Here is a 72,089-nt window from a genome sequence, read left to right on the forward strand (position 1 = left end):
CTCAGGTTCCACCGCTGCCACAACACCACCGTCTCGACCATCCTCCTGCAGGAAAGGCACCTGGCGGCGCAAAGCCAGGTTGTGAAGCATGCAGCAGGCCACGATGATGTGACACACCTTCTTAGGTGAGTACATTAGGGATCCACCGGTCATATGCAGGCAGCGAAACCTGGCCTTTAGGAGGCCAAAGGTGCGTTCGATCACCCTCCTAGTACGCCCATGGGCCTCATTGTACCGTTCCTCTGCCCTGGTCCGGGGATTCCTTACTGGGGTCAGTAGCCACGACAGGTTGGGGTACCCAGAGTCCCCCACTAGCCATACACGGTGTCTCTGTAGCTGTTCCATCACGTAAGGGATGCTGCTATTCCTGAGGATGTAGGCGTCATGCACTGACCCTGGGAATTTGGCATTTACATGCGAGATGTACTGGTCAGCCAAACACACCACCTGGATGTTCATTGAATGGTAACTTTTTCTGTTCCTGTACACCTGCTCCCTGTCTCTTGGGGGAACCAAAGCCACATGGGTCCCATCAATGGCACCAATTACGTTGGGAATATGTCCAAGGGCGTAGAAATCACCCTTCACTGTAGCCAATTCACCCACCTCAGGGAAAATGATGTAGCTCCTCACGGATTTCATCAGGGCAGACAACACTCTGGATAACACCTTCGAAAACATGGGCTGAGACATCCCAGAAGCAATTCCCACGGTTGTCTGAAATGACCCACTTGCCAAGAAATGGAGTACTGACATGACCTGCACCAGAGGGGGAATCCCTGTGGGTTGGCGGATGGGGGACATCAGGTCGGGCTCCAGCTGGGCACACAGTTCATGGATAGTGGCACGGTTAAGACGGTAGGTCAGGATAATGTGGCGTTCTTCCATTGTCGACAGGTCCACCAGCGGTCGGTACACGGGAGGATTCATCCGTCTCCTCGCCCAACCCAGCGGACGGTGCCTAGGAAGGACAACATGGAGCACACAGTCAGGCAACCCACAGGTACGTACTCACAGCTAGCACAGTATACGATTCTCTATGCAGTGAATGGCGTGTCTGAGTGGCTATGCAAGGCCTAGGCCTGTGTGACGCAGTTGAAATTGAGCCATGTGGGCCCTGGAAATGGCGGCTGCCTGACCTGTGAAGTGTGACAATGGGATGTGAGGTCAATGCGCTGGCGTGGCACACCGCGGCGGGCGGCGGGCGAAGACCGCGGCGCGAAGCCGCATTGGTTAACATTGAAGCCTATGGGTTTCAGGAGCCAATGGCGAAGGGCGCCGGCGGTGGCGGGACGCACCGCCGCGGTACGCACCGCCGCGGACGTGACCGCCATTTTCTATCTACTTATCCACTTGCGACTTGAACTTTCACAGGAGAGGACCTATACTGCAAGTGTTGCTGTGACCTCGGTCTGGAAGGGACAATGGCTGCTGCGACTGGGGAAAGGGCCCCTGCCTTCACTGGAGAGGAGTTGGAGAAACTTGTGGATGGGGTCCTCCCCCAGTATGCGCTACTCTACGGTCCTCCAGACCAACAAGTGAGTTTAATTCAATCTGGATTTGGGGCCACTGGCTGGCTTGGGGGCCTGGCGGGGATGGGGGGCATGTTGGGGCTGGCGGGGGGCCTGGCGGGGGGCCTGGCGGGGATGGGGGGCATGTTGGGCCTGGCGGGGGGCCTGGCGGGGATGGGGGGCATGTTGGGCATGGCGGGGGGCCTGGCGGGGGGCCTGGCGGGGATGGGGGGCATGTTGGGCCTGGCGGGGGGCCTGGCGGGGATGGGGGGCATGTTGGGCATGGCGGGGGGCCTGGCGGGGGGCCTGGCGGGGATGGGGGGCATGTTGGGCATGGCGGGGGGCCTGGCGGGGGGCCTGGCGGGGATGGGGGGCATGTTGGGCCTGGCGGGGGGCCTGGAGGGGATGGGGGGCATGTTGGGCATGGCGGGGGGCCTGGCGGGGGGCCTGGCGGGGATGGGGGGCATGTTGGGCCTGGCGGGGGGCCTGGCGGGGATGGGGGGCATGTTGGGCATGGCGGGGGGCCTGGCGGGGGGCCTGGCGGGGATGGGGGGCATGTTGGGCATGGCGGGGGGCCTGGCGGGGATGGGGGGCATGTTGGGCCTGGCGGGGGGCCTGGCGGGGATGGGGGGCATGTTGGGCATGGCGGGGGGCCTGGCGGGGGGCCTGGCGGGGATGGGGGGCGTTGGGCCACTGGAAAGGAAAATGCTGAGTAGCTTGAACGTGGTATTTCTCCCTCCCTGTACGTGTCACATAGGTCCGCGCCCATGAGAAGATCGGGATTTGGCGTGCCATCGCCAAGGAAGTCCGGGCCCTGGGGGTCCACCATCGACGGGGCACCCACTGCCGCAAGAGGTGGGAGGACATCCGCCGCGGGACCAAGAAGACCGCCGAGTCTCTGCTGGGGATGGCCTCCCAACGTAGGCGGGGTGCCTGCCGTCAACTGAGCCCCCTGATGTTCCGGATCCTGGCGGTGGCCTACCCTGAATTGGATGGGCGCGTGAGGGCAGCACAGCAGACACAAGGGGGTGAGTACAAGCATTATCTACTCTGTTGTCGCGCAGTGGAGGTGTCTGGGTGGGGGAGGAGGGCTGGGGGTCCCCCTAGGCCAGGGCGATATCTGTAGGCTGGGCACCCCCGTAAGCCCCTGTGTCCCCAGCCACCACCCTCAGTAGTTTGTCAGTACAGCCATCCCTGGGCCGTGTCATCCATGGGTGCAGTTGTCAACTCTAGGCGTGTAGGGCATGTTCCACGGAATGCGTAGCGGACCCCAAGTGCGCAACTTAGTGCAGGGGGCATCTGTGTCTGTCATGTCCGCTAACTGTACCGGAGATCCATGTAATCAATATCCCTTTATTTCTCTCTCCCCCCCCCTTTTTGTTTGTCTTTCTGTGCTTGTGTGCATCAGCATCATCAGGCGGAGGAGAAGTGGCATCGGGGCAGGAGGGAGCTGCATCTCACATGGCCCAGGAGGGCCATGCCACAGAGTCAGACTGGACCAGTGAGACGGAGGGCGAGGGGAGCTCCACGACGGGGACGACTGGACCCTGCAGCGACACGGACACGTCCTCGGAAGGGGGCTCCCTTGCGGGGGTGGCACCATCCGTGCCCCCCGCCATTACAGGTACAGCCGCCACCCAGCGCACCATCTCCGCCCTCCCAGCAGCCCCTCAGCGTTCGCCCCGTGCCCGCTCTGCCAGGAAGCCGGGCATCTCCTTCGCCCCAGGCACCTCAGGCCCTGCCCCTGTTACCCCCGCTGCCCTCAGTGAGGAGGTCATTGACCTCCTCCGAACGCTCATTGTTGGGCAGACTACCCTTTTGAATGCCATCCAGGGGGTGGAGAGGGAGGTTCATCGCAGCAATGCGTACCTGGAGGGCATTCATTCGGGTCAGGCTGCCCATCAGCGATCGTTCCAGGCTCTGGCCTCAGCACTGACGGCAGCCATTGTCCCTGTCTCCTGCCTGCCTCTACTAACTCCCTCCTCCCAATCTCCTGTTCCTCTGTCTGTCCCACCCACACCATCAGACCAGCCTGCACACACCTCAACACCCAAGAGAAGCTCATCCAAACATAAGCACCACAGATCACGCAGACATTCACACACGCAACATTCCGATGCAGACATGCCAACAGTCACTACCACCTCTGTGACCCCCACCTCCTCGTCTCCCTCCTCCCTCCCTGTGACGTCTACACTCACACCTCCATTCACCTCATCATCAGCCAGTGTTTCCATCACCAGCACACCCTCCACTCCAGTCCGCACACGTGCAGTCACCACCCCCACTGCCATTTACACGTCCCCTGTGTCCTCTCCCACTGTGTCTGTCACCCCCTCTTCCACACCACACAAACGCAGCCACCCACCCACCCAACAGCCATCCACCTCACGACAGCCTATCCCTCCTGCACCTGCACCCAAAGACAGCAAACGTGACTCACCTACAACCACATCCTCTCCCTCCACTCCCATTCCCACTGTACCTACCACTCTCCATTGTCCCAAGAAGCTCTTCCTCGCCACTACTAACTTCTTTCCTGACCCTGAGCCCCCCCCTCCTTCTCGTCGGGGTAAGAAGAGCACCTCAGCCACCACCAGCCCTGCAGCCCCCTTGACAAGGGTGCAGGGGTATTGGAGCCCGCCAGCCCGCATGTCTGGATCTTCGCCCAGCAGCAAGGGGACAGCCAGCCCACCCCCTGGGAAGAGGAGCAGAAGGCGGAAGGGGCGCCGCAGGAGCCCGCCTTCTACATCCCCCCCGGACACCACCCAGAGACAGTCACCAGCCACAGCTCCAAAGGGAGGAAAGGGCCACAGGCCGACGACTAAGGAGGGCAAGGGCAGCAAACCGCTGAACTGGGCCCTTCAAGGCAAGAACCGCTGAACTGGGCCCCGCCGTCTCAAGAACCGCTGAACTGGGCCCCGCCGTCTCAAGAACCGCTGAACTGGGCCCCGCCGTCTCAAGAACCGCTGAACTGGGCCCTTCAAGGCAAGAACCGCTGAACTGGGCCCTTCAAGGCAAGAACCGCTGAACTGGGCCCCGCCGTCTCAAGAACCGCTGAACTGGGCCCCGCCGTCTCAAGAACCGCTGAACTGGGCCCCGCCGTCTCAAGAACCGCTGAACTGGGCCCTTCAAGGCAAGAACCGCTGAACTGGGCCCTTCAAGGCAAGAACCGCTGAACTGGGACCCGCTGTCTCAAGAACCGCTGAACTGGGCCCCGCCGTCTCAAGAACCGCTGAACTGGGCCCCGCCGTCTCAAGAACCGCTGAACTGGGCCCTTCAAGGCAAGAACCGCTGAACTGGGCCCTTCAAGGCAAGAACCGCTGAACTGGGCCCCGCCGTCTCAAGAACCGCTGAACTGGGCCCCGCCGTCTCAAGAACCGCTGAACTGGGCCCTTCAGGGCAAGAACCGCTGGCCCTTTGGCAGACGTGGCAGGGCAGGATCTATCTCGGGCAGGGCTGCAGGATGTCCTCTGGCCAACTTGCCTCCTCCAGTGGCAGTGGGGTCTGTTATGGACTGTATGGACTGTGGCTTTGCTCTCCCCAGGATGGCCCAGTGGGCAGGCCACCCACTGTATGGACTGTATAGACTGTGGCTTTGCTCTCCCCAGGATGGCCCAGTGGGCAGGCCACCCACTGTATGGACTGTTTGGACTGTGGCTTTGCTCTCCCCAGGATGGCCCAGTGGGCAGGCCACCCACTGTATGGACTGTATGGACTGTGGCTTTGCTCTCCCCAGGATGGCCCAGTGGGCAGGCCACCCACTGTATGGACTGTATGGACTGTGGCTTTGCTCTCCCCAGGATGGCCCAGTGGGCAGGCCACCCACTGTATGGACTGTTTGGACTGTGGCTTTGCTCTCCCCAGGATGGCCCAGTGGGCAGGCCACCCACTGTATGGACTGTATGGACTGTGGCTTTGCTCTCCCCAGGATGGCCCAGTGGGCAGGCCACCCACTGTATGGACTGTTTGGACTGTGGCTTTGCTCTCCCCAGGATGGCCCAGTGGGCAGGCCACCCACTGTATGGACTGTATGGACTGTGGCTTTGCTCTCCCCAGGATGGCCCAGTGGGCAGGCCACCCACTGTATGGACTGTTTGGACTGTGGCTTTGCTCTCCCCAGGATGGCCCAGTGGGCAGGCCACCCACTGTATGGACTGTATGGACTGTGGCTTTGCTCTCCCCAGGATGGCCCAGTGGGCAGGCCACCCACTGTATGGACTGTATGGACTGTGGCTTTGCTCTCCCCAGGATGGCCCAGTGGGCAGGCCACCCACTGTATGGACTGTATGGACTGTGGCTTTGCTCTCCCCAGGATGGCCCAGTGGGCAGGCCACCCACTGTATGGACTGTATGGACTGTGGCTTTGCTCTCCCCAGGATGGCCCAGTGGGCAGGCCACCCACTGTATGGACTGTATGGACTGTGGCTTTGCTCTCCCCAGGATGGCCCAGTGGGCAGGCCACCCACTGTATGGACTGTTTGGACTGTGGCTTTGCTCTCCCCAGGATGGCCCAGTGGTCATGGAGTCCCCTCGTGGATCTGGCGTCGTGTACTCAAGTGGCTGAGGTGCCCCCCCTTCCCTTCCCCCTGAGGTGCCTGTCCTATTTTCTTTCTGATGCCCCTGCAGTGTTCTCTCCGTGGAGTTCTTGTCGTGGGACTGGGCCTTGCCCCTTTGCACAGGACCCCTGTGATCCACGGACAGTGGTTGGACTACATTTAGTAGCTGTATATATTTTGTACATAGTTTATTTATTTTTTGGGATTAATGGCGTACATATTTAAATATATCTGCCCGTTTATGATCTCTTCTTTTGGTCTTTGCATTATTTCGGAGGGGGGTGGTTTGTGGGTTGTGACAGTGATCTGTGGGAATGCATTGATGTGTGTGTTGTAGTGGGTGTGGGTGGGTGGGTGTGTGCCGGTAATCTTTTCCCTCCCCTGTGTCGTAGGTGCAGTACTCACCGATGTCTTCCGCGCCGCCGGGCGTGCTCCTGGTATATGAGGAGGAATAGGAGTGCGGGGATGACCTGTAACTCTGGCTCCATACTGCCGGAATCTCGCGTGGAGTGCGTAGAGGTGAGCGTTTTCCCGTTCGTAGTCTGTTTCCGCCGTGTTCTTATCGGCGGTGCTCCCGCCCCGGAAAAGGTGGCAGATTGGTGGGTCGTAATAGGGTGGGCGGTACTTTGTCTGCCGCCGGGCTGTTGGCGGGAACCGCCGCGCTGTTTGTTTGTACCGCTGTGGCGGTCGGAGTGTTAAGTTGGCGGGCTGTGTTGGCGGTTTCCGCCAGGGTCAGAATTGCATATTTTAGACCGCCGGCCTGTTGGCGGCTTGGCCGCCGCTTTATCACCGACCGCCAGGGTCAGAATGAGGGCCATAGTCTCCGGGGAGAATTTGCAGGAAACTCCGGCAGAGATGCCAGGAACAAAGGAATGGCAATTCATAGATAAGAGCAAGGACACAGTGGATAGGTGAGTTCTCTAGTGGAACCAGACAATGGTAGACTGCTTTGTCCGAGATACCAAGGGGCATATTTATACTCCGTTTGCGCCGAATTAGCGTCGTTTTTTTCGACGCAAATTTGGCGCAAAACTAACGCCATATTTATACTTTGGCGTTAGACGCGTCTAGCGCCAAAGTATGGGCAAATAGCGTCATTTTTTTGCGTGAACGCCTTCCTTGCGTTAATGAGATGCAAGGAAGGCGTTCCCGTCTAAAAAAATGACGGCGATGCAAATGCGTCGTATTTATACTCCCGGGCAAAAATCACGCCCGGGAGTGGTCGGGGCAAAAAACCCCGCATTTGCGCCTCTTTTTAACGCCTGGGTCAGGGCAGGCGTTAAGGGACCTGTGGGCTCAAAATGAGCCCACAGCTGCCCTCCCATGCCCCCAGGGACCCCCCCTGCCACCCTTGCCCACCCCAGGAGGACACCCAAGGATGGAGGGACCCATCCCAGGGACATTCAGGTAAGTTCATGTAAGTATAATTTTTTTTTTTTTATATTTTTTTTTTGGCATAGGGGGGCCTGATTTGTGCCCCCCTACATGCCACAATGCCCAATGACCATGCCCAGGGGACATAGGTCCCCTGGGCATGGCCATTGGGCAAGGGGGCATGACTCCTGTCTTTACTAAGACAGGAGTCATGTAAATGGCGTCTGGGCGTCGTTTAAAATGGCGCAAATCGGGTTAAGAAGTTTTTTTTGCGTCAACCTGACTTGCGCCATTTTTAAGACGCCCTAACGCCATTTTTCCCTACGCCGGCGCTGCCTGGTGTACGTGGTTTTTTTCCACGCACACCAGGCAGCGCCGGTCTGCTTGCGCCGGCTAACGCCATTCAATAAATACGGCGCCCGCATGGTGCTTCAGAATGGCGTTAGCCGGCGCAAAATTTTTTTACGCTAAACTGCGTTAGCGCAGTTTAGCGTCAAAAAGTATAAATACGGGCCCAAATGTTTTCTGCCATAACAATCCAGCAACCTAATTTAAGAAATTGACAGGAGATTGCAGGCAAAAGGCACAGTGGGAGTGGGGAGTGTTGAATGAGCAGTGGAGTGCTGCAGAGAGGTAAATTAGAGAGGCAGTGGCTGCGCACATGGATGAAATCCTAAAAGTAATGGTGCTCAGTGATTGGGATATTATGTGCCAGGGGATTCTTGGAAAAAGGTCACCTGAGAAAGAGTCTGCTATGGAATGTTCTCATCACTAGTGACTGTGTACCTTGGACAGTGATGCTAATGGAACAAGTAATGTAAGTTTGCCAACGAGAACGTAATTTCGTCTGCTTTGTTCATACTGAGGGGCACATCTGAGGTCTTGCAGGTTTCCTTTGTGCTGTTGCTTTAGGTTTGCTCTGATGACCTGCTGCTGATGATACAAGTACATGCTAATATTGAGATGCTGCTGTCAAGCCCACCTAAAACAAAATATATCATTCCCATATATTTGTGATTGTCTCTTACTTACGCCCAGTTGAGGCAAGGAAGACTCAATACATGTAAAGTGAAAAAAATACCTTAATTATTTATTGCCTTGATGTTTGCAATTAGGCAACAGAGCCAAAGAGCCCATCCTTGGAAAATGTTTCCAGATACTGGTGTAGCAGCATTTGCGAAATCATTCTACGGCTTAGCTGTTGTTTTTGATCTAGAAAAGGGTTACCGATGGTCACTGAGCATTGGTACTCATCTCTTAATAACAATGTTGGGTCATAATTTAGTAGCATGCTATAGCCTCCAATTTTAGAATGCAGGGGTATGCTCCATCTTATTCATTAATGCAAGCATGTCAATTGCTGTTTCAGTACTCTTCTGTTTGACTCTATGGTACATTTCTTCTATATCATGGTGGTTGTAATTTAACAGAGTTTCACCTAACCGTCAACAATGTCTTCAATAGGTAACTGCAGTCACCGGTGGGAAACATTAGTTCTTAGAGTAACATTTAAAGATGCAGTGTCATGCGTGACAGAGAGTAGAGCATGTTTTGTGAATCTGGTATGTTGCAATTGTGACAAGACTCCAGAATGACACCTAAGGTAGCAGACTCAGAATCTGGAGAATATATATTGTATTGTATTGTAATAGTATTTATATAGCGCTTACTACCCCTGATGAGGCGTTGAAGCGCTTTTCGGCCAGTAGCACGCTACTCCGGAACCCAAGAGGAATTAGTGGTGGATTAGTATGGGGAAATATGAGTTCAGTTTTAGTACTTTTATGAGTTAATTTGAGCAGAGGATATTTGAGTTTATTAGTTGGATTGACTAGAGTAATGGAGGTATAGAGAAGGGAAGAATCCAGAAGTATTAATTGGGAGTTTATAGTAATAGGATGAGATTTGGGATGATTAAAGGAAAGATGAAGGAGGGAAGAGTCTGTGAAAAGGGTTAGGGAGATCATAGTAGCAGGAGGTGTTTTAGATGAGTCAACGGTGAGATAAATGAAGGAGAATTTAGTAGGGCTGTTTGGGAGGTCATGGTAGTAAAGTGAGGTTTGGGTGAGCTAGATATGGAAGAGGAGGGAAGAGCTTAGGCAGGGTTATTTTCGGAGATGAAAGTAGTAGAATGGGTTTGGGATGAGTCAGAGTGGGGATGGAGGATAGATTGATAGAGACATGTCATATGGTGATGGGTAGACAAAGTAAAGCTTACAAGAGAGTACATTTATGTTATTTGTATTTATTTATAATTTTATATATATATATATATATATATATACTTTTTTAAATCATGTTTTTTCTTTAATGTATTTATTCATTATGATTATTATTATGTTTTACTTTTATTTACTTATTTATAATTTTAATTTTATTTCTAGATTTTATTGTATTTTTTCTATGTATACACACACATAGACACACACACACACACACACATTTATTTATATATACAGGGAGTGCAGAATTATTAGGCAAGTTGTATTTTTGAGGATTAATTTTATTATTGAACAACAACCATGTTCTCAATGAACCCAAAAAACTCATTAATATCAAAGCTGAATATTTTTGGAAGTAGTTTTTAGTTTGTTTTTAGTTTTAGCTATGTTAGGGGGATATCTGTGTGTGCAGGTGACTATCACTGTGCATAATTATTAGGCAACTTAACAAAAAAAAATATATACCCATTTCAATTATTTATTATTACCAGTGAAACCAATATAACATCTCAACATTCACAAATATACATTTCTGACATTCAAAAACAAAACAAAAACAAATCAGTGACCAATATAGCCACCTTTCTTTGCAAGGACACTCAAAAGCCTGCCATCCATGGATTCTGTCAGTGTTTTGATCTGTTCACCATCAACATTGCGTGCAGCAGCAACCACAGCCTCCCAGACACTGTTCAGAGAGGTGTACTGTTTTCCCTCCTTGTAAATCTCACATTTGATGATGGACCACAGGTTCTCAATGGGGTTCAGATCAGGTGAACAAGGAGGCCATGTCATTAGATTTCCTTCTTTTATACCCTTTCTTGCCAGCCACGCTGTGGAGTACTTGGACGCGTGTGATGGAGCATTGTCCTGCATGAAAATCATGTTTTTCTTGAAGGATGCAGACTTCTTCCTGTACCACTGCTTGAAGAAGGTGTCTTCCAGGAACTGGCAGTAGGACTGGGAGTTGAGCTTGACTCCATCCTCAACCCGAAAAGGCCCCACAAGCTCATCTTTGATGATACCAGCCCAAACCAGTACTCCACCTCCACCTTGCTGGCGTCTGAGTCGGACTGGAGCTCTCTGCCCTTTACCAATCCAGCCACGGGCCCATCCATCTGGCCCATCAAGACTCACTCTCATTTCATCAGTCCATAAAACCTTAGAAAAATCAGTCTTGAGATATTTCTTGGCCCAGTCTTGACGTTTCAGCTTGTGTGTCTTGTTCAGTGGTGGTCGTCTTTCAGCCTTTCTTACCTTGGCCATGTCTCTGAGTATTGCACACCTTGTGCTTTTGGGCACTCCAGTGATGTTGCAGCTCTGAAATATGGCCAAACTGGTGGCAAGTGGCATCGTGGCAGCTGCACGCTTGACTTTTCTCAGTTCATGGGCAGTTATTTTGTGCCTTGGTTTTTCCACACGCTTCTTGCGACCCTGTTGACTATTTTGAATGAAACGCTTGATTGTTCGATGATCACGCTTCAGAAGCTTTGCAATTTTAAGAGTGCTGCATCCCTCTGCAAGATATCTCACTATTTTTTACTTTTCTGAGCCTGTCAAGTCCTTCTTTTGACCCATTTTGCCAAAGGAAAGGAAGTTGCCTAATAATTATGCACACCTGATATAGGGTGTTGATGTCATTAGACAACACCCCTTCTCATTACAGAGATGCACATCACCTAATATGCTTAATTGGTAGTAGGCTTTCGAGCCTATACAGCTTGGAGTAAGACAACATGCATAAAGAGGATGATGTGGTCAAAATACTCATTTGCCTAATAATTCTGCACTCCCTGTATATATGCACACATATATATATATATATATAGATAGATATAGATATAGATATATTCACATATATATAGATATTTAATCGTGAGCGAATATACATTTGTTAAACAGGTTTAAACAGTATGTGTGCAATTTATTGTTAGGACATAGTAGCGAAACATATTTCCTAAATAGCTATACATATCTAGAATATGCAAATATTCAGATACATTTTTTTTATCAACACAGGCATATGCAGTCCATTGCTGTTTGAATATGGTGGTTATGAAGGAAAGAGGCAACTCTTGAGTAGTCTTCTGAAGACAAGATAGTTCTCGGTGGATCTTATATTTGGGGGTAATGAATTCCATAGTTTGGGTGCTTGAACAGAGAAGAATAGTCTTTTTCTTGGATGGTGTTGTTCTAAGGCGGGGTGCCAATCTTGAGCTGAGGTTGAATGCATTTGGTTATTTTGTTTCTGATAAAAGTGGTCCTGTTCCATGTATAGCTTTGTGGGTGATACAAAGCAGCTTGAAGGTGGATCTTCTGGCAATGAGTAACCAGTGTAGTGCTCTCAAGGCAGGGGAGATGTGGGTTTGTGGCTTTACATGTAATAGCAGTCTGGCAGTGGAGTTTTGAATACGTTGTAGTTTTTTCTTAATAGAGATGATCCATGGTAGAGGCTATTGGCATAATCAAGTTTGGATAAGACAAGCGAGGTAGTAGCCTGCACCTTGTGTAGAAATCCGAGGTTTGGGGAAGATGCGTCGCAGAGTCTTCAAGGTGATGAAGCTTGTTCATGGCAATTTGTCCACTTGGGCATTCATTGTTAACTTGGAGTCCATGGTAATTCCAAGGTTTTTTACTTCCTTGGATAATTGAGGAGGTGGTCCGAGATCGTCAGGCCAAGTGCAAAGTGGGTTATAATATTTCCAGTCACCACATATGAGTATTTCCGTTTTGGAGGCATTTACTTTGAGATGGCTCCAAGCCATCCACTGATCAACAGCTCTGAGGCAACTGAAGATTTGTGAGTTTTCAATGTGTTTGGGGCATTCCAATTTAAGTAGTATTTGTGTGTCATCTGCATAGTTGTAGCATGTGAGTTGAAAATCATTGATCAGTTCTGATAATGATATCATGTAGATGCTGAAAAGCAAAGGTGAGATGATTGATTCCTGGGGGACCTTGCTTTTGTGAGGTAGGGTTTGGACGAGAAGGGGGGAGAATATATAATATTAGTTCTGTTTTGAAGGTAGGATGTAATCCAGTTGAGAGCAGTCCCTCTCTGCCGGCTTCGTGGAGTCTTTGAATTACGGTGTCATGGTCAACAGATTCAAAGGCAGCCGAGAGGTCCAAGAGAAGTAGTGCAGCAATTCCATTGCGGTCGACTGTGTTTTTAAGATCATTCCAGATTGCTATGAGTGCCGATTCAGTGCCTCTTCCTGGGCGGAATCCAGTTTGGTAGTCTGAAATTATGGAATTGTCTTCAAAGAATTGTGATATCCAGGCGAATGCTGCTCTTTCTTTCAGTTTGCCCAAGAAAGGACCATGGGGGGATGCCTGCCTTGGAGGGATGGGGGGGAACCCCACAGAGGGAGCGCTAGCGCTCCCTCTGGGCTGTATGCCCACGACGTAATGGTTACGTCCTGGGCATAGCAGCACTGTGCCTCAGGACGTAACCATTACGTCCTGGGCACAGAAGGGGTTAATAACAGACGTATGTATGCCTTTCTCAGGTCTTCAGGAAAAGTTCCTGTGGTTAAAGAGCTGTTGATGATTCTTCTTACAGGTGTGGCAGCAGAAGTAGATAAAAGAATGTCCTTGAAGATGTGTGGTATACAAGGGTCAGAAGGGCAAGCGAAAGGCCTGCTTGCTTTGACCAAATCCATAAATTTACCTTGTGATATTTGTTTGAAGGACTAAAGAGGCTGGGATGGTTTATTCTTAGAGGGGAAAAGGTTGGTGCTGATGGTTTTCTTCTGTTTTAAATAGGAGTCCAATGTGTCTGCCTTGGTTGTGTAATGAGTTTCCAGTTTGTTTTGTGAAATTTGGATGTGGGATAGTGGGATGACATCCTTCCATGCATTTAGGTTTTCAAAAGTCATTGAGACTTTTATAAAATAGTGTGGTTGCAGATTTAGCATTTTGTATTCTATCTGAGTAGTATCTTTTTTTAGCTCTTTGATTGATGATTTTTATATTCTGTTAAGTTTGTGTAGCTGCAGTTTGTCTTGAATGTTGTTGGTTTTGAGCCAAGTCCGCTGCAACCTTCTGATTTGTTGCTTTATCTTTTTAAGTTCTGTGTTTCTCCAAGGTGTTGGTTTGTTTTCTTTTATCCTGTTTAGTTTTTCTGAGTGGTATTAGGATATCAAAAGCTTCCTGTAGCCACTCATAAAGTTTTGAAACAGAATAAATGTTATCTAGATCTTTGATCGCTGTTAATTGTGTTTCTAACCCATCAAAATAGAGTTTGCCCCATGGTCGATAGGTGCATGTATGTAAGTAGTTGTGGGGTGTGTTGATTTGTGGTGTTTTATGTTGGAAAGTTATCAAATGGTGGCTTGACCATGTGATTAGTGTGATGCTATGAACGGTAACTAGTTTAGGATTAGCAAAAATGACATCTAGGATGTGTCCAGCGATGCGTGTGGGACTGTGTACAATCTGATGTAGGTTCCATGCGACTAGGCCAGTGGTGATAGCTTTTGGATGGGGCATAATGGGTTTGTCAAACCAAATATTTAGGTCCCCAAAAATGCATAGGTTTGAGTATTATGTAATAAGGTTTGAGACTGTATCTAGAAAAGCATCTGGGAATGTTGAGTTGTTAGTTGGAGGTCGGTAAAGGAGGAGAAAGTTGGAGTAGGGTGGCTTCTGGTGAGGAGGGCTTTACAACCTTGTATTGAAATGTTGTCTGTTTTATTGAGATTTCTTGCTTATTTGAATATTATTGCTACTCCACCTCCTCTCGTGCCTATACAGTTTTGTGTGATGGTTTGATAGCCTGGAGGAATGGCTTCATGCAACACTGGGGCCATGCCATCTCTCAACCATGATTCTGTTATGAATAGTAAGTCAGGTTGTCTGTCTGTGAGCAAGTTGTGGATGTGGTGCTTGTTTTTTTGAGAGTGATCGAGAATTTATAAGCTTGGCAGTTTAGAAAAAGTGTATTAGTGGTGGGGTTGTTTTGTTTAGGAGAAGGGTGAGCAGTATATTTTGAGCTTGTAGCACATGTGTTGTTAGTTGGGATAACTGTGTGAGGGTCCCAATAGTCCTGTTTTTCTATAAAGTGTTTCTCTTCCAGCAAGCACAGGGGGAATTTTGTTGGGTCTGTGTGTGTCAGTGGTGGACTTAGTGGCTGAGGGTGTACATTTTTTTGTAGGTTAGCCTTATTATATAATAGGCTAAGGGATGCGAAGTTGTTAAGAGTGGTATGTTGTTTATTTAGTTTGCATCTCTTTAGTGTGAAAGGAGTTTGGGTTAGGGGTGGGGGAGGAGCTTGAGGAGCATAATGTAAGGCTCTAATTTGTGCAATGGATGAAAGGCGAGTGAATGAATGTTGTTGTGTTGGGGTGCTTGTGGTAGATGTTTGTGAAGAGTGAGAATGTATGGGTAGAGATTGGTCAGGATTTGTATTCTTTGTGTAGTCATGAGGGTGCGAGTGGGTGTGACGGAAAGTATAATGAAAGTTTGTGTTATTTGGATGTGCTAATGTGTGTGGTCTGTATTGTTTTTGTGGAATAGTGAGAGGTGATATTGATGTAGTGGTTTTCTGTGACGGATTTATATGGGAGTTAGTGCTGGTGAGTGGTATTAGAGTATTACAGGGGATGTTGATGTATTTTGGAGATGAGTGGAGTGGTTTTCTGTGAAGGATTTGTATGGGAGTTAGTGCTGGTGAGTGGTATTAGAGTATTACAGGGGGTATTGATGTGTTTTGGAGATGAGTGTACGATGTGTCTAAGAGGGGATGGATGTGTGTCAGGGGAGTGTGTGTTCGTTGTGATGCCTGGAAGAGGTAATATGTGTGGTGGAGTGGAGTGTGGGGATTGTATGGTTGTGTGTAATTGGTGAAGAGAGAGGAAAGGTGTTTGTAGATGGTGTGTTGGAAGGCTGGGTTTAGGTATTGTCATGAAAAAAGGGGGTCTGAGTGGAGCAAATAGAGGATAGTGCTGTTGGTTTGTATGAACAGGGAGTGTGTACCTGGATGGCTGAAAGTAATGTATAATATGGTTTTGTGCTGTGTTGTGTGGGTGATGGCAGGTTGTGTTAGTGGGAATGGACAGAGTAGTGTTTGCTGTGAGAATGAAGTTCTTTTACTGTTGTAGTTGTGGTGGATATGTGTATAGGTGTGATGTATGTGGTTTTGTGTAGGTTGATGAGACACTGAAATCTGTATGAGGTCAGTTTGTGATGCCGGAATTGGATGTCTTTGCTGATAATGTGTTTGCATGTTGATGGATGTGTAGGGAGTAAGTTCCTCTCTGATAAATAGAAAATTGGGCAACATTTCTGGCCCTAGGCCCGACCAGTCCCGAACAGGCCCACACAGGCAACTGTCCTTGTCCTCTCCGCCCTTAGCCACGACACCCGGGCTGAGACGCCCTGAGCTCTAGGCTTAAATAACCCTACTGGCCAATAGAAACCTAGTCATATCCCTAATCCTGACAACCAATCACAGCCCCAACCCTAAAACCCCCAAACTAGTACCAATCAAAACCCTAACCCTACAAACCAGGAGCCAATGGGAATCTCGACCCTAGTAACAATCACAACCCCAACCCTAAAAACCAGGAGCCACTAGGAATCTCAACCCTAGTACCAATCACAACCCCAACCCTAAACACCAAGAGTCAATAGGAATCTCAACCCTAAAACCAATCACAACCCGAACCCTAAAAACCAAGAGCCAATAGGATTTTCAACCCTAGTACCAATCACATCCCCAACACTAAAAACCAAGAGCCAATAGGAATCTCAACCCTATTACCAATCACAACCCCAACCCCAAAAACCTGGAGCCAATAGGAATCTCAACCCTAGTATCAATCACAACCCCAATCCTAAAAACTAGGAGCCAATACGATTCTCAATCCTAGTACCAATCAAAACCCCAACCCTAATCCCTAAACCACTAGAAAGACCAACCCCAACAACCTATCACAACACCATATGCAACAACCAATAGAAACCCTCATAAGAGCCAAGTTAACTGAAGCCTCAGCCCCTGTGGGAAGGTAGGAGGCAGCTGCTGCTCTATTCAGAATATCCTTGGATTCAGACAGGCTGAATGCACACTTCCAAGCTAGCGGAGTCTACTTTCCAGGTAAGGGAGAGATTGTAAAAAAACACTGAAATACTCCTTGTCGCGCACTCAGAAATGTATCTTTTTCAAAGTAAAACAGGCGATGCAGACAGTTTCTAAATACAAGTTCAAATCACAGAAACAGATGAAGCAGTCTTCTAAACACACTTTGACTAGCCACTGAGGTGTATGTAGACTTTTTATTCAAAAAAGAAGGGGGGGATTTATGCAGTCTTTTGCCACAAACTAGGAGGCCAATTTCAAAATGTCACGCTAAAAAAAAACAGCACTTTAAAAGGCCAAGCTGCCTGAAACACAGAGAGTCTACAGTAAACAGGCACAGGTAGCAGTAGAAAACACTTTAAACAAATAAGATTTCCCAGAAGAGTCTGGGGCTCCTTACTTAGGTCTCCTAGGTATCCTTGATCACGAGGCTTTATTAGGGTGCAGGGAAAAAGCTGGGCTCACAAAATTGAGGTGGCTGTCTTGGGGTTCCCTCCACAAACTTAAGGGACCAGGACAGGTGTGGGAGGAGGGTTCAGGTTGCCTGAGACTCAGAGAGCCAATCAGCAAGGCCCAGCCCCTGTGGGAAGGGAGGAGGCAGCGGCTGCTCTATTCAGAATCTCTTGGATACAGACAGGCTGAATCCACACTTCCAAGCTAGCACAGTCTACTTTCCAGGTAAGGGAGAGATTGTAAAAAACACTGAAATACTGCCTGGCGCGCACTCAGAAATTTGGCTTTTTCAAGGCAAAACAGGTGATGCAGGCAGTTTCTAAATACAAGTTTAAATCACAGAAACAGATTAAGCAGTCTCCTAAACGCGCTCTGGTTAGCCACTAAGGTGGGTATGTAGCCTTTTTACTTAAAAAGAGAGGGGGGCTTTATGCAGTCTTTTGCCACAAACTATGAGGGAAATTTTAAAAAGTCACAGCTAAAAAACAGCACTTTAAAAGGCCAAGCTGCCTGAAACACAGAGAGTGTGCAGTAAACAGGCACGGGTAGCAGTAGAAAACACTTTTAACAAATAAAAGTAAGTCACAGAAAAGTCTAGGGCTCCTTACCTAGGTCTCCTATGAATCCTGATCATTGGGCTGTATTAGTGCACAGGGAAAAAGCTGCGCTCACAAAATCGAGGTCATTTATAGTAAGGAGTACATCATAAATTTGTGTCAACAACCGACTGTATGTTGAGGCTGAAGTTGAGGCTCATATGAATATGTTGATGGTAAGTTAAGTAAAAATGATTACCCCTTTTGTGAGGATTAATCCACAGATATCCTATGTTATAAAATCCCTGTTTTTGTGAGGTCACCCTTTTTTTTTTGCTTTTTTGTATACTGGCTTTTGAATTCTGTACACTGGGATACTATCCAAGTGTATGTGTTCTGACTCATGAAATATGGTACAATTGACTAACCCCCAATTGGTCCCTGCAGCTGCATATTTAACTTTCCAGTAAGGTCATAGTATATGGTGCAGGAAATACCCCAATGGCATGGAACATTAAGGGGCATATTTAAACTTTTTGGTGCAAAACCCAAAAGTTTACTGTAGGCTTGCTCAATTCCTGAGAGCCAGCCGGGCACCATATTGATAGAATGGCGCAAGCCAGCGCTAAGCTTGGGCTAGCGTAAAAAAATGACAATAGCTGGGTAGTGGTGGCAGTATGGGAAGAGGAGGTTGTGCGTCAAAAAATGACGTTAGGCTGGTTAGCATTAAAAAAAATCCCACTAACCAGCCATGCGTCCTTTCCAGGTGCATAACCATCTTAAAACATGACTCCTGTCTTAGAAAAGACAGGAGGTATGCCCACCACGCAAATGGCCAGCACAGGGGACCAGTGTCCCCTGGGCATGGCCATTGCACCCAGTGCCAAGCAGGGGGCACCTTGTTAGGGCCCCCAATGGCACTTTAAAAAAATAACAAAAATACTTACCTATACTTACCCTACTTACCTGGGATGGAGTCCCCATCCTCTGGTGTCCCTCTGGTGTGGGTGGGGGTGTTCCTGGGGCTTGGGGTGGGCACCTGTGGACCCATTCCAATGTGTTTTGACCAAGGAAATAGGTACACAGGATCCCTAACGCCTGATCTGACCCAGGCGTTAAATAATGGCGCTAAGCAAGCTTAACACCATTATTTGGATCCACCTCCCACCCGTGCTTCATTTTAGTCTGGGGGGATAAATATGGCGCTATGGGGATAGCGTCATTTTTTGGATGGGAATGCCTACCGTGCATCTCATTGATGCAGGTGGGTTCACGCATCCTAAAATGGTGCAAACTCCAATATTTTGATAACAGACAAGTTATCTTATTTAGGTGTGACTATTGCTCCCAGAGTATAAACAGTGGATTGGGCTTTTTGACAGGAAGGCCAATGTATGTGGAAAATGCTTTTGTGGAGGTTCCAGGAATTTTATTAACTTAAAAGACACCAGAGTGAAGTTTACCTATTCATATTTAACTGTAATTTAAGACCTCTTTGATCTTATGGTAACTCCGACCAAACTGGCTCCATTCTATTGGGAGGAAGAGTTGGTTGCAGAACCAGTTTCCTATGGTTGAAGAGTAGGGGACTGCTTATTTCCCTAGATTCATACCTATGTGGGCCACCAGTTGCCTCTAGGGACAGAAAGGTTCTTACATCTTAATTGTCCCTGAGAATAATGCACAGTAGGATAGTTTGAAGTAGTCAAACAAGATGTGCTGCAAAGAAGGGAAGATGGTTCCTTATGAATGTTTTGCCCATAAGGTTAGGAACTTTTTTGGAGTCATCCCCACCCACTGGCTAGTGAACTGTACAGAAGTGGCACCTCTCCCCAACATCTTAGATTATATCTGGGCCTGTAGATGAACAGAAGGAGGAAGAATCCTTCTGACTGTGACCTCCTTGTAGACCTGAAGGGCTAGACCTACTCCCACTTGTACCCAAGACTGAGAAGTGGATTCCAACGGTCAGTTAGCTGTCTTCCTGTATGGCTGGAGGGACCCAAAATGTTGTAGGAGGACTTTCCCTAGAATGGCCAGTGGCAAGTGAATCCCTGTAAGACTGTGCTTGTGGCCTCTGCTGAAGTTTTTAGTGATCGCAAATGGACAATTGGGCCGTTTGCAAACTCTAAAAAGGTTTGTAGCATGTATCAACCCTATTTTGCGAGTTGGTAACCTATTACTGACTTGTAAAATAGGATTCCCGAGTTGCTATTAGGAAGGGGTGTGCCAAGGATGTCCCTTACTAATAGCGAGTTGCAGGGGGATGTACGATCTTTTTGCAACTGGAATGCAGTTGCAAAACAATTGCAGTTCACCACCTACTTCCAGTATGTGGTAAGCCAGTCGCAAATGGGTGACCTATTACTGACTCGCAAAATAGGGTTCACTCATCACTATTAGGAATTGGTGTTCCAAGGGCGTCCTTTCCTCATAGCGTGGCGCAGGGGAATGTACGATTGTTTTTCAACTGTAATGAGGTCACAAAACAATTGCAGTTTACCGCCTTCTTCAAGTAGGTGGTAAGCCATTCACAAGCGGGAATGGGTCCTGAGGGGGCTCTTTACACTTTGTGTTTGGCAGCAAAAATATTTTATTAGAGAAGGCAGTGGTCCCACCGACCAATGCCTACCCTTAAAAAATGAAACATAAAGGTTTCATTCGTATTTTTTAAATTTGTCCCATTTTCCAGTAAGGAAAATGGTCTGCATTTGAAATAAAAATGCTTTTTTGAAAAGCAAATGCAAAAAAGAACAGATGATGGACGGAATGCAGAGCAAATCAAACATTCACTCCCAGTCACAAAGATTTGGGTTTAATCCATTGTTTTTGTGCTCACCATGCCACCCCAGGTTGGACCCAGCCATATGCAAATCAGTCTTGACCATGTTCCTCATGGGAACAGTCCAGCTTGAACTGCCAAGCCAGGTCCTCCCTGGACCAGAAACAAGCATCCTAGGACCGGTTTCAGGGTATCACCCTTCATCAGCTAGGCTAGCTTGAATCCAGTGGCGCAATAAGCACGGGACCCACATCTGGGCATACCCTTCCCACTTGGGGCGACAAATGCAAAAAGAACAAGTGGTAAGGGTATGCCCAGACGTGGGTCCCGTGCTTGCTATGCCACCAGATTCAAGGTAGCCTGGCTGATGAAGGGTGATACCCTGAAACCGGTCCCAGGATGGTTGTTTCTGGTCCGGGGAAGACCTAGCCTGGCAGTTCGGGCTGGACTGTTTAAATGGGGAACAGGGTCAAGACTGATTTGCATATGGCTGGGTCCAAACTGGAATGGCATGGCAAGCAAAACAAGTGATGGATTAAACCCAGATCTGTGACTCGGGGTGAATGTTTGATTTGTTCTGCATTCCGTCCATCAGCTGTTGTTTTTGCAATTATTTGAAAAGCAGTCACAGACATGGTGGTCTGATGTCTCCAGCAGACCACCATCCCTGTGAGTGCCGGCCATTCCCAATGGGTTGCAAATTGCTACCTGCCTCATGAATATTAATGAAGCAGGTTCATTGTAACCGATTTAGGAATCACAAACAGTGTCTGAGATACTGGTGTACATCAGCTTTTGCGAATAGCGACTTTGCGAGTTGCTAAAAATTGCAATCTGCAATTTGCAAAAGCCATCTTACATCTGGCTCTAAGTGCTGTACCTGAGGTCTCGGGAGCCTAAGAAGTAACCAAGAAGAGCTACTCAACAAAATTGGAACATTTGGTGCTTTGAACATTTTTGACTCTGGAATTTCAGGGCAACAAACCCAAAGCTGTTTTCCATGAAGTGATTTTGGTGCAAAAGAAAATTAGGTTGGTCACACTCTGAGCAGTTTTCTAGCTGAAACAATACTTTAGTGGACCATCATGGCTAGGGTATCTGGCTTTTGTGTGGCCTGCCTGGCTGTACCTTCAGTTTTCAAGCTCCAAAAAAAGACTTAGCCCCGGAACACAATTTGGATGGTTGAACCGCTACAACTCCAATATGGAGGTGGTGAGGAGGCCGTCAAGGCGTCTGCCTCACCCCTGTTGTATTACAATGTTTCCACTGGGCTGACCCGTGGAAACCGTCATGTTTCACCCAGTCAGCCCAGTGGAAACAGTGTGGAGGCATTAGCCTCGGCTCTCTCATGGAGCCGCCGCCAATGCTATCACAAACAGCACCCTCAGAATGAGCACTGTCTGCCATAGCAAACTGAGAGGCAGATTTAAGAAAAGTGCTGCTGCACCCAGTGCCGTTCCACTTTTCTTGGACCTCGAATGTCCCCCTACCGCCACCATGTGTGTGCTGTATTTAAAATATGGCGCACCATGGTGCAGGGTAGGGGGCAATAGCGTCAACATTTTTTACGCTATTGAAGTACTGTTCAGGGTTAACACTAAAATTTTGGAGCTAACCCTGAACAGTATATAGGGGCTAATTGTAACCAATGGTGTGCCACCTTTTAATGCCTGCTCTGAGCAGGCATTAAAAGTAGCCGTAAAACATGACGCAGTGGAATCTCTTAGATCCACTGTGCCATTTGTGAGTTTCTCTTAATGGGGCAAAGGGTTACAAAGTGACGCACAGCATGCATTGCGTCACTTTGTACATATGGTGATGTGATTTTGGAAGCCTAACGCCACATTAAGTCAAAAGAATGAAGCTAATGTGGCGCTAGTGCTTCTTAAATCTGGGCCTGAGTGTCCTGTGTTTATGACGGTCTGGGTGTCAACCAGCACAGCTCAGATGTGGATTGGAGGCTGGCTGCAAGGCACAGATGGTAGTAAGTGCAGAGAAATGCCCACTTTCTAGGAGTGGCATTTCTAATATAGTAATATTAAATCTAACTTCACCAGTAAGCAGGATTTTCTATTGCCATTCTGGCCATACTAAACACGACAGGGCTACTTCTGGTAGATCAGAATCTACCACTTAAAAGTATATAAGGACAGTTCTAATGCTGGCCTATGAGAGGAGCAGGCCTCACAGTAGTGAGAAATGAATTAGTGAGTTTTTCACTACCAGGACACGTAAAACATATAAGTACATGTCCTTCCTTTTACTTACATAGCACCCTGCTGTATGGGTCACCTGAAGCATCCCCTAGGGGTGACGTATATGTAGAAAAAGTGGAGTTAAAGTCTTGGCAAGTACTTTCAAATGCCAAGTTGAAGTGGCAGTGAAATGCTCACATAGGTCTTGCAATGGCAGGCCTGAGATATGGTTAAGAGCCTACTTGGCACAATCAGGCCCACTAGTAGCATTTAATTTACAGGCCCATGCCAACTCTTTTGCACTTTGCAAGGGACTTACAAGTAAACTAAATATGCCAGTTGGGTAGGAGCCAATGTTACGATGTTTAGGGGAGAGAGCATGTGCACTTTAGCTCTGGTCAGCAGTGGTAAAGGATGCGGAGTCCTAAAACATGCAGAAACAGGGTCAGAAAAATGGAGGGAGGCAGGCAAAAAGTTGGAGGATGACCACCCTTAGGCTGTCAGGTCTAACAATGTTGTTGCTGTATTTCAGTTGGTGATGATCTGTCCCTTGATCAATGATTGTGAATGGACTCTGCCCACCTAATTTCTATTAGGTTTGAATTATTTATTATGTTAAGCAGCCAGTTAAGGCTGTTCACCATCCTCTAGAAATCTCTTGAGGTCTTCTTCCTATTGAGGTATATGGCTCTAGCCCAAACTCTGTCTTGCTGTAATGTTTTCCTCCGATAGAGTTTTTCATGATATTTTTTAGGCATCTCACTTTAGCTTGGGTTGCTTGGATACTGGGCTGCTTCCATGCTATACTTTGGAGTCTATTAAGCTCCCTCTTTACTTTTTGATACAGAGCTGACAATCTATTTCTTTTTTTGCCTTGGTCATCCTTTGTGGTTTGAAACTTTGTTATATGGTTCTTTGTGGAATACGTATTTATCATATTTTTATTAAAGCTCTCCCATCTGGAAATCAGGGTTAAATGTTTGCTATGAACACAAAGTTTAATCAGATCTGATACATCTTCCTTGATGTGGTGAAATCTATAGATTCTTCCGCCCCCCCTGACTTTGTTATAATTTACTGTTGCTGTGTCTCCCGGGATGGTAGTTGCCTGTTGGTGTAGGGGACATCTAGCCTTGAGCTACATTGCTTGTAGCGCATGATCACTTTCCATTCTTTTTTCTGTATGGAATGATATTAAGTGAAATAATGGGAGCATGATTACTGTGAAGTCAGTTATAGAGTGAGCATCCACCGAGTAGTAAGTCCAAGCTGGTGGAATGTCCGCTTCATTCCCGTGGGTTAATACTCTCAATCCAAGAGACTCAGACAGAGAATGTCTTTTACAAAGGAAGTCAAGTTTGTATCTATTTCCCTTTTGTGTTCAATAGTTTCAGTTTGATGAGGGATGAACCAAAGTGTTGCATAATGTAATCATCTGGAGCATAGGGAAACAGTAGTTCATCAAAATCCCCTCTCATCAGGATGTACAAACTTGAGAAGTCATGCAAATAATTTGACTAAATAGTTGAGATTTTTTTGTGATTAAAAAAATAGATTTATTATATTTTGAGTGTCCCTTCCCCTGATTGATCATTAAGATGTTTTCATCACTTTATTCCACCAGTTGGCTCTGTAGACTGAGGGAAGCAGTCATGAAGATTGCTAAGCCCACTTTTGAGCGGCCGAATTTCTTGGTTTTATATGCAGGGCTATAGCAGTCCACAAACCCTTGAAGAAGGAAGGGTTGAGACAGCCACGTATCATACAGCAATATGATTTGCTAATTCATTCAATAAAAAGTCAATTTCTTATTATAGGTTTTGCTGTGGAAACCATTAATACTCCAGACACAAAGGCGCTGATTTATTCTTTTTTTGCACCGCATTTGTGTCTTTTTTTGATGCAAAAGCGGTGCAAACTTACAAAATATAATTGTATTTTGTAAGTTTTGGCCCCTTTTGCATCATAAATTGAAGCAAGTGTGGCGCAAAAAAGTATAAATCAGGGCCTAAATTTCATTGAGTTAGGTGTTGGGTCTGTCCTGCTGCTTCAAAAGTCTACAGGTCAAGATTGCCTACCACTGTGCAAAGCCCCTGTTAGCCAGCCTAGTTTTAATCACTTCCCTTTGAGTGATTCTATTGTAAATTGAGAGTTATTTTTGGAAGAAGGTGAAGCCATGCTTGATTTACTGGCTGTGTTCCTAAGAATAGAATAAACTTGGCTCTTTTCTTCAAGGGTAGATGGAGATGTGGATTCCTTTTGGTATTGAAGCAGTAGCGGATATACTGTTAGCACATATGGACTAATCTCGATTCCCCAGTTGCAGATGTAGTCACTTTCCTGGAGAAATTTCATGGCTGTTGCACATCAGGTCCATGTCACCAAGGTGGCTTCCTGCATATTGTTTCCCTTGGGACCTAAAAAAGTAACCAACTCAATGCCTTTGGAGGCCATGGTTGATAGAGTTGGAAAGGCATGGGGTCATTTTTAAATGTTACCATGACTTAAAATGTCATGTCTGCTCCTAGATTGGTATTCTGGGATGAGGAGTGTATGCTTGCTATTTGTTACATTCCCCTGCATATGTGCTATAGCTTGTGTGACTTGATGGTCACTATTAAAAAATGCAGCACTTTTTATGCTTTGAGTACTGGTGACTGTCTGCATGTACTGAGGGGCTGACACGTCCTGTTTCTTCAATGTGAAGTTGGGCTCTTGTTTTGAAGGGTGGGGGGATTTTAACAGGAACTTTCTCTTGCCTGGCTGAAGATTTAGCCCTCAAAGGTTCTCTGATGTTAGGCACACGGTTATGCCTGCTGAGCTCACTTGTGACTGTTTCTTTGATGGTGGACTTTGATGGTTCCTTTGATGGTGGACTCCCGTCCTCCATACTACGAGCACACACAGGAGACTGCCAAAAATCAGGCTGAAAACTGCCACTGCCGGGCTGACCAATGGCGAGGAAGAGGCGGTCCCACCACCAGCACCGCCACGTCGCAAGGACTACGCCCACCATATTGGGAGTAGTAATACAGAATAGCAGTTCTTGCATGGCGGACAAGCATTGGCTGTTCGAACCGCCAACATCTACCCTCTCCCGGACGACCACATCGACGTGGGCTGCCGTGTGGCTCAGACAGGTAGGTGGCCCGACCGAAGCGGGGGGTGTCGTAAGTGCAGTACACATACCTCCAAAATTCATAATGAGCACTCTCTAGAGATTCTACCCTTAGGCAGGTCATGGTCCCAGGCAGAGATCGATAATCATTTTTACCTACTACTTTTATGTGGGGTGTTGTCTTTTACATTGCTCTAGCACCTTCTATTCCTTGGAGGTATTGAGGGGGCGAAGTTATCTTTCAGGTCCTCAATTAGAGTGCCTAAAATGTTGGGACTGTACAGAGCTTCTCCAGCAGTGGTGCGCAAGAGCATTCTGTGTGTGTTGACTGCATAATTGTGGGCCCCAGTTATTAGCTTGTTTAAATATGCCAACTTATGATCAATCCCAGAGACAAATACTGCTAAGTTGTTTAACAAGTCCACCTGGACATCCATTTTATGTGACCAATAGGATAGGGCATCTGAAATCAGCTGTGAAGTTCTAAGAAGCAGATCATGTAGGCCCCCTGATTCTGTTTGGCCACTAGACCCCCGTGTTGTGCTGTCTGAGGGATATTCATGGAGGATGTCTCGCTCTCTTTGGCTGATACTGTTTAGGTTACTGCTTCTGCAGAGTTCCAGAGGGGGAAGGGGATCTGTTAGAGTTACTGGGTAAGTTCTATTCAGTCAAAGACTTGTTTCCCCACTCTTAATTGGAGAGTTACATTTTTTCGAGCTCTTCTTTATGTTCTAGTCCTGTATAGTACGGTCTCTCATTGAATTCATTTGGTTAAGCACACAGGATTCCTCCTTGCATTGATCATGATGTTTCCGTTCAAGGGCCCGAGATTATGCAGCTTGAGGGGAACACCATGTTGAGTTTAAACACAGCGGTGGTACTGGCAGTGGCTTGTTTACTTCCTGTTGAGATGTAGCTTGTGTGATAGAAGTCATTCTTGCTGAATGTTTATTCAAGTGGTCTAGACCTGTTACTACAATGGCCCTGACCTCTATTGGTGCTGAGACTCCATTTGGCAGCAGTGGTCTGAGGGGCATGCAAGGGGGTGTTGATCTGAAAGAGAGCAACTCCATATCGGTTACTGGGTCCAAAGCCAGATTGTTATTGTCTGATTTAGTTGGTGGCCTTCCTAAGCCATCACCCGCTTCATGAATCCACATATTCAGAGAAGCTGTGTTAGTTGGGGGTATTGAAGCTTTCTGTCAGGGAGCTAAGATTTGTTGGGCTGTCAATATCCACTGTTGCTGAAAGTATGTACCCTGCAGAGTCTTTTAAGAAATCAGATCCTGGTGGTAGTCTAGTATATTTATCAAACATGCAGACCACTGGGGAGATTAAGCATTGGTTCAACTGGCCGACTTCCGTCTTGGTGTTTTTTAGGATGGGGGAGCTTCTTCTTTCTCTGTATCTGTGGTAGCTGCAACCTCACCTGACCAGAACACATGTTCCTATGATAGAAGTGACAAGACGTTTGCAAACAGGAGACTGTTGTAGATGGAGCAAGCCCTGCCGCTTCTGCACTACTCCTGTTCTACCCTAGGGCTGTGATTCTGACATCTCAGCCACAGTCACCTCCTTCAGCCTGGTTCTCCCCAACTCTTCCAGTCTTTCAAGCCTCTGTCTCTCACGCAGGGTGTCCAAAGACATAGGCGTAGGCTGTGGCCAGACAGCAGATTCCACATGCCGACCCAATGCTGTGCTTCCCCTGCCGCACTTCTACTCTCATCTCTCATCTCCTGTCTCCTATCCCCTGCCTCAAGCCCTATGTGGCCCGCCAGTACACCAACTCACCCATCAGACTGCCAAACCACTCTCAGCGCTCCGTACTCCACCGTGGTTGGAGCACACAATCTGATTGCGGGTTTGTTAACAATTTGTTAATGGCTTTGGCTCAGACAAACTCCTGCATGTGTGACAGTAGAGGTGGTGGCAGTAGCAGCAGGTGGTACAATATGGTGTCACTTCAATGTTCGCTGTTGGGGCAGGAGTGTCTAAAACGTCCTAGTTGAGATATGTTGGAAAAGATGTACGCTTGATCTGGGTCCCAGACAACTCAATCAGTGTTGATTTTAAGCTGGAACCTGAGCTTTGTGTGAAACGTCATTTGGCAAAACAATTACACTAAATTAAATGTAATTTAAATTTGATATACATCTGCTTGCATTCAAAACACTGCAGCTTGTGTTCTGATATTTCTGATTGCTCATGTGGATAGGAGTCAGAAACACGAATGCTGGAACCATGCATTCCTAAACAACTCATTCAGAACAACAACTACGTTGTTACCACAAATCTCTTAGCAATGATTTTTCATTGTAAAGGCATTCCTGGTAAAGGCATGCATGGTTCTAGCATGCGACTCCCCCCACCCTAGCCCCCACCCCTAAAACAATCGTACCCCCAACACCCCATCCCCACTGCTATCCATAAAAACAGTTTTGCCACCACCCCGACCCCAACCCCCACCCCTAAAACTTAAACTACCCCACCCCTAAAACTACTGCAACCCTCAACCCCCTAAAAATCAAGAATACCCCGACACCCACCCCTAAGACTACCCCGACCCCCACCCCGCCCCTAAAAATGAAAAATACCCTGACTCCCGCACCTACAACTACCCGACCCCCCAAAACCTAAACTACCCGACCGCCCCAAAAAACTAAAAATCCCCCACCCTGCCCCATAAACTACAGTGACCCCCACCCCTGCCCCTAAAACTACCACAACCTTCCACCCCCCAAAACCTAAACTATCCCAACCCCACTAAAAACTAAAAATACCCTGACCGGCCCACCCCACCCCTAAAACTACTGCGACCCCCCTAAAACCTAAACTACCCTGACCCCCACCCCACTGCTATTAACTAAAAATAACCCAACCCCTCACCCCTGCCCCCAAAACTACTATGACCCCGCCCCTGCCCATAAAACTACCACAACCCCCACCCCCTCTAAAACCTAAACTACCCTACCCCACCCCTAAAAACGAAAAATACCCAAACCACCCCACCCCACCCCTAAAAGTACAGCAATGCCCACCTCCCCAAAACTTAAACTACCCGACCCCCACCCCGCCCCTAAAAACTAAAAATATCCCCACCCCTGCCCCTAAAACTACTGTGACTCCCCACCCCCTAAAATCTAAACTACCCCAACCCCCACCCCACCCTAAAAAACAAAAATACCCCAATAAAAACCCCATCCGCCCCTAAAACTACAGTGACTCCCCACCCCTTAAAACTACTGCGACCCCTCACCCCTCGAGTACCTAAACTACCCTGACCCCTAAAAACTAAAACTACCCGACCCCCACCCCACCCCACCCCACCCCTAAAACTACTGCGACCCCCAATCCCTAAAACCAAAACTACCCCGACCCCCACCCCACCCCTAAAAACTAAAAATACCCTGACCCCTCCACCCCGTCCCTAAAACTACAGTGACCCCCCACCCCAACCCCTAAACTACCACAACCCCCACTAAAACCTAAACTACCCTGACCCCACACCCCTGCCCCAAATACTAAAAATATTCTGACCCCCCACCCCTGCCCCTAAAACTACTGTGACCCCCACCACCCTAAAACCTAAACTACCCACCCCACCCCTAAAAACTAAAAATACCCCAAACCCCGCCACTAAAACAGCGCCAGCCCCAGTTACCTGATCGCATCCTCCGACGAAGCAGACTCCCTTCTTCTGTGCCTTAACCACGCATGTGTGTTGTTCAGCAAATGCTTGGTTAAGGCACCGAACAACAAAGTCGTGGTTAACAAAAACATTGTTCCGCTTTCGTTGTTCACAACTTTGTTGTTCCGGAGTCGTGGTTGGGGATGTTTCTCTACTCATGATAAAGTAACTGCAGCTCACTTCGAAAACTGTGCTGTTAGCATTCAGATTCGTAGTTTTGCGCTAAAGAAATGACCCGAATGGTCTGCTTGGTAAAAAATATACCTGAAATATCACCTGAACGGTACATCCCATGTTAAAATATCTTCCCAAAATTACATGATAGGGAGTAATGGTGTAGTCTCAAAAAATTTTCATAACTTTGTGATGTCAAAATTACCAAAATTGTGCCAATTGCTCCGGCAGAACGGATATTTTGCCCAGACCTAAATGTACATATGTATTTAATAATTACACAATTTATGAAGTTCTTCATTGCTATTTCACACCACTTATCACCTAAAATGAGTACTGTCCAGACTTAGGGTGAAATAGGAATCCAACCATCTATTGGTTTTGGGCTTTGTCTGATTTTCCTCACTCAATGTCACCAGTTCTGAAATTTTGTGAGATGCTCTGAGGCATTGGTAGGTAGGACTTACCCTTTTGGTCAGATTCAGTGCACTCCACAGTTTTGGACCCTGAACTTACAAATATCCGTCTGAATATCTTTTGTTTGAGAGCTCTGATGTGATGCAGAGAACTGGAGGATTCTGGATGAGTGCTGATTGTATCATGTACTCTGGCTTCTTTCTAAATGTGCCTTGTGTCTTGTGTAAAAAACTTTGAATTTAGTGACCTGGCAGACTATGTGTGCTGGTGACAAATACAAATGTTGGGCTTAACCTTTTAAGTGCAGGCATCAGGCATCAGGCCACCTGCCAACACCAGCACTCCCTCACCAGTGCATCTGTCAGCCATTGGTGCTGGAGGTGGGGGCTGAGAAGGACCCTCTTGTGCTTGTTTGGTCAGGCTGCTGGGGAAAAGCTTAGTAAATTGATGATCAGTGAGCATAGCGTGGTGATGTAATAAGCTAATCGGCCCCCTAAGCTGATATGCCCCTAAGCACTGATTTGCATGGGGGATGCATCACTGGAAAGGTATGACTCTCCCCTTTCCAATGATGTCTCCCCTAGTGGATCCCTACTTGGGAGTCACTGCAGGAGGGCAATCCCCAAGCAGGGATCCACTCTCTAGAAACCAGGGAGTAGTTTGGAAGGGGGATGGCCCCAGTGTCCCCCAGCAGAAAAGTATTTCTGCCCACTAGATGCCAGGGAGCATTTTCTATAGCAGAAAGGGGTGAGGGCAGCCCATGAGGCACTGGGCTGAGCCCCACCCCCTAAATAAACCCAACAGTCTTTCCACCTCCCCCATAGTCTAGATCATAGATTTTTAACTCCAATCTGCCCCAGTAGTGACAGAAAGCCCACTAGAGCCTTTTTATCACAAAAAAGTGTGGGAATAGGTTTTTACCTTCAATTTGCCTCTTTGAGAGGCAGAAAACTTACTAGACACAAAGGATTTGTTTTATAACAGATAGGAGTGGTGGTAGCCTGCCAGGTGTTAAGCAAAGACCCTACCTCTAAATAACTCCAAAAGTCTTATTGGCTTCCTGGGATGCAGATAGGATGTTTTTACCTCCAATCCGTACCCAGAGTAGGGCATAAAGCCAACTAGAAGGCAAGGATTTTTTAGAAGAAAAAGGGTTGGTGGAGGCACACTTGTCGTCATGCTGAGCTCCCATCCCCTAAGCAACGCCCACAGTCTTTCTGCCCACTTGGGTCAAAGGTAGAAGGTTTTTTATCTCCAATTTGCCCCTGGTGGGAGAATAAGGCCCACTAGACTCCAGGAAGGTTTTGTTTACTAACAAAAAGGAGTAACTGTGGCACACCAGGCTTTGGGCCAAGCTCCTACACCTCAATAATTCCAAAAGATCCCCACCCCCAGGGTGCACATAGGATGTTTTTACCTATAATCTGCACACAGAGGTACAGAAAGCCAACTAGATGCCAGGGAGAATTTTTCCTAACAAAATGAGTTTGGACAGCCTGCCACGCATTGGGCTGATCCGTCACCCCCCCCCAATAACCCCCACAATCTTTCTGATACCCGTGGGCCAGATAGGTGATATTTACCCCCAATCTGCCCCTGCCCACCAGAAGGGGCAGAAAGCTCAATAGATACCCTGAAGATTTTTTGTTATTGCTGCAAGGGGTAGGGGCAGTCCGCTCAGACAAGTAGCGGCCCCACCCTCAAAATGACACAAACAGTCTCCCATTGACCCTGATTTGATCTGTGCATACAATGGGCAATAGGCCCAGCAAAACCAGTTTGGTAGAGTTTTATCGGGACAAGTGTGGGAAGGCTGGGTGATAGAAATTTTGCGACTCCCTGTGGTTTCTGGAAGTTTATGCCACAGAAAACATAGGAAAATGTGTGATTATGTGAAATGTTTAAGGTTTGCTGGGTATTGTGGGTAAGAAAACATTATGGGGTCCATAAAAGACACACAAAACTGGACTCCCCATGGTGTTTAGGTTTCAGAAATGTCTGCACCAAATACCAAAAGTCAAATGAGGTAATTTGTTTGACATCTCCACATTGAATTTTGGGCACATTCCTGTTGCTGACGCTAGGCCCACCTGTACAAGTGAGGTTCCATTTCTATCAGGAGACATGGGGGAATGCTGAGAGGTTAGAAAATGTGTGAATCTCTGCAGAATTTGTTCTCACAGAAATGTGAGGAAAATGTGCCTTTTTTGCCAAAAATTGAGGTTTGCATGGGCTTCTACATAAAAATATCCTGGTAAAGCCACACAAGTCATGCCATCCTGGACTCTCCTGGGTGTCTAGTTTTGAAAAATATGCAGGTTTGGTAGGTTTCCATAGGTGCCAGCTGTGCTAGGGCCCACAGCTCCCCACATTGCAGAGAAATGTTTGGTTAAAGAGATAAAATGTGATGTATTCATGGAGTGTTAATGGCCATTTGCTGTCACAGGCACTAGCCTCTCCTATACAAGTGAGGTACCAGTGTTTTCAGGAGACATGAGGGAACACTGAGCGGCAGGAGATGTGTGGATTCCCACAAAGTCCAAAACATTCCTTCACAGAAATGTGAGGAAAATGTGTGTTTTTAGGCACATATATGAATATGCCAGGGTCTTCTGGGGATTAAACATTGTTAGAGCCACACAAATCACACCACCTGTACAGGCCTGAGTATCTAGTTTTGAGAAATGTCTGGATATGTTCGGTTTTCTTTGGTTGTGGCTGAGCAAGGGCTGAAAATCCCTAGCTATCCATGTTGTAAAAAAATAAATCATGGATGCCGCTGGGCAAAATATTATGTCTACAGGCTGTGTTTTGAAATATATTGTGTCACAGTTGCTAGGCACAGCCATACAAGTGGGCTACCATTTTTATCGGGAGGCATATGGAAACACAGAATATCAGAACATCAGTTATTACCAATTGAATTTCTCTTCATTTGTCCCTGATGGCAGGGGCATGGGGCACCAGATTTAAGGCCTGTTGTTTACTGGGCCAGCTACTATATCAGTCCTACTGGTTGGCTGGCCATAACTTGACCGAGATATGATGTACCACAGAGCAGATAAACCAGGGCCACCTCAATAGATTTATTTGCCCGGGTGTGGCTTTACCACAGTTCACTACTCTTCTACTGTGTGTGACCCTTGTTCATTGGAAACTGGCAATGAGGTAAACCGCTCCCGTTCTGCCATTCGCACCAGCTAGCCAACTACGCGGCTTCCCACACCCTCAGAAACCATAATGGTGCATCAGTGAAGGATATGGGAACGAGACAGGGAATCAATCATTGTTAATGCTGCACGTTTACTTTGCACATACACATGGTCTCCCTGAAACCTTATTTTTAACACATGCTAGCCTATTCGTTATGTGCAATGACACTGGGCGCCCGCTGGGACAGAACCTGCAACCCACAAATTGCTAAAGGCATTACATATCATGGTCAATGACAGACACTTAGGGGCATATTTATGGAAAGTGGCGCGGCACCAAGTGCAGGGCCACTTTCCCAGCGCCACTTTCCCTGCGCCCCTTAGCATCCCCCTTCCGGCACCATGTATGTGCTGTATTTAAAATACGACCTTTCAATGCACAGGGTAGTGGGCAATAGCGTCATTTCCCATGACGCTATTGATACTCTGCAGGAGTAGCGCAAATATTTTGTTGCAACTCCTGCAGACTACATAGGGCCCCATTCTAAAGAATGGAAGCCCCCTTTTAACGCCTGCTCTTGAGCAGATGTTAAAAGTGCAGTAAAAAATGGCGCAAGGAAATCTCATAGATTTTCTTACGCCATTTGTCTGGCTCCCCTAACAGGGGAATGCCCCATTTGCATACATTATACCTGGCTGTTGGACTTTTGCTTATGCAGGGTCATCCCCAGTCTTTTTGCCTCCTGCCTCCTATTTTTTTCTGACCTGTTGCTGTTGGCTTTTGAACTCTGAGCACTTTCCCACTGCTAACCAGTGCTAAAGTGCATATGCTCTCCGTGTAAATTGTATGTAATTGGTTTATCCATGATTGGCCTATTTGATTTACTAGTAAGTCCCTAGTAAGGTGCACTAGAGGTGCCAGGGCCTGTAAATCAAATGCTACTAGTGGGCCTGCAGCACTGGTTGTGCCACCCACATAAGTAGCTCTGTAATGATGTCTCAGACCTGCCACTGCAGTGTCTGTGTGTGTATTTTTACACTGTAAATTCGACTAAGCAAGTGTACCCACTTGCCAGGCCTAAACCTTCCCTTTTCTTACATGTAAGGCACCCCTAAGGTAGGCCCTAGGTAGCCCCAAGGGCAGGGTGCAGTGTATGGATAAGGTAGGACATATAGGCCCTCATTCTGACCTTGGCGGGCGGCGGAGGCCGCCCGCCAAAGTCCCGCCGTCAGGTTACCGTTCCGCGGTCGAAAGACCGCGGCGGTAATTCTGACTTTCCCGCTGGGCTGGCGGGCGGTCGCCTTCAGACCGCCAGCCAGCCCAGCGGGAAAGAGGCTTCCACGATGAAGCCGGCTCGGAATCGAGCCGGCGGAGTGGAAGCTGTGCGACGGGTGCAGTTGCACCCGTCGCGTATTTCACTGTCTGCGCAGCAGACAGTGAAATACATGTAGGGGCCCTCTTACGGGGGCCCCTGCAATGCCCATGCCAGTGGCATGGGCACTGCAGGGGCCCCCAGGGGCCCCGCGACCCCCTACCGCCATCCGGATCTCGGCGGTCCGACCGCCGGGATCTGGATGGCAGTAGGGGGGGTCGGAATCCCCGCGGCGGTGCAGCAAGCTGCGCCGCCGCGGAGGATTCAATGGGGCCGCGGTACACTGGCGGGACCCCGCCAGTGGTGCCGGTCCGACCGCGGCTTTACCGCCGCGTCCGGAATCCCCATTGGAGCACCGCCGGCCTGTCGGCGGTGCTCCCGCGGTCCTCCGCCCTGGCGGTCAAAGACCGCCAGGGTCAGAATGACCACCATAGTAATGTGGTTTATATGTCCTGACAGTGAAATACTGCCAATTTCGTTTTTCACTGTTGCAAAGCCTGTCTCTCTCATAGGATAATATGGGGGCTACCTTTAAATATGATTAAAGTGTAGATTCCCCTAGAGAGTAGATGGACATGTGGAGTTTGGGGTCCCTGAACTCACAATTTAAAAATACATCTTTAAAGTTGATTTTAAGATTGTGCGTTTGAAAATGCCACTTTTAGAAAGTGAGCATTTTCTTGCTTAAACCATTCTGTGACTCTGCCTTGTTTGTGGATTCCCTGTCTGGGTCAGTTTGACAGTTGGTTGTTTTTCACCTCACACCAGACAGTGACACAAAGGGAGCTGGGGTGTAACCTGCATTTCCTGATTAGCCATCTCTGCTAGGAGGGAGGGGTGGAGTGGTCACTCTCATCTGAAAGGACTGTGCCTGCCTCTAACAATGCCGGCTCCAACCCCCTGGTGTGTGTCTGAGGCCTTGCCTGGGCAAGGCAGGATTTCACAAGTAGGTGTGAGTCCCCTTTGAAGAAAGGTGACTTCAAAGACTAAAATGGGTATAAGAAGGGCACCCAAATCTACAGACTTTAGAGAAACACTTCTGGAACCAAGAGGAACCTCTGCCTGGAGAAGAGCTGAATAGCTGAGGAAGAAGAGCTGCCCTGCCTGTGATTGTGCTTGTGGAGCTATCCTGCAGTTGCTGCTTCTGCCAGAGTAAGAGGGCAAAGACTGGATTTTGTGTGCCTTCCATCTTGAGAAGAAATCTCCAAGGGCTTGATATAGAGCTTGCCTCCTGTTGTTTGAAGTCTCAGGGACAGCAAAGACTTCTCTCTGCCAGCACCTGGAGTCTCTGGAGAGACTCCTACTCTGCCCTGTGGTGCCCATCCAGTTCCAGGGACCCTGAAAGGAGAAGCTGGCAGCCTAAAGACAAGAAAATCCACGCACAGAGCGCCGTGCGGGGAAAAGATTGACGCAAATCCGATCTGCGGCTGAAAAAACGACGCGCTGCCGTCTCCGCAGCTGAGAAACAACGCTCGCAGGAAACGCGACCGAAAAATCGACGCACAGAGCAGGAGAAACGACGCGCAGCTGGGAGATCGCAACCTGCGCGGTGGGATTTTCAAATCATCGTGCGGCTGGATTTTTGACTCAAGTACCGCCGTGCGTAGTTATTTTTGACACACACCCGCCCATGCGGGTTTATTTTTGACGCACACCAGGTACATTTTCACTCTAGTAGCGCTAGTGTGTTTTTAAAACTACTCAAAGACTCTTTTTGATTTTTAATTGATAACTTGACTTGTGTATGGTGGATTTTTTGTAGTTTTGGTCTTGTTTTGTTTAGATAAATATTTCCTATTTTTCTAAACTGGTGTTGTGTCATTTTGTAGTGTTTTCATTAAGTTACTGTGTGTGTTGGTACAAATACTTTACACCTAGCACTCTGAAGTTAAGCCTACTGCTCTGCCAAGCTACCAAGGGGGTAAGCAGGGGTTAGCTGAGGGTGATTCTCTTTATCCTCACTAGAGTGAGGGTCCTTGCTTGAACAGGGGGTAACCTGACTGTCAACCAAAGACCCCATTTCTAACACTGGCACAGGCATAATGTAGCACAAAGGGTTACATGCATGCATTGCGCCACTCTGTAAATACGGCACAGGGATTTCAGCCTCAGGCACATTAATGTAAAAACAATGACTTTAATGTGGCGCAAATATGCCCCCTAGGGTCCTAGTACAACTGTGGAGGTCCAAGGATCGCTAGACACACAGTGACAGTCAGGCCGCCGTAACTTTTGCGGTCTGACTGCCACAATATGAGCCTTGTGGTGTTCCCCGCTGGGAACATGGTTCCTGATGGTGTGACGGTGTTCTGAGTTGTACTCAGTCAGGACAGCGCTGAACTCAGTGCTGCCTGGTAATTACAGCTCCTCTTACCTCCAGTCTTTCTGTGGCGCTCTGACCACCATAGAAGGCTGGCGGTAAAGGTTGAACTGGGGGCCACAAGGATTGCATAAAAATGGTGCAACGAGGAGAAATACCTTTATTTCTCCTCATTTGTTCCTGAGGAAAATGCTATTGTATCCTTGGTGTGGTCTCCCCTAACTTTTTGCCTCTGTTCCCCAGGTTGTTGATGTGTGCTGAACTCTATTTTTGCTGTTTTTGTTACACTGGGCAGTTTACCACTGCTATCCAGTGCTAAAGTGCAAGTGCTCTTTATAAAATGTGTATGTAATTGTCTTTCCATGACTGGCATATTTGATTTACTAGTAAGTCCCTAGTATAGTGCACTAAAGGTACCCAGGGCGTGTAAACCAAATGCCACTGCAGTGTCTGTGAATGCAGATTTAAACTGCCAGTTCGACTTGGAAAGTGTACCCACTTTCCAGGCCTAACCTTCCCTTTTTATACATATAAGGTACCCCTAATGTAGGCCCTACGTAGCCCCATGGGCAGGGTGCAATGTATGTAAAGGGTGGGACATGTACTGATGTGTTTTACATGTCCTGACAGTGAAATACTGGCAAATTAGTTTTTCACTGTTGCAAGGCCTATCTCTCTAATAGGTTAACATGGGGACTGCCTTCAAATATGATTAAAACGTAGATTCCCTTTGGGAGCAGATAGACATGTGGAGTTTAGGGTCTCTGAGCTCACAATTTAAAAACACATCTTTTAGTAATGTTGGTTTTTAAATTGTGTGTTTGAAAATGCCACTCTTAGAAAGTAGGTATTTTCATTCTGTGGCTCTGTGTGGTTTGTGGACTCCCTGTCTCGGTCAGTTTGGCAGTTGGACTGCTTGCACCTCTCTCTAGACAGTGACTCAAAGGGGACTGGGGTGTAGCCGGCATATCCTGAGGAGCCATGTGTGCTGGAGGGGAAGGGAGGAGTGGTCACTCACACCTAGCTGGGCTGTGCCTGCCCTCTCACAATGCAGTATCTGGCCTCCTAGTATGTGGCTGGGGCCTGGCCTGGACCAGAAGGGATCTCACAGGCACTTGAGACTTTACTTTGGAGTAGGCCTACTTCAAAGGCAGAAAGGGGTACAAGAAGAGCACCCCAAACCCCAGACTTTAGATTACTTCAAGGATATAAGAGGAACCTCTGCCTGGAGAAGAGCTGAAGAGCTGAGGAGAAGTGCAGCCTGTGACTGTGCTTTGTGGAGCTATCCTGCAGTTGCTGCTACTGCCTGTGCAATGGGACAGAAACTTGACTTTGTCACATTTCTGCTTGAGAAGTGACTCCAAGGTCTTGAAGTAGAGCTTGCCTCCTGTTTTGAAGTCTCAGGGGCACAAAAGGCTTCACCAACCAGACCTGAGTCTACTTGCTGTGGACTATAGCTTGCCAGAAGGTGCCATTCCAGCTCCTGAACCCCCTGGAAGTGAATTCCTGGAGAAAAAACAGTCTACTTATGCCGGACGATGCCGTGCGACTTCGTAAAGGATGCCCCTGCCTGGAACTGTGATGCTGCTTGCCCAGAGGCTCTGGACCTCACTGAGTGCAAATCCAATGACCCTCTGAACTGACGGCGCTTCCCCAGAAGCACAACACCACGTTCCCTGAGGCCATAGACCTCGTAGAAGTCAGAAGACCCTTGCGTCACTACAATTGCTGATCCTGTCTGACTTTGCTGGCACCGGAGTGTCGTAAGTCCAATGTCCATGACGATCTGATGCCATTGCGGCGCCTGTGTCCTGTGACATCATTATGACCCAGTGAGGTCACCCAGAAGCATTATAACTCCGCCGGAATTCGCATCTGCTGGAACCAAGAGACCAACTTTGCATCCAATGCCACCTTACCTCCACTGCCCTGTAGAGCGGATCCCGACGCCACTGCGCGAAGCTGCAGTCTTCCTGCCCCATGGCAACAGAACCGATGCCGCATCGGATCCAGCAAATCTGCGCTCCCCGACTCTGTACACCGGCCTGTTTTTTACTTGTTCGAAAGGTACTGTGCCTGGGGGTCTTCTGACTCCATGAACGACGCCATGTTTTACCAACTTGCAGTGTTCTCACCTCAGAACCCTGTTTTCTTGCTTTTAAGTGCTAGATTCATATTTTTACCTGTGTATTGTGGATTTTTATCGTATTTGGACTTGTTTATTTAGATAAAATATTTAATATTTTTCTAAACCTGTGTTGTGTCATTTTGTAGTGGTCCACTGTATTACTGTGTGTGTTGGCACACATACTTAACACATTGGCTCTCATTACAACCCTGGTGGTGGGTGTTAAAGCGGCGGTAATACCGTCAACAGGCCGGCAGAAAAAATGGAATCACGACCATGGCGGAAACCGCCAACACAGACAGCCACTTTAAAACCCTGACCGCCACGGCGGTAGAAACAAACACAGCAGCGGTAACCGCCAACAGACAGGCGGAAGACAATGTACCACCCACTGTATTACAACAGGCCTATCTGCCACCTTTTCCGGGGCGGTATTAACGCCATCAAAAGCACAGCGGAAACAGTCTTTGGAACGCAAACCACTCACCTCTCGACACCCAACGAGGAACCAGAACGCCATGGAGCCTGAACTTCAGGTGCTAACAATGTTGGTTTACCTCCTCTTCTACCAGGAGCAGCAAAGATGGCGGTGACGACCAAGGTGAGTACTGCACCTAGCACACAGGGGAGGGGGGAGGAAAGAGAGAGTGACACACACACACGCAACATGCAACACCCCCACCCCACCCTCACCCACAACAACATACACACAAATACATGCATCAAGATTACATATACACCCCGTCACCACCTGGAAGAACGCAAGGACAAAATGAAATGATTGTAACGAGTGTAATCATTGAAAATTCATTATATACAAATATGTACAGCAACTACACAAGTCCGGATAGTGTTCCAATCATTGTCTGTGGACCAGTGGTCCCAAAATGCTTGGGCCAAGCCCACACATGATACCTGACTCTAAACGGAGACAACACCGCTGGGGCATCAGCTCGAAAATAAACAGGCACCTCAGGGGGAAGGGGAGGGAGGGCACCTCAGCCGGTTGAAGGGACAATGCCACTGCTCCACGAGGGGGCTCCATGCCCACTGATTGGGCCTGGGGAGTGCAAAGCCACAGTCGCTCAAGTCTCTCAAGTGGGTGGTTTGCCCACTGATTGGTCCTGGGGAGTGCAAAGCCACAGTCTCTCAAGTCTCTCAAGTGGGTGGTTTGCCCACTGATTGGTCCTGGGGAGTGCAAAGCCACTGTCTCTCAAGTCGGTGACATGTTCCACTGGTTCTGGAGGGGGCTTTGTGCCCAGAGTGCTTCATCCTGCCAAGGACTGGGGTAGTGGATGCTTTTCTCCACTGGTTCTGGGGGGGGCTTTGTGCCCAGAGTGCTTCATCCTGCCAAGGACTGGGGTAGTGGATGCCTTTCTCCACTGGTTCTGGAGGGGGCTTTGTGCCCAGAGTGCTTCATCCTGCAAAGGACTGGGGTAGTGGATGCTTTTCTCCACTGGTTCTGGAGGGGGCTTTGTGGCCAGAGTGCTTCATCCTGCCATGGACTGGGGTAGTGGATGCTTTTCTCCACCGGTTCTGGAGGGGGCTTTGCGCCCAGGGTGCTTCATCCTGCCCAGGACTGGGGTGGTGGATGCCTTTCTTCACTGGTTCTGGAGGGGGCTTTGTGCCCAGAGTGCTTCATCCTCCCAAAGACTGGTGTAGTGGATGCTTTTCTCCACTGATTCTGGAGGGGGCATGGTGCCCAAGTGCTTCATCCTGCCAAGGACTGGGGTAGTGGATGCATTTCTCCACTGGTTCTGGAGGGGGCTTGGTGCCCAAAGTGCTTCAGCCTGCCAAGGACTAGAGTAGTGGATGCTTTTCTCCACTGGTTCTGGAGGGGGCTTTTTGCCCAGAGTGCTTTATCCTGCCAAGGACTGGGGTAGTGGATGCCTTTCTCCACTGGTTCTGGAGGGGGCTTGGTGCCCAGAGTGCTGCACATGCAGTGTGGCAGGTCCCATTCCCTCACCTGGGTGCGTGTTCCACGAGATTGCCTGGGAACAGGTAGCATGATACTCCATAGAGTCAGGGTCACACTCCACCCTGCTGCGACTTTGCCTGCCACCTGCTGGTACTAACAGTGCTGGGTGTGGTGCCTCATGTACGCTGTGCAGGGTCCAGGATGTCTTCTGCAGCCTCGGATGGCTGTCCACTGGGAACGTTTTCCATGTCGGCTGTGGTGGCACTGTCTGTGCACTTCGTGGGGCTGGTGGCGGTGTTTGCGGCGGTGTCTGTGATGGAGTTGCTGCCGGTGGTGCATGTGTCAGCACCTGTGGAGGGAGACAGCAGGACGTCTCCTGCAGCCTCGGACGGCTGCCCACTGGGTATGATGCTGGGGACTGTTGCTAAGGCAGCAGACGTGCAGGTGGCGGTGCAGGTGGTGGTGTCCACCGCCGTACAGGTAGCTGTTCTGTTTGCCAGAAAGGGTGACACCAGTCCCTCAGCCGGAGGCTCCGTGCCCTGTGCTGACTTCCCCTTAGCCTTGTGTCCCTTCCCTACCTTGGATGTTGCTGCTGGGCCCTGGGCACTGTCCCCTTTTGGCTTGCAGGAGGCCTTGCTGGGTGGTTGGTGTGGCTTTTCACTACGGCAGGTGGGCCCCTTCTTCACCTTGGCAGGTGGCGGAATGGGCTGATCCTAGGTGGCACACTGGCAGCCCTGATGGGTGCCGCCCACGATGTTACAGGACTTGCTGGGACCACAGTGGGGGAGGATTTGGTGGCTGAGGTGCTGGGCTGAGACCTGGACATCTTGGCCCTAGGGAAAGGACGGGGGGGAGGTGTAGGGACGAGGTCAATGTTGGCCAGCAAAAGTTTTTTAGACACACTAGGACGGGAAGATGGAGTGGGTTTGGGAGTGGAGGAAGAGGTAGTGGTTGTAGGAGGTGTACGTCTGCTGAATTTGGGTGAAGGTGCATGGGCTGGAGGCTGTTGTGAGGTGGATGGCTGTTGAGTAGGTGTGTGCCTGCGTTTGTGTAATTTGGGAGGAGGGCTCACAGACACAGTGGGAGAGGACACAGGGGACGTGTGCATGGTAGTGGGGGTGGTGAGTGCACGTGAGCGGTGTGTGGTGATGGGCGTGCTGGTGATAGAGGTAGTGGCTGAGGATGTAGGTCAGGCAGGTGTGAGTGGATACGAGACTGGGAGGGAGGAGTAGGACGTAGTGGAGGGGGACACAGTGGAGGCAGTGGATGTTGGAGTGTCTGCATGGGTCTGATGCTTGTGTGAATGCCTGTGGGATGTTTGGTGCTTATGTTTGCCATGTCCACCATTGTGCAAGGGTGCCTGCATTGGCACTAGGCAGCCAATTGTGCGCCAGGGCCGAGGAAAGTACAGGGATGCATTGTATTGCTGTAAATACGACGCACCCTTGCACTTTACTAATGGTACAATGCGGCACCACACTGCATTATTTTCTTGTAAAGATTGGCTTATGTGTTTCTCACTTCATGTAACAGATTGTGGCGTCACTCCTGCAAATCACTTGCACTGCTTATCAATGACACACTGTGTGACTGATGTAATGTGCTTTACAGAAATGCAATTAAGTTTGTGTTACAAAAAAAAAAGTGTTGGACTTCAGAATGGTTAAATTGACTATTCCCATGCCAAAGAGTGCAACAGTTACAAAAGTGTTGGACTGTTACTAAAATGTACTATTCCCACTGCACTCTGTGCAACTTCAGGGACACATTGGGTTCTGGAGGGTTTCAATTTACTATTCCCACTCCAAACATTGCAATGGGAGGGAAAGTAGGTAAAAGTTATTATTCCTATGTTTAAAAACATAGAAGGCAGGTAAATTACTTAAATGTTCTGCAAGCGTTGGACTTAGTATGGGTTAAATTTATTATTGCCACTCCAAAGAGTGCAACAGTAGGGAAACTGTTGGACTGTAGAAGGGGGAAAATGGATTATTCCTACTCCAATCTGTGCAACAGTAAGGAAATCGTTGGACTTCAGAGGGTTAAAATTTACTATTCGCACTCCAGTCTGTATAGCAATCAGGAAAGAATTGGACTTTGGAGGATTTATATTTACTATTCCCGCTCTAAACAACACAACAGTAGGGAAAGTGTTGGACTTCAAAGGAGGTACATTTATTATTCCCAATCGATACAGGACAACAGTAGGGAAAGTGCCGGATTTCGGAGGGTTAAAATTTACTATTGCCACTGCAAAAACCCCAACAATAAGGAAAGTGTTGGACTTTAAAGTGGTAAAAATTACTATTCCCACTACAGTCTGTGAAACAGTTGTGAAAGTATTAACCCCTCTCCAAACAGTGCAACAGTAAGGAAAGTGCTGAACTGCAAAGATGTTAATTGTACTATTCCTACTGCATTCCACACAAGAGTAGGAAAAGTAGTTCACTTCAAACACATTATTATTACATATATAAGTACGACCATGAATGGAGAAAATATATTAAACTCAATATAAAATTTATTACTATGGGGAAAAAAAAATATATATATATATATATATATATATATATATTTTCTTCGATAAATGTGCTCACCAACGAGCTCCAAACGGCCCCAGAGGGGTGGTGCGGTAACAGACTGGCAGAGCACTCCGGTTAATCTTATTTCAGCATCAAAATTGTTTTATAACAGCCGCACGCTCAGGAAGTCAAATTAGAGTTAGTTTATTTAACACTACGCGTTTCGGCTGACTAGCAGCCTTGGTCACGTGCTAAAAGATAATAACAATAATCAATGTACATAGATCCTATTGAATAAAATAATTAATTATTAATGAATAAACAATTCTTATTCAATTATTAATTCATTAAATGAACGTTCTATACCCCTACAAATCTAGCAGCCCACACCTAAAATACAACTAAAAAAAGTATTGCAAATTTACATATTTAAAATAAGGATATGATTAATTAACAATTAATAAATATTTGTTAATTAATTATTAGTTAATTAACTAATTAACTTCCAAGTCTACACCGCTAGAAACCTAGCACCCTGCAACTGAAATATGATTAAAATAAATGAGCATTGCATAGTGTACATATTAAAAATGCAATCATTAAACATAATACATAATAGTTATTTAATTATTTTTTAATTAACTTCATAACCTATACCCCTACAAACCTAGCATCCTGCAACTCAAATGCAAAGGAAAATAAATCCTAATTCCATACATTACACAATAAAGATTTAATAATTAACTCCTAGTTAATTATCACTTAATTAACTTCCCACACTGTACCCGTACAATCCTAACAATCCTGTCCTATCAATGCATGCCTTTTTCTAATACCAAGCCAGCTCTGCCACCGCTTCCTTATGTGAATATGTTCACACATGCGTGCACTCTTGCATGTGACTTATATTACAAACACCAATCTTTTGCCAGAATATTGTCATTTTTATCCTTTTATAAAACGATTTCAGTAGTTATCTCTCTAACATGGTGAACCATTTCAACCTCTATTCAAAATGTGAGTAAGAAAAAGAATGTTTCTACGCTGATTTTTTTTTGCATTTCACAGTAGCTGGAGATCTCTATTGCAAGTGTAAACATTCTTGCATTGTTCCATATCATGGGAACTTCTGTGTGCTTCCTAAAATTTGAAATAAATGTTTCTTTACTGTTCCATGTAACAAATACAGGAGCCTAAAATGAGAACATTCTTCTGTGCTCCATAATAAACCACTCCACAAGAAAACTGTATAAAAGGTACTGGTGAGTGTGACAGTGAGAGGCACATAGACAGCTTATTAGAGGATCCCGACGAATGAGTCTTTGACTTCAAGCCTACAAATGGCATAAAAGTATGCAGGGGCTTTACATACCTCACCATAAAATATTCTGAGGTCTCTAGACCGTAAAACAGCTAATCATAGCAAAGTTAGGGGTCAGACGAATTCATTTTGGGTGTGTGATGAAATATAATTGGGTGTATGTACCTTTCATCCTTTTATAAATCTTATTTGCTCATTTATTAAAATGTATAGTGATACTCCCTACTCATAATATTTGTAAGAGAATGACACATAGTAAATATTAGTTTGTTGTAAATGTCCAATTCTTGCGAGTGAGTACTCAGTTCCGGGTTCAGAGGGGGGATCAGGGGACCCTACAGTATACATTTCGGATAAGAAATCCTCTGACAGGTTTTGTCTAATTCCTCTTACCCTTATCTATATGAGCATCACTCAGTAGAAAGAGAGAGAGAGAGACCACCCAGTTTTCTTTTCCTCCCAAAAGGTTGCAATGTTCCTTTTGAACCTTAGGAAATCTACCAGGTGCCTCAGTTGGAAGAATGAGAGACACCCTCCAGTTTTCCTTTCCTACAAAAAGGTTGCAGTTTTCTTTTTGAACCTTTGGAAATCTATCATGTGTGGTCACCTTAATTTCTTTTAACATATCAGTAGTATATAGCAACATACTGCTCAGGGGGTATTGGCCCACTCCCACATCCCTCTGAGTATTTGCATTCAAATGCAAACAGCAAAAGAGTTATTGTGACAGTTCCTTTTGAAACCTCTAATAGATCTATGATACTGAACCAAGATTCGCAAGTAAAACTGACATTTTTCAACATTAATGTTGGCTCAGTCCCCAAGACTGTATGGTACAAAAGACATTTAAGATCTTCACATGTAGAATATGCACAGACACCTGACCCAGAGTGCGAAAAAATAGAAGATAAACAGATGATGCTGGTAAAACAGTATACTGAGGCACACTGGTCAAGTTAACAGTTAACTATTGACTTTCTGTGAACTGGTGGACAGGCAGAAAAGAAAACTGGGTAAAAATATCAGGGGTTAAAAACATAGGGGTCACGTAAATTACTACTGAGTGTTATGAGGAGTGCCTAAGTGTATGTGCCCCACATATTTTTCTTATATGCAAAAATAGTCTGCAGAGAAAATCCTATCACCTACAAGTAAAGAAGTGGTCATTTTATCTCTCTTAAAGAACATCTCCCTATGCTCATCATACCCATAGTCTACCTTAACACTTATTTGCGTGGACAATAAGATACCAATATGAGTCATAGTCAATAGACTAAATCCACTCATGGGAAGACTGCTGATATTTGACTTTACCAATTACCTACCTAAACAATTTCTAATGATGCATCAGCTTGATCATCACATATAGGAGGCCATTAGAGTGTCCTCTTCTCATAACGATTCTGTTATAGTCAGTTGGACGTAAAAATATGAATCATTGCTAGACACCAGTCCCTAAGCTATGGTGAAGCTAAACAGTTATTTGTCAAAACACTCCTTCATAATTGGGGGATCAGAAGGAGTGGTACATGCTTGTAGAAGTAGCTATTCTTTTAACCCAAGCTGTTATATATGCATCTGTGATGTTAAGCACAATCTCCAGTTGCGTTCTTCAATTCTGCTTTACTAACAGTAGTTCACTGCCATCTACTAAACTTTTCCCACTAAATGACTTGACCTTATATATTGGTGTACACGATTTTCAAAGATCGAAGGGTCTTGATATTTCATATTGTGCCAGCAGATGGAGGCTAGTTCTCCTGGACCTGTGTGAGCTAAGGTTGGTTCACCAACCCTGGTAGATGCATTGTTATTGAAGGCACAGGCACTAGGGCGCAAATGTATAAATGTATAATGCTTTTTCCTGGTTGCAAACAGCCTGATTTGCAGAATCAAGCCATTGGCGACCGGAAAAAGGCATTTCTTTATGTAGAGATCCCATTTTGGGATTCAGTAATCCAAATTGCAAAATGTTTTTGTGCACCACTATTAGGAAGGGGCGTGCCAAGGGTGTCCCTTCCTAATAACGAGTTGCAGGGCCATGTAAGATTGTTTTGTGACTGTGAATGTGGTTGCAAAACAATCGCAGTTACCACGAACTTCAAGTTGGTGGTAATCCATTCGCAAATGGGAAGGGGTCCCCAGGGGGCCCGTCCCCCTTTGTGAATGCAAGCAAAAATATTTTTTTCAGAGCAGGTAGTGGTCCCACAAAAATTTAACAAAAACGAAAAATTGCTTTATTTAAAAAGCAGTCATAGACATGGTGGTCTGCTGTCCCCAGCAGGTCACCATCCCTGTGAGTACGGCCATTCCCAATGGGGTCGCCAATTGCGACCTACGTCATGAATACTGATAAGGTAGATCTTTGCGAAACCTTTGGGAAGTGCTAGATGCGTGTGGGACACATTTGCACATTTCATTTGGGAGTCTGAAATGGTCATACACCTTGTTCCAAATACTAATGTGATCTAATTTAATTGCCAAGTACCTCCTTTTAGGCTGTCAATTAGTGGGGTTTTGGATCCTTGACCTAGCTCTGATACCCTAGCAATATAAATGCTAACCTTACCCACAGGAAGCAAGATGTCACATGAAAAGTCTGGCCCTAGTTGCCCTAGCTCGGATTTGAAAACCAGAGTGATTTGGTGACACATGTAATTTTCCATGGCTTACGCCTTTTAACAACTGTTTCTGATGCCTGTGCTGCTCGCAAATCACGGGGTTAGGAACCTAGAATGAGTAAGGGAAGAAAGCAGGGTAAAAGTAGGGGGTATAACGAGACCCGGAGAACACTGAGACATGGGACAAAATGGGACAAAGTCAAGCAGGCAGGAAGTGGCAGAGCAACATCAAACTGTGAGATACATCGAGCTGCGAGATACATGCACTGTGTATGCTGCCTTTCTTCGTGGTACTATTTGTAACATTTGAACAAACCCATTCAGAGAAGATGGCCGTGATGATGCCCGATCCTTGATGGCCATATTTCAAAAGGGGTTAATCTAATATGACAAACCCATTTCTTAGTGCTTGCCATGCACGCATGCACTGGTACACTCAGGAGAGGTGTTATAATGTGTCTCGAGAGTCCTCTGTGATGCGGGCCTCGAGACAAACCTGCATCAGAATGTTATTGTGGAATGTTGGTTACGGTGTTCTCTCCCTAGGCAGTTGCTTGCTGACCTCGGGAGATAGAGCACCGCGATTGGGGTTCTTGCTTAATAAAAATCACTTACCCGTTCCTGTATTGGATTCCTTCCAATTACTTCAAGAGGCTATCTCAAAATTAATAAAAACCCATTTTAGATTTGCATCTGCCAATAGCATGGCGGGTGGAAAATTAGAAAAAAAAGAGTTGGGTGGAGGAGGGGGAGGAGAGCACAGTGGCGGGATGGAAGAGAGAAGGAGGAGAGGGCGTGGGGACATATTATAAAAAACGAGCAATGTGAGAAGTGGAGAGAAAAAAAATGGATCTTGAGAGGGAGGACGGAAAGCAATAATGAGGGCGAGGATGTAAGTGAAACGATAATGGGTAGCAAGGCATGGCAGAGAGAGCAAGAATTTGCATGGACATCTGTGGAGTGCTTAAAGTAAAAGATAAAACAGTTCTCTGGATGCAAGCAGTGTCACCAGTAGAAGTATACAAGTTAACCAATCAAAACAGTGTGAGAAATAAATGCTCCTGGGAGGCAAACATAGGAATAGGGAGGAAAGTCAACGAACCAAGAGGTGACAACTGAGACAGACAGCAAGTCACCCCATCCTGAGCAAAGTAGTAAATAGGTCTGGCAAACAGACAGCTAAGACTGTGTGTAGCAGAGACATTAAATAGAGGACTGACGCCCCTAGCAGTTGAGGAACGATAGCTGTTTTTCGATCATTTAATTTTATGATATGCAATCATTTAAGACGATCATCAACTTAAAAACACTTACAAGCATTAGCAGCAATCTAATTGTAGCCATACAGCTGTCCAAATAAAATCACACGAACGCAGGGCAAGATGAAGAGAGACAATACAAAGGTGCCTGTTCCTAATTTCAAGATATAAAACATTAGTCTTGACATCTGAGCCAAGTCACGTACATTTTGTCTGCTGATGGTCTCATGCATAGTCCACTACTCTGTCACCTTCTCAAAAACTTAACTATGAGTAGGTACAACACAGGACAAAGACAAACCATGTGTTACTAAAGTTTGCCACTAAGAAAGCAGACTCCACTCATCACGTGGATTCTACCGTACCAGTGTAATGGTTGTGTGTAGGTGCAACGGAGAAACTCGTACGTCATTACATAGAATGAACCAATCGCTCATTAATGCACATCGATAAATATGCAACCAATGCTTATGGGGCGCTGAGTATGGCCTCAACTACTTTTGTCGTTATTCACATTACTTATTATTTAAACTAGAGTCGTTCTCAAGCTTCAATTTCAATCAACAACAATTTTTCTAACTGCAGTTCAGTTGATATTATAATCACCCATAGGCCAGCAACTGACATGTGACTGAATCTAAGTCCTTGAGTATAAAAGGTAAGTGTGCATTGCCACCACAAATAGTGCCTAGAAAGGACATGAAGCTAACACATGTTTGAATATCTTCCTTGTTGCTACCGAGAAACCACCCTGAAAGATTAATCTAATCGTGAATATATTGTGATATATCTAATTGTGTAATTGTGAATGACAACATTTTTACATTGTAATAAGTTTAATTTATCTTTGACCATACCTTTGCTGAGTAGAAACTTAGCAACCAGTGTTTGACTCAACTTTTCATAATCTGTGTGTTATATGCAGAGAAAGATCTAAGGTCATAACAAGATTCTTGCAAACTGAAGTAAATGTTATAAAGTATTTGCATTAATAAGAAGAATTTGTTCAGACACCCAATTAAATGCTAAAATGGTCTTTTGGGCAATATTTTTATATTGAAACTGTCGTATTATTCAATATCCTAAAACCACAGGGACAAACCTGATTGGTGAACACTTTCTCAGTAACTCAGTGTTAGAAAGTGGTTACTGGTTGTCTGGGGTGTGACCTCCTGGTCAAGCAGCGATCACAATCCTAGCCAGGGTAAGGCACATACAAACCCCAAACTAACTTGTGCTCAGGGCCCTGGTAGCTTGGCACAGAGCAGTCAGGCTTAATTTAGAGGCAATGTGTTTTGTGCAGCACTAAACACCAAGATAGAAAAATTTAATCTAATGTAATAAATATAACAAGATCAAAACAACAAAAATACAATCAGTAGAACTGGAGTTATGATTTTTTAAAGAATAAACTGTAAAATAATGCTTAGAAACAGGAAGAGACAACCACTGCTATTTGGTCACACTAGACCGGGTCAAAGTCAAAAGTTCGGGCCATCCACGATGGACCACGGGTCAAATACATTCCCAGATTAGTCCAGCTGAATGTTTACCTTCTCCAGTTTTGTGCCAAGAGTCGCGTTTGTGTGGGAAAAGGTTGCCAGTAGTAGGGAGAGCTGGACTTTAGTGGTATATTTTAGTGGAAAATGTGCTCTTTTTATAGTTTGGCTGGCCAGCGCAGCTGTCACCAGACAATTATGTGAGCACTGGCTCGTCCCACATGTTGGGAGCCAGGAGTACATGTTTTGATTGGGTGATTGGGCAGAAGTGCTGTGCTTCCACAAAAATTGCTTACCCTCCACACAGTTATGATAATTGTATTTATATATCTATATGCCTGGGCTCAAACATTTAGGGGCACACACATGACACTGCAATACTATTTAAGTGTCTTAAATATCTAGATCATTTATGTCATTTTTCTCTGTCAGCACATCTTGAAGGAGGGAAGTAATTAATCAATATGGATTTTAACTCTGGTTTTACATTGGAACTGTCACCTGATCTTTTCACCTATACTAACCTACTTCCTTGCTTCCACATACATGCATATTAATTCCCATGCTATTTACTTGTAATGCTTCCCATTACCATAAGATATGTTTTTAAAGTCAGACCTATTCACATTCCCAGTGTTCATTCCAATTAGGACTCAAGTACCCACTTTGCAATAAAAGCCGAGCAAAAAAATAGTGGCTTCCATTCTGTTTGTTAACGTGTTTCCCATGATATAGTTTTTACTCAAACTAACTTGAAATTTCACAATGTTGTGTGAAAGCGTAATTCAGGAATTTCACATAACAAAAGCATCATGAAATTCCAAAGATTAATCTGGCATAATGAAGATTTCACCCAGGTCTATTAAAAATGCATTACTAAGTTGCGAAGGGTGTGACAGACAAGCTAACACATTGAAAGAGCCCATATATTGAAGAATATTATGTGATAATCACAATCATAACAGTGTCTAGGACTTAAATGATTACACCTGATTTGCATAGACATGCCCACCCCTCCTCTGTGAATACTGAAATTTGACCCAAAAAAAAACAGAAAAACTTCAAACACCACATTCTCATCAATACCAAAATAAAATAAAACCCAAAGAATGTTTACCACCCCATCAGCATAGCAACAAACACCCAACATGCAACACTTAAGAAACATTATGAGGCAGGGCTTGGCAGCAAATAACATGACCATCCTTTATTTGGTCCATAATAGACAGCTCCAGAAACTAGTTTGACATGGCACAGGTGGTCCCGAATATTTGCTGAAATGCTTAAGCAGCAGTGAATTCTGCCAGGGACTTAGCCACGACATCTGCAGACGCTGGCAAAGATAACAGGTAGCTAACCTGAGAACCTGCCACATCCAACATGCCAAAGTGCTATCCCACATGGGTGCAGTAAGCCTTCTGAAGATGCAAATTCCTACATGCCACCTTAGAGAGCATCTCTGACTTGAAGGTTGCTGGATAGAGAGAAACCTCTAGGCTGAGTCATCAAGGATTCAATTAATGCGCAGACAGAGAGATCTCAGGGACTGTGAAGACACCCTTCTTACCTGAAGAAGAGACTACTCAAGGCCCCCTTCTGAGCATGCAATTTTAGGATAGGCTGGTAATAATAGGAAGTTGAAGCTGGGCCCGCTGGAAGCTGCCATATTTGTTAATATCTTGGAATCTTGAAATTGTAGTGCACTTGTAAGGAAATGTAACCGTCTAGTGGACGGTGGGACAATGTAGGAAGCTGTTTTTTGGTAGAGGGAAGTATACACCTGCCACTAGTAATAATGCCCCCAAGCCAATGTTAGGTCCAGTCAGGGTCTCAAAACATCAGCCTCTGGCTCAACCCCTGGTAGCTTGGCACGGAACAGGAAGGCTAAACTTAGGAGACAGGTATGTAAAGCATTTAAATACACCAATACAGTAAATAAGGAAGCAACAACACACAATAAAAATCCCACATGAGTTTATAAGAATAGTAAATATTTTAATCTTTAAAATGACACCAAAACATGAAGATTCCAACATAGAGAACTGGAAATATGATTTTTTAAATATTAAAGCAAAAAATGTGCTTTCTAGTGCTTGGAACTCAATGGTGCCAACCGGGGACATATGGACACACTAGACTGGGACCAGGTCACAATGTGAGGCTATCTGTGATGGAGATCTGGTCAGATAAACTGAGTGGGAGGCCGAGGTCAAGAGTTTACCTTCGGACCTAAAAAATGTTTCTGGAGCTTTTCTCTCTCGATGTAGTGTGGTTCACTCCAGCAAACCGATCTCGATGCAACATCGTCGGATTGCTTTTTTGCAAGTCCCTGTTCATGTCCTGGAAGGCTGGAGCTCCAGAGCTTTCAGCAGGACAAACCTGAAATTCAGGCCAGGTTGAGGTTGAAGGTAATCGGCTTGACTCTTGATGCCGGGCCGGTCCACTTATGGAGCTTTTTCCCAGAGTTGCTCCAACCTTCTGGAACTTGTACCTCAAGTTCCTCTTGAGCATTCAAAGTCTTCCAAACACAAATCCAAGGGCCTAGATGCTCTGAGATGGTCCTTGTATGTTAGGAGCACAATTACCACAATGCACCTGGCCAAATCTTTAAAAGTCCACTGGAGGCACTCCATGCTGGTGACTTTTGTGACAGTTGGTGCAGGCAAGCTCTGTTAACCAGTTGCTTTCAGGGAGTCCTCTCCTTAGTCCTTTTAGCAGCAAGGCAAAGTCCTTAGGGCAGTTGCCTCAGTGTGCAACAGATTCAGACCTTCATAGTGCAGTCCTTTGGGATGCAAACCAGGTTTCCAGCAGGGCAGTCCTTCTTCTTGTGGTTCCAGGCAGCAGATCTGAGTTACAATGCAGCTCAGTCACATTTATTCAATCATCTTAGGGGGCAAGCACAGGGGCACCCCTGTACAATGATCTGCAGAGTGTACCCAAAAAGAATGACAGCTTCCTCCGAGCAAGACCTGACTAAACCAACCTATTGGTGTGGCTCATTTCCATTAACACTCACCCTCTAGACCATCTGCAAATTCCCTTTTCTGTGCCTGCTATCTGTGGGGTAATGGCTGAAAGGGCAGGCATGGCTGGCTTTCCTTTCTGTCCTGCTTCCTTTGAAGCCCAGTTTAATTTTCCGAGCCACCTTCCTGGCCTAGTGTCACAAGCGGTATCTATTGCAAATCTTCACAGGAGCACAATAACGCCTTGAACCCAATGCCTCTCTAAAGTTCTCAGTCCCCAAATATGTTCTCATCTGGAGACTAAAAAAGCTCTTCGAGGGGAAAGGAGTTGAGGATGAAAGAAGAGACTGCCTTGTCCTCTACTTTGCTCTTGTTTTATCACTTCGCCTGTTGTTTTTGAGGGCTCAGTGGTTATGTTACTCAAGCTGTAAGATAAAGCAAAACATCAGTATGCTCTCTCATAAGTCCTACCTTCTCTATTCCTTTTAACCAGGATTAATCTTTTCTTTATAAAGGTAATTTTTAGTTTGACCTACCCCAGTGTAGAGAGGCATTAGCTTCTGTTCTCTGTTTGCAATTATTGTTAAAAATTGCAATGAAATTTACTTGTGGAGTTTTTTTTGGCATGGGATTATGGAACTTCTGTTTTCATATTCTTTTCCTTTTCATCAGCACAATGGATTTGATTGAAAGTGAGTATTGTAGGAGAAAACCTGTTCTTCTCAATTTTCATATGACAGAAAATGAATTTCCTTGAAATAACTGCTCTTTCTGCTCTTCATAGTTTTCTCATGACTAAAACAAATGTTCTTGAATAACTACTCTTCCTGTTCTTTACAATTTTCTCATGACTAAAACGAATGTTCTAGGAATTACTGCTCTTCATCTTTTGCACATGACAGAAAATAAGTGTTCTTGAAATAACTGCTCTGTTTTCTCAGGACTAAACCAGTGCTCTTGGAATAACTGTTCTTCACTATTTTTTAATATGACAAAAAACAAATGTTCTTGAAAATACTGTTCTTCCTGCTCTTTACTACTGTCTCATGACTAAAACAAATATTATAGGAAGTAAAGGAACTCTTAGAAATTAATTCTTTCTCTCTCAGAATACTTGCATGATTGCAACAATTGACTCGGGAAAACAAAGGCACGACTTCTCCAGAAAGACTTCTATCTCTCAAAAACTCCTCAGTTAAGTGTGCCACTTCAGAGGCTGCTCGCGCACTTCACATCACTCAGCTGTCCACAAGAGCCCCTCCACCCGCAATACTAGTGCGGCAACCTTCTTTCAGCTGGTGCCATTTTGAGAGTCCTCTGCTTCCAGGAAACTCTCCATAACAAAGTCTGCAGATAGCGCAGGTGTTGGCAACTTTAACAAACCCCCAAAACTTGGAGAGGGGGAGCCAGAGAAACCAAGGATTTTCTGACACCTGCCCTCTGTAGCTGCAGAGCTCCTCATCAGATAATCTCTGCTTAGTGCAAACCACTTACCACCTCATCAAAGCAGCCTGGTTAATCCTGTTAAGGGTGACCAATCAGGAGAGGCCACTAGCAAACTGGATTTTGCCTTACAAAAAAGAAAGTCCTAAGACTTATTTTCTGTATTAGTTCTGATAAGTTCAACAGTGGTAAGTTGTTGCATTTATAATGATCCACCTCTTGATCCATTTCATGGCTCATTTAGGGGCCAGATGTACGTAGTTTCTGAATTGCGACTCGCAAATTGCGAGTCAGAGAATCTCGCAATTTGTGAGTTGCAATTCGGAATGCAGGATGGTGTCCCTGACACCATCTACGACTCACAAGGGGGTCACAAAGGCCCACCTCATTAATATTAATGAGGTGGGTCGCAATTTGCGACCCCCTTGAGACTCGCAGCACTCACAGGGATGGTGGCCTGCTGGAGACAGCAGACCACCATGTCTGTGACTGCTTTTATATAAAACTGTTTTTTTTTTTTGTAATGCAGCCCATTTTCCTTAAAGGAAAATGAGATGCATTACAAAACGAAAAAATGAAACATTTTCGATTCATTTTTTCAGAGCAGGCAGTGGTCCATAGGACCACTGCCTGCTCTGAAAAGAATGTTTTCCATGCCATTCACAAAGGGGAGGGGGTCCCATGGGGACCCCTTCCCTTTTGTGAATGGGTCTGACACTGGTGGTAACCGCGATTGCTTTGCGACCACGTTCGCGGTCACAAAGCAATACAGCATCGCGCTGCGACTCGCAATTAGGAAGGGGAACACCCCTTCCTAATTGCGACTCGCAGTCCCATTTTGCGAGTCGGTAACCAGGTTACTGACTCGCAAAACGGGGATTGGGCATCGCAATTTGCTGTTTGCGACGTGCAAAACGTTTGGTACATCTGGCCCTTAGTTCCTTCCTAGCAATACTTATGATTATGTGAAATATTCCCATGTTAGCCTACTAAGCTAAGGGGCATATTTATACTCTGTTTGCGCTGAATTAATGTAATTTATTTTGACGCTAATTCAGCGCAAACTCAATGCCATATGGCATTAAAGTCATTTTTTGGATGCGTGAAACCTACTTGCGTCAATGAGATGCAAGGTAGGCGTTCCAGTCCAAAAAATGACTCTAACCTCCAAACACCATATTTATTGACCTGGACAAAAAAGACGCAAAAAAATGACGTTAACTCCAATTTGCGTCAAAATGTAACACCTGAGTCAGGGCAGTTGCTAAAATGAGCCAAACTCATCACTACTTAAGGAAAACACACAGAAGCAACATTACCAACCCACAGGAGAAGATGGAGGTGATATTGATCCAACTTGCGAGACGACGCAGAAGACAGCAACAACTACAGCAATCACCACCACCACAACGCAGCCCACAAAGGCAACGCAGAAGGCAAGTGAGGCTCTTCAGAACCAGGGCAACCCTCCTTGGCCTCAGGTACCAGGACATCATCAGGACCTACAGTTTGAACCGGCAAGCCATCCTACACCTGCTGCACTACGTTGAGCCACAAATCACAGCCAGCCTGCAGACCCCACACAACATACCACTTGTCACAAAGCTGCCTGCTGTCCTGCACATGCTGGCAAGTGGCTTATTCCAAACAACGGGTGCCCTGGTTGCTGGTGTCTCACAGCCGTCAGTCTCTGCATTCCTGACAGAGCTGTTAATCGCTATAATCTCCCTGACAACCCACCACATCAGCTTCCCTAACACCCAGCAAAAGCAGCTGGAAACAAAACAGGGGTTCTACCAAATCCATGGCTTCCCGCATGTGCTGGGTGCAATTGACTGCACTCATATCCGGCTCGTACCACCTGCTGCAACAGAGCACTTATACCGGAATCGCAAGCACACACATTCCATTAATGTGCAGGGCATAGTGGACCACCGGGGACTATTCATAAACATTTTGGCCAAGTATCCTGGGAGTGTCCATGACGCCTTCATATTCCGGCACAGCAGGTTCAATGAACAATTCCAGGATGGACATTATGGAAATGGCCTACTTGTGGGTAAGTCAACAAACCTAGCAATATACACACAGCACACCAACCCTGTAGTACACACATGACACACACCACTACATTAACACATGGCCAGGGTAACACAGATGTGTAGGTAACAATACATATGCACCATGCTGTAGTACAGCACATTCAGTGCACACCAAAAACACCTACACCCACATGTACGTAACACACCCACTACTTGACAGGCACACCACGTGAAGGACAGGTGCAGATATGTACCCTTTGCTAACAGCAGAACTACACAGACCACTACAAGTGCCCATAGGTTGCCTACTATGTACACTTCACACACAGTACACCAAACAAAGAATAGCACAGCCATGTCAATGCCATACAACATGCTCATGTTACCTGAGTTTCATATGGGCACAGATCCCTCTAATCGTGCCATGCAAGTCACTGCCAGAACAAACATCAAATGTCAGACAACTGCTGCCTATACCAACTACATCACATCAACACATACTTGAATCACCTGTAATGTGCATAGACATCTGCCTGATGCATTGGCTCACACACTTAGGAATACAAGATCAATACCCATCACATGCCATGTGCCAGATTTCTGAGAAGTGGCACCACTCCGACTGTAGTGTCACCTCGCATGCACCACTTACTGACCCAGAACACCATCATGTCTGTACCATAAACAATAATTGGCCCACCAATTTTGGGAAGAGTCACTGTCAGACAGACCAGATCATGGATGCCATAGTGGGACCCTGTAGGAGGATACATGACATCACTGACCTCACATGCACTATGCCAAGGGACACATTTACTAAATAGCTGAGCTCCATCCCATAGCCTGCACTGTGCATGTGTTGACAGTATAAATGCTGAATCATGTGTTGGAAGATAGGATAGACACTGGTAGTTATGTTGATCATCCTGAAACAATGGGATATACACCCTTGGACACCTGATGGCTGCCACAAACATTAGCTGCCACTCTGGGTCACCAAGGGATCTATGTAAAGGCCCACAGAGCCATTGTCATGGCCTGCACTATATGTACAACTTGGCAGATTACTATTTTTTAATAACTTAAAGCCACGTTGTATTCCGGCCACCTTCCCATGCAATATGCAGCGTAGAAGGGGCGTGCAATGTGTGTTGCTGCAGGTCTGTCACTACAAGATACATAGCATGATGATGTACACTCAGATGTAGGTGTCACCTAAAACCTGAGGCAGTGCCAGGGGTGCTGTTTGCAGGTTGCAATAAGGAAGTATACTGTGCTTTGAACTCATAGGAATGTGCCACCAATGCATGCCGCATACTGCTGCACACACAGAAAGAGCCAATTGTCCGTCAAAACAGCATATGTATAGGGTGGTGTCACCTTACTGCACAGATACATCCACCTCCACAGGGCAGCTAGCCAAGCACCCTGGTGAAAAGTTGGTAGTGTAGGTGCAATTCTGCATATGCTCTACTGGTGCAGAGGACAACAAAGGGTTGCCTAGTAACATGTCACACATGGGCATTCTTGCATAGTCAAAATGTTGCAGGACAGTGCTGTCAATGTTGGAGACATGTTGTGCATTGTTACTTACCCATTTCAAGGAGCCTAAGTGTCGAACATTATCTGCAATGACACATGTCAAAATGGAAGGGAAGTCCAGGCTCTGTAGTGCTACCATGTTGCCACCACATCTGCCCCCATTGTGTTGAGAGGATGTGTCATGTCCCCTCTAGTGATAGCACACTGTAACAAGGGGGAATACACAACGCATGCTACATACATACTGACCATCATTTAGAAATCCAAATCATATGTCTCAGGTCCTTGAGCGAAACACAAGATTGTCATGTCCAACAACCCAGTGCTTAGAAGACCTTACACAAGGCCAGGAACTCACACCATACCACAAACACATATGAGTCACAACCAACTCAAAATATCAACTGCCATGCTACATGACAAACCTGTTGCAAGCCTTAACAACAACTTGCTCCTTTAATCTTTTGCAGCGGATCAGGGTTATGGCATACAGCCATGGATAATGACCCCATTTCTCAACCCAAGCACAGCAGCAGAGCATACAAATAATGAGGGACATCAGAAGACACAAAATATTGTGGAGAGGACATTTGGCATCCTGAAGTCAAGATTCAGGTGCCTGGACATCACAGGAGGCAGCCTCCTATATGCCCCACACATAGTGTGAAAGATCATAATGACATATGCTATCCTGCACAACATATGTCTACGGATGAACGTCCCCTTGTATGAGGAGGAGGAGGAGGATGGTGTTGAAGAAAATGAGGAGGACCAGCACAACACAGCTGCTGGGATACACCGCAGACTGCACATAGTTGATAACTTCTTCAATTAAAAATCACTTTACTCACGTTGTACATTTTGTCAATAAACACCTCACTTATTCAAGCTATCCTGCTTTGGTCTCTTCAATCTCCACAACATGTACCTTAGGATTGTGAGTCTAACCTCAGGGAGCATGTTACAAATACTAATCTGAAAAGTACTGTTGGAACATCACATGTGATGTGTAAGATTGTACTGCTACCATCACACACATCACAAATAGCCTCATCACTTGAATGTGACAACTGGAGGACACAATCTATGGACCACAACATATGAATTACATCCACGTTGCCAACGTGTTCTATAGCTAGTCACACACAATGACAACATATCCAAATATGAGGTATACAAGGGGCCCACACATAAGGCAGTGGATCTCAAAATTGAGAAATACAGTACTGTTGGAACACATCACTGTCACAACTCAGTATGAGATCTACTATGGCTGAGTGGAGCATGTGTGTCGAGGGAGGGACATCATTGGTAACAATGGTAATTATGATTAGCCCAGGTATAACAAGTGTTAGACTTTTCATCCTTGGCGTGGTCTCCCTTAACTTTTTGCCTCTGTTCCCCAGGTTGTTGATGTGTGCTGGTCTCTGATTTTGCTGTTTTTGTTACTCTGGGAACTTTACCACTGTGAACCAGTGCTAAAGTGCAAGTGCTCCTTTACAAAATATGTATGTAATAGGCTTATCCATGGTTGCCATATTTTATTTTCCTAGTAAGTCCCTAATAAAGTGCACTGGAGGTGCCAGGGCCTATAAATCAAATGCTACTAGTGGGCCTGCAGCACTGGTTGTGCCCCCCACATACGTAGCTCTGTAATCATGTCTCAGACCTGCCATTGCAGTGTCTGTGTGTGTAGTTTTAACTGTAAATTCGACTTGGCAAGTGTACCCACTTGCCAGGCCTAAACCTTTTCTTACATGTCAGACACCCCTAAGGTAGGCCCTAGGTAGCCCCAAGGGAAGGGTGCAGTGTATGGTTAAGGTAGGACATATAGGGGGTCATTCCGACCCTGGCGGTCCAAGACCGCCAGGGCCGGGGACCACGGAAGCACCGCCAACAGGCTGGCGGTGCTTCCCAGCCCATTCTGACCGCGGCGGTAAAGCCGCGGTCAGAAAAGGGGATCCGGCGGTTTTCCGCCGGATTTCCCCTGCATGGGCTGAATCTCCATGGCGGCGCTGCTTGCAGCGCCGCCATGGAGATTCCGACCCCCTTCCTGCCATCCTGTTTCTGGCGGTTTTTACCGCCAGGAACAGGATGGCGGGAACCGGTGTCATGGGGCCCCTGGGGGCCCCTGCACTGCCCATGCCATGGGCAGTGCAGGGGCCCCCTAACAGGGCCCCATAAAGATTTTCACTGTCTGCCTAGCAGACAGTGAAAATTGCAACGGGTGCAACTGCACCCGTCGCACACCTGCAACTCCGCCGGCTCCATTCGGAGCCGGCTTCCTTGTTGCAGGGCCTTTCCCGCTGGGCCGGCGGGCGCTCTTTTGGCGGTCGCCCGCCGGCCCAGCGGGAAAGCCAGAATGGCATCCACGGTCTTCTGACCCTCATAGTAATGTGTTTTATATGTCCTAACAGTGAAATATTGCTAAATTTGTTTTTCACTGTTGCAAGGCCTGTCCCTCTCATAGGTTAATATGGGGGCTACCTTTAAATCTGATTAAAGTGTAGATTCCCTTTGGGAGTGGATGGACATGTGGAGTATGGGGTCTCCGAGCTCACAATTTAAAAATACATCTTGTAGTAAAGTTGATTTTAAGATTGTGTGTTTGAAAATGCCACTTTTAGAAAGTGAACATTTTCTTGCTTATACCATTTCTGTGACTTTGCCTGTTTGTGGATTCCCTGTCTGGGTCAGTTTGACAGTTGGGCTGGTTGCACCTCACACTAGACAGTGATACAAGGGGAGCTGGGGTGTAGCCTGCATATCCTGATGAGCCATCTGTACTAGAAGGGTGAGGAGGAGTGGTCACTTACACCTGAAAGAGCTGTGCCTGCCTGCACACAATGCAGTCTCTGACCCCCTGGTGAGTGTCTGGGGCCTGGCCTGGGCAAAGCAGGATTTCACATTCAAAAGAGACTTTACTTTGAAATAGGCCTACTTCAAAGGATAAATTGGGTATAAGAAGGGCACCCAAAACCACATACTTTGGAACACTTCTGGAAACAAGAGGAACCTCTGCCTGGAGAAGAGCTGAAGAGCTGAGGAAGAAGAGCTGCCCTGCCTGTGACTGTGCTTTGTGGAGCTATCCTGCAGTTGCTGCTTCTGTCAGAGTAAGAGGGCAATGACTGGACTTTGTGTGCCTTCCATCCTGAGAAAAAATCTCCAAGGGCTTGATTTAGAGCTTGCCTCCTGTTGTTTGAAGTCTCAGGGACAGCAAAGACTTCTCTCTGCCAGCACCTGGAGTCTCTGGAGAGACTCCTGCTCTGACAAGTGGTGCCCTATCCAGTCCCTGGGCCCTTGAAAGGAAAGCTGGTGGAAATTCAAGGAAATCGACTTCGGACGACTTCAGACTGCCGCCGCTGAATCCGGTGACGCCGCCTGTACCCAACTTCGTGATCTTCGCTGGAACGTGACGACCTTTGCAGGCCCGACATCCCTGCCGCCCCGCCGAAGTCCGTGACTCCGTGGAAGTCGCCACACCACGTCGTGACCGACGACGCTCGAAGTGCGCGGATTCAACGTTTTGCCCAGACGCAAGGTACTGTACCTGGGGGTCTACGCGACTCCGTGTCTGGCGCCACTGGTGTCAGATTGTTGGGAATGACTCCGTTACGATGCCTTGTTAACACCTCATCGAAGCATTTTGTGTTTCTAAGCACTATTTTTTAGTTTAATCTTAAAAAATTCATAACTTGACTTGTGTATGTAGGATTTTTGTTGTTTTGGTCTTGTTTTGCTTAGATAAATATTTCCTATTTATTGAAACCTGTGTTGTGTCATTTTGTAGTGTTTTCATTAAGTTACTGTGTGTGTTGGTGCACATACTTTACACCTAGTACTCTGAAGTTAAGCCTACTGCTCTTCCAAGCTACCAAGGGGGTAAGCAGGGGTTAGCCGAGGGTGATTCTCTTTTACCCTGACTAGAGTGAGGGTCCTTGCTTGAACAGGGAGTAACCTGACTGTCAACCAAACACCCCATTTCTAACAACAAGCAATGGAAGAATTTGCCCATGTGCATTACATCCATGGTAATCAGTCCTGCCACTGCCATGGGGCCCAATCCTGACACAGGTTACACATGACCTCACACTTTGCACAGACACGTCTGTGAAATGCACATCAGAATGGATGTGAACATGTGCAGCTAGGGCTGCGGGTCCACCACACAAAAACAAGAACCATTGCTAAATGTAATGAGTTTAATCCAACATTTGTGGACAAAACATAATCTTGGTGGAATGTAGGCAGAGTGTGTCAAATATGTACACATATCAGACATATATGTAGTTAACACACAAGTCATCCATAAACTCCAAATCTACATACGGAGACAGTCTGGTAATATTTCCTAGGTAGCATTGATCAGCCATGATCAACAATGCCTGAACTGTGTATGTTGTTGTGACAGGGAACCACCTGACCCCGGGTGGGGGGTTTATACTCCTCCTTCCCAAACTGCCAAGCACCACTCCTGAAATACCAGTTCTCTTTCCAACAAGTTTGTTTATTCACTTAAAGCCTTTTCCTTGTCTGGACATTCTTAACTACTTCAGTTAATACTGGGTCTTTCTTTTTCTCTTGGTTCTACAGCTCCGTGCCCCTTTGTCTGGGATTGTTCATCTGGTGGTCCGTGAGGAGAAGGAAGGGAAGAAAACAAAACTAAATAAGCATTTATCAAAGAAAACAAAAATAAATAAGCATTTATCAGGTAAGTTCTCTTTTTGGTGGAGTTTTTTTTTTCTATTTCTTTACTTTATACTTCTGTATTAGGTGCCTTTCCTTTATGTGCCCCTTCAGTATGTGGTAAGTATAGGTTTGTGAGGGGAAAGGGGAAGTACCAGTAAGTGATGCTCTTTAGTTTCCAAAATAAAAGAAAAACGGCCTTCAGTTGTTCCGTGAAAGTGCGCCCCACATGACAGTATAGTGCGCTCACTGACAGATGATTAAGAGGTCAATTTTCCCTTCTTAAGTCACTGCAATGACTGTGCTTGCTTATTTTATTTTTCAGGTGAAAACACACATGCTCCCGGTTAGTGCTCTTCCCCAAGAAACACAGTACCCATACAATGAAAAGTAAACACACCAATTACAAGCACCAATAAACACAACACAGAAAAAATAGACTTGTGGCAGTTGGTATAGGTTACTCTTTACTTGAGGACCTCTAAGGTGTCTGCCCCTCCTCCCTGTGTCCTCCCGTCTATCCCAGTAAAGCCTACTAACAGACTGTGTATGCGGCTTCTTCGCTATCCTTCTCCTCTGCTGCAGTACTTGGATCCTTCGTCTCTTCTGTGCCGCCCTCTTCTGATGACTTAGGCCCTCATTACAACATTGGCGGTAAAAGGCGCTTACCACTGTGCCGAAGACCGCCAATACACCGCCGCGGCGGCGGGAGACCGCCACAGCTATTATGACACACATCACGGAATCCGCCGAAATTCAGACACCCACACAAGTCCGCCACACCAAAGGTCAGCGATAAATATGCGGAAACAAATCCTCCACCTCCACGCCAACAGAAACACGCCCATGCTATTACGACCCATGAATCCACGCGGCGGTCTTTCAACCGCGGTATTCCATTGGCGGTACACACCGCCGCGCTCAAAATACACACACCTCTCCAAAACACCGCCACATAGGACAGTTCAAAATACACACACCTGATACACATACAAACACCACTCCCACACATCCAATACAATATAAAACACACACTCACATCACCCACAAACCCCTACGACCACAAATTAGAGACGAAGGCCAGAGAGAGACAGCACAGAATAGATAACACCATCACACAGAGGCACACTACACCATCACCCATACAACATCCACGCACAAAACACCACATACCACTACACCCACCACACTCATCAACACACACACCACCCCACACATCACACACACCACCCCATGTCACGCCAAAGAAACCCCCGCTTCTCCGAGGAGGAGCTCAGGGTCATGGTGGAGGAAATCATCAGGGTAGAGCCACAGCTATTTGGTGCACAGGTACAGTACACATCCATGGCCAGGAAGATGGAGCTATGGCAAAGAATAGTCGACAGGGTCAACGCTGTGGGGCAGCACCCAAGAAATAGGGAGGACATCAGGAAGAGGTGGAACGACCTACGGGGGAAGGTGCGTTCAACGGTATCCAGGCACCACATCGCGGTACAGCGGACTGGCGGCGGACCCCCACCTCCTCCCCACAACTAACTACATGGGAGGAGCAAGTCTTGTCCATCTTGCATCCTGAGGGCCTCGGAGGAGTCGTCGGAGGAACGGACACTGGTAAGTCTAATCTTCACTATCATATCCCCCACGCTACCTGCATGCTATCACACACCCCAACCCTCACACCCTCCCCTATCACCCTAACTCCTCACTAATCTACCCATAACACCAACCACCCATCCCAACCCCAAGACCTGCATGACACAACTAAGCATGGACACCCATCACTAAAGCATACCCACTGCACAGACCCACAACACCCCCCAACCATCACCACACAAGCCCCCACACAGGAATGCCTGCACTGGGGTTCACACACACCCATCCATAGCACACCATGAAACACACACATGCAATAATCATTTTCTCATACCCCTGCAGGAACCCGAAGGACCGTCACCACACCAGAGGGTCCAGACAACACCACTCCACCCCCAGAAGAGGCCCACAGTGACGACAGCAGCTCTGCCCTACTGGATCTTGATGACCAGCCCGGACCATCGTGGGCCTCAGGACAGTCGGTTCCCCTTGCACAGCCACAGCCCAACACCGAACTGCCACCCTCTGGGAACACCAGCACAGCACCCACCCAGCGGACCCATACCTCCATACCCAGGACAGGTCAATCAGCGGTGTGTCCACCACTACAGGGCACCCAGCTAACCCACCACCCCAACAACAACAGGGACCTGGTGGCAGTGGTAGTGGGCACACGCTCCAGGGGACGGAGGCACAGGAACACAGGGGAACTGGGAGGGCTGATGTGTGACAGAGGGAGGACAGGCCAAGGGAACCCACTCTCCACGAGGCCCTATCCTCCATCATGGGAGCATACCACCACTCCCAGGAGACGATGGCAACGGTCCTGGACAAGTTACAGGTGACCCTGCGCCTGCAGGAGGAGCAGTATTTGGGGTTCAGGGAGGAGCTCAGGACCATCGGCTCCGCCCTGGGCACCATCGTAGGGGTGCTGACGGACATTCAAAAGACTTTGAGGGACACCGTGGCACTCCAAGGGGCCCCTGACACTAGCCAGGACGACGAACTGCCCACCACCTCCGCCGGCGCTAGTGGACAGGAGGCCCGGCCACTGGACCACCACACCACCACCCCACCCCCTGCAGACGGACAACCACCACGCAAGCGGGCCCTGAGATCCAGGAACAGGACACAGCAAGATGGCAAGACCCCTGACAGGAAATGAGACTACCTTGAATGTTCCCCCACTGTCCCACTTTGTTACCCTGTCCAGATTGGAACTGCCCCAGCTCCACTTCCAATGGCCAGATGTGCAATGAACCTGTGAGACTAATAGACTGGACTCTGCCATGGACATTATTCCACCATGACCTCTCCCCATTTCACAACCCCGTACATTTTTATGCACTTCAATAAACACCCTTGAAACCTCAATAATATTGGAGTCAGTCAATGATTGTGAACTTTGTATTGTCAATTACAGTGTTAAAAAAGGTTAGCCATTGGAAGGTCAACATACCTATGTCACACATCACAAGCCTTTCAAGGGTGCAAGCTGTTGACACGTAGGTCAACACATTAGTGAAACTGAAATGGAAGGGGACAACTCAGTTGACAAATAGGGATTGAAATGTAGGTACAGGATAGAGGTAGACGTGTGAGATGTAATATAATGTGAAACATGAAATTGTACTCACCTGTGTCTCATTGAAAATATTGCTGTATGACTGACTCCCTGTTGTCGTTTTCATCTTCATCAGCTTCATCCTCATCACTGTCCACAGGCTCCCCAGGCTCCCCGCTGCAACAACACCGTCATCTGGATCATCCTCCTGCAGAAAAGGCACCTGTCGTCGCAATGCCAAGTTATGGAGCATGGAGCAGGCGATGATGATGTCGCACACCTTCTTCGGTGAGTAGAATAGGGACCCACCTGTCATATGGAGGCACCTGAACCTGGCCTTCAGGAGGCCGAAGGTCCGCTCGATTACCCTCCTAGTCCGCCCATGGGCCTCATTGTAGCGTTCCTCTGCCCTGGTCCTGGGATTCCTTATTGGGGTCAGTAGCCAGGACAGGTTGGGGTAACCAGAGTCCCCCAATAGCCATACACGGTGCCTCTGGAGTTCACCCATCATATCAGGGATGCTGCTATTCCACGGGATGTAGGCGTCATGCACTGAGCCAGGGAACATAGCATTTACCTGCGAGATGTACTGGTCTGCCAAACAGACCATCTGGACATTCATCGAATGATAACTCTTCCGGTTCCTGTACACCTGTTCATTCCTGCGCGGGGGACCAGAGCTACATGGGTCCCATCAATGGCACCTATGACGTTGGGGATATGTCCAAGGGCATAGAAGTCACCTTTCACTGTAGGCAAATCCGCCACCTCAGGGAAAATGATGTATCTCCTTACGTGTTTCAGCAGGGTAGCCAACACTCTGGACAAGACGTTGGAAAACATAGGCTGGGACATCCCTGATGCCATGGCCACTGTTGTCTGAAAAGACCCACTTGCTAAGAAATGGAGCACTGACAGCACCTGCACGTCAGGGGGGATTCCAGTCGGATGGCGGATTGGTGACATCGGGTCAGACTCCAACTGGGTACATAGTTCCCGGATTGTGGCACGGTCAAACCGGTAGGTCACGATGACATGTCACTCTTCCATTGTCAACAGGTCCACCAGCGGTCGGTATACCGGCGGATTCCGTCATCTTCCAATATGTCCCAACTGACGGTGCCTGAGAAGGACAACAGCGAAAAAACTGTCAGCATTCCTCCAGGTATGTACCCACAGTCATACACAAGACTACACCAGACAATTAACCCATCCGAGAAAGGTTTTGAGTGTAGGCCTCGGTATGTGTGACGCAATAGTAAATTAAGCCATGTGGGACCCTGAAATGGTGGCAGCCTGACCTCTAAAATGGGACAATGGAAGTGTGGGGTAACTGCGCTGGCGTTGCACACCGTCGCGGTAGGCGGTCGTAGAGCGTGGCGCAATGCTGCATTGGGTAACATTGGACCCTATGGGTCCCAGGAGCCAATGAACAGGTGCGCTGGCGGTGATGATGCGCACCGCCGCGGACGTCACCGCCGCGGACGTCACCACCATTTTCTATCACTAGATACCTGACCTTCGACAGGAGAGGACCTACACTGCTAGTGCTGCTGTGACCTCGGTCTGGAAGCGACGATGGCTGCTGCGTCTGGGGAAAGGGCCCCTGCCTTCACTGCACAGGAGTTGGAGAAACTTGTGGATGGGGTCCTCCCCCAGTACACGCTACTCTACGGTCCTCCAGACCAACAGGTTAGTACACAGGGAGCACGTTGTATGGGCTAGGCCTGGGTGGAGAGGGCTGGGTGGATGAGGGAAGGGGGCAGAGTACATAGAACAGTCATGCATGGGGATGAATGGGCCACAGGGATAGAGCTGGGAGGGGGCCAATTACAACGACGGTGCAGTAGGTAATGACTGTTCCTCTTTCCTTGTGCATGTCATGTAGGTCAGCGCCCACCAGAAGAGGGACATTTGGCATGCCATCGCCAAGGAGGTCCGGACCCTGGGGGCCCACCAGAGACGGGGCACCCACTGCCGCAAGAGATGGGAGGACATTCGCCGCTGCAGCAAGAAGACGGTGGAGGCTCAGCTGGGGATGGCCTCCCAACGTGGGAGGGGTGCCTGTCGCACCATGACCCCCCTGATGTTCCGGATCCTGGCGGTGGCCTACCCGGAGTTGGATGGGCGCTTAAGGACATCACAGCAGACACAAGGGGGTGAGTTCAACCTCATGCAATGGACTTTGCGTGCTGTGGAGCTGTCTGGGTGGGGGTGGTGGGCTGTGGGTGTCCCTAGGCCAGGGCGAGTTAGGTAGGCAAGGCCCCTCCAATATGTAGGCCATGTGTCACTCTACCCCAGCTCAAAAAAAAGGCAAATTGATGTATAGTTGCCCCTTTGCCATCCATGTGGGCAGATGTCTACCATTGTCATGTAGGCCATTTCCCAGGAATTGCATGTGCAGAGGGCAGGAGCACGGCGTAATACAGGGGGCTGCTGCGTTTGTCTTGTCCGCCAACGGTAGCGTAATGCCATGCACTAAAACTCTCTTTCTTCTGTCTCCACCCTTTTTCTGCTCTCCCTGTCCTTCTGTACATCAGCATCATCAGGCGGAGGTACAGTGGCACCGGAGCACGAGGGAGCTGCATCCCACATGGCCATGGAGGGCCACACCACAGACTCTGATTTCACCAGTGGGATGGAGGGCGAGGGGAGCTTCATGTCAGCCACAGGATCACCAAACAGCAATACGGACTCGTCCCCTGATGGGAGCTCCCCTGTGGTGGCGGCACCATCTGTGCGCCCCACTTCTACAGGTACAGACGCCACCTCCCCTACCAGCACCGCTCTCCCAGCAGCCCCTCAGCGTTCGCCCCGTGCCCGCTCACCCAGGAGGGTGGGCATCACCTTCGCCCCAGGCACCTCAGGCCCTGCCCCTGTCACCCCTGCTGCCCTCAGTGAGGAGGCCATTGACCTCCTCATGTCACTCACTGTTGGGCAGTCTACCATTGTGAATGCCATCCAGGGTGTAGAACGAGAGTTGAAACACAGTAATGCATTCCTGGAAGGCATTCATTCTGGTCAGGCTGTCCTTCAGCGAATCCTGCAATCTCTGGCCTCAGCACTGATGGCAGCCATTGTCCCTGTGTCCAGCCTCCCCCTCCGACTTCCTCCACCCAGACCCAATCCCCTGTACCCCAGCCCATCCCAAGCACACCTACAGACCAGCATGCACACAAGTCAACAACCAAAAGTAGCTCAAGCAAACATAGGCACCACACTCACCACAAGCACTCACACAAGCATCAGACCCATACAGACACAGCAACATCCACTGTCTCCACTGTGTCCCCCTCCTCCTCTTCTCCCTCCTCCCTCCCAGTCTCATCTACACACACACCTGCATGCACCACATCTACAGGCACTAGGACTCGCACCAGGACACCCAGCACCACAAGCCGCTCACCTGCACTCACCACCTCCACTGCCATATACATGTCCCCTGTGTCCTCTCCCAGTGTGTCTGTGACGCCCCCTCCCAAAGTACACAAACACTAGCAATCACTCACCCAACATCCATCCACCTCACGACAGCCTCCAGTACCTGCACTTGCACCCAAAACACCTAAAGTGACACCTCCTACAACCACCTCCTCTTCCTCCACTCCCAGAGCCCCTCCAACTACCCATCCCAGTGTACGTCAGAAACTGTCCCTATGTCAAATTGACCTTTTTGCCCCCACCCCCCCTCCAATTCATCAGTCCCGTCGTAGCGCCTCAGCCAAAATGCCTCCAATACCAGTGGTGCGCGTTCCAGGTTTTTGGAGTGCCCCGTCCACCAGGGCAGGCAGTAGGACCCGGAGCCAAGGCACTGTCAGCCCACCCCCAGTGAAAGCTCCGAAATTGGAGATTGGACGACGAGACCGTGTCAAGACTCCTGGTGGTACAAACAGTGAAATGGGATCCAAGGCGATTGGTGAGTCATCTGTAACTCAAAAGAAGGTGGGGAAGGTCCCGAGGAAGTCTCCCCAACCTGTTGTGAGTGTCACGGCGGAGAAGTGCGCCACCATTTCCGGCGGTCCAGACACAACCGCCAGCACCGTCGTTACTGGTCAGGAGACCACCGCCAGAGTCATAGCCCAGGAGGGCTCAAGTATCGTTACTGGTCAGGAGACCACCGCCAGAGTCATAGCCCCGGAGGGCTCAACTATCGTTACTGGTCAGGAGACCACCGCCAGAGTCATAGCCCAGGAGGGCTCAACTATCGTTACTGGTCAGGAGACCACCGCCAGAGTCATAGCCCAGGAGGGCTCAAGTATCGTTACTGGTCAGGAGACCACCGCCAAAGTCATAGCCCAGGAGGGCTCAAGTATCGTTACTGGTCAGGAGACCACCGCCAGAGTCATAGCCCAGGAGGGCTCAAGTATCGTTACTGGTCAGGAGACCACCGCAACCGCCGGAGTCACAGCCCAGGAGGGTCCAGAATCTCACAGCCCCGCTGGGCAATGATGGAACGTCATGCCACACACCAATGTCAGTATCTGAACCGCCATCTTAGGCTACCGCTGAACAGTCCATAGGCAGCCATGGCAAAGCACCGCTGAACAGTCCATAGGCAGCCATGGCAAAGCACCGCTGAACAAGGCCAAGACCGCCATTGTGAAGACCGCTGAACAGGGCAAAGACCGCCATGGGAAAGCACCGCTGAACAGTCCATAGGCAGCCATGGCAAAGCACCGCTGAACAAGGCCAAGACCACCATGGTGAAGACCGCTGAACAGGGCAAAGACCGCCATGGCAAAGCACAGCTGAACAGTCCATAGGCAGCCATGGCAAAGCACCGCTGAACAGTCCATAGGTGGCCATGGCAAAGCACCGCTGAACAAGGCCAAGACCGCCATGGTGAAGACCGCTGAACAGGGCAAAGACCGCCATGGCAAAGCACCGCTGAACAGTCCATAGGCAGCCATGGCAAAGCACCGCTGAACAAGGCCAAGACCGCCATGGTCAAGACCGCTGAACAGGGCAAAGACCGTGTGGGTATGAATAGTCCGGCACATCAGGCATCGTTCTCCCATGTGCAGCTGGGACAGTGACAGGACAGGTACTTCCACGGGGAGACTCATCCAGTCTGGGCACCAGTCCCCCTCCAGAACCAGAAGAGACCTGCATCTACCTGAGAGACTGTGGCTTTGCACTCCCCAGGATATGGCAGTGGGCAATCCACCCACTGTAGAGGCTTGAGAGACTGTGGCTTTGCACTCCCCAGGATATGGCAGTGGGCAATCCACCCACTGTAGAGACTTGAGAGACTGTGGCTTTGCACTCCCCAGGATGGCACAGTGGGCAACCCACCCACTGTAGACACTTGAGAGACTATGGCTTTGCACTCCCCAGGATGGCACAGTGGGCAACCCACCCACTGTAGAGACTTGAGAGACTGTGGCTTTGCACTCCCGAGGATACATCAATGGGCATGGAGCCCCGTCGTGGATCTGGCTTCGCATTAATGTGGCTGAGGTGCCCCCCCTTCCCTTCCCCCTGAGGTGCCTGTAGTGTTTCTATCTGATGCCCCGGCAATGTTCTCTCGGATTTTGGTCAGGTATCTATTGTGGGCGTCGCCCATGCATTTTTGGACTGTTGGTGCATGGACATTGTTGTGTACATATCTGGACTACTTCTTGTTTTGTATATTTATTTTTGACAGATTTGGTGATATATCTGTATATTTTTTAATGAGTTGTATATTGGCTAAATACAAAGTTTGGGCGCTATTCGCTTTGTCATTGCATTCTTCCGGGGGGGTTGTGGGTTGTTACTGTGATTTTTGTGACTGCATTGGTGTGTATGTTGTAATATGCGAGGGTGGGGGTGGGGGTGTTTGGTGGGTGTCCCCGTAACTTTTGCCTCCCTGTGTCATAGGTGCAGTACTCACTGGTATGTTCTGCGCCTACGTCGCTGTTGGTCGTAGATGAGCAGGAATGCAAGGGCAGGTAAGATTTGTAGTTCCGGGTCCATGGAGTCCTCGTTCCTCGTGGGATGTGTTGAGATGAGCGGTACATTGTCTTCCGCCTGTCTGTTGGCGGTGACCGC

This window comes from Pleurodeles waltl, chromosome 1_1 (genome assembly GCF_031143425.1).
Source record: "Pleurodeles waltl isolate 20211129_DDA chromosome 1_1, aPleWal1.hap1.20221129, whole genome shotgun sequence".
NCBI lineage: Eukaryota > Metazoa > Chordata > Amphibia > Caudata > Salamandridae > Pleurodeles > Pleurodeles waltl.